At 43.4% G+C, this 72,089-nt stretch overlaps 2 protein-coding genes across 6 annotated transcripts; both read left to right on the plus strand.

Moving 5' to 3' along the window:
* The first annotated feature begins 480 nt into the window (after positions 1 to 480).
* On the plus strand, positions 481 to 21,313 carry LOC129859825 (eukaryotic translation initiation factor 5B-like). 4 transcript variants are annotated; one of them, XM_055929974.1, is made up of 23 exons: positions 481 to 614; positions 4,311 to 4,433; positions 4,550 to 4,655; positions 7,360 to 8,092; positions 8,227 to 8,256; positions 8,603 to 8,817; positions 8,989 to 9,238; positions 9,337 to 9,423; positions 9,561 to 9,632; positions 9,740 to 10,044; positions 10,261 to 10,479; positions 11,145 to 11,212; positions 11,299 to 11,440; positions 11,684 to 11,815; positions 12,323 to 12,505; positions 12,732 to 12,893; positions 16,833 to 16,964; positions 17,578 to 17,709; positions 17,834 to 17,910; positions 18,041 to 18,205; positions 19,526 to 19,664; positions 19,779 to 19,940; positions 20,175 to 21,313. In XM_055929974.1, the coding sequence occupies exons 1-23, from the start codon at positions 580 to 582 to the stop codon at positions 20,280 to 20,282; spliced, it is 3,777 nt and encodes a 1,258-aa protein (XP_055785949.1). In that variant the 5' UTR covers positions 481 to 579; the 3' UTR covers positions 20,283 to 21,313. The 4 variants fall into 4 exon arrangements, with proteins under 4 accessions (XP_055785949.1, XP_055785951.1, XP_055785950.1 ...); XM_055929976.1 differs by having other exon boundaries at positions 4,589 to 4,655; XM_055929975.1 differs by lacking the exon at positions 8,227 to 8,256.
* Positions 21,314 to 21,417: 104 nt separating this feature from the next.
* On the plus strand, positions 21,418 to 48,618 carry LOC129859826 (rho guanine nucleotide exchange factor 7-like). Of its 2 annotated transcripts, XM_055929978.1 has the most exons (21): positions 21,418 to 23,827; positions 26,066 to 26,149; positions 29,327 to 29,411; positions 29,878 to 30,011; positions 30,237 to 30,438; positions 32,032 to 32,120; positions 33,172 to 33,266; positions 33,431 to 33,526; positions 33,838 to 33,960; positions 34,626 to 34,764; positions 36,686 to 36,745; positions 38,412 to 38,558; positions 38,623 to 38,709; positions 39,877 to 39,955; positions 40,179 to 40,333; positions 42,412 to 42,633; positions 42,784 to 42,967; positions 43,565 to 43,750; positions 46,581 to 46,680; positions 46,834 to 46,888; positions 47,099 to 48,618. In XM_055929978.1, exons 1-21 carry the CDS (start codon positions 23,663 to 23,665, stop codon positions 47,219 to 47,221), a joined length of 2,610 nt encoding a protein of 869 aa, XP_055785953.1. In that variant the 5' UTR covers positions 21,418 to 23,662; the 3' UTR covers positions 47,222 to 48,618. The 2 variants fall into 2 exon arrangements, with proteins under 2 accessions (XP_055785953.1, XP_055785954.1); XM_055929979.1 differs by lacking the exon at positions 43,565 to 43,750.
* The last annotated feature ends 23,471 nt before the right edge of the window (positions 48,619 to 72,089 follow it).

Raw genomic sequence — 72,089 nt, forward strand, 5'->3', positions numbered from 1 at the left:
CTTCACAGAGTGGCGTTCCCTAACTGAAATATGCAAATACATGCTAGAACGTGCCAATAGGATCTCGCTAGCTCGTGCTTGGCTCTGCCCACCGGTTGCTTGTTTTGCACAGTGCCCACTATGATTCATTTGCTCTGATTAATTTGCTCTCATTGAAATGACATGCTGCTGTCTATCTTGGGTTGATTATAAAACTCTTTGGCCTAGCGGTTAGTGTTGGACCAGTAACTGAAAGGTTATTAGTTTGAATACCTGAACCGATAAGGTGAAAAATCTGTCGAAGTACCCTTGAGCAAGGTACTTAACCCTAATTTGCCCCTGGAATACGGCACTACTGGCTGACCCTGTAAAACAACACATTTCTTTGCACCTGTCACAATAATAATAATATTAATAATGTGTTGCTCCATTATACCTGCGCAGTTTGCGCAGTGAAGATGCCCTTCACTTCAGTACAGGCAATAGAAAATGCTCTGCAACTGCGCAGGATGTGTGACCAACCCCCATTGGACCAACCATATGTGCTGTATCCGCGAACAACGAGGCTGAACATTGTGGATAAAAATAAAAACAAGGAGAATGGGGAAGAAACAGAAAAAGTCAGGCGATGACAGGTACACGATAGTGTGGCCCGTGTGTCATACGATTTGAGAAAGTTGTGATGTATGCAACAGACTTCTATGAATTTAGCTAGCTAACGCTAGTCGTACAGGCTGAGCTGGCTAGCATTAGCATGATACCGAAGCCATGAGTTTCATGTGGCGGCAGGTTGCTTTGGCTAGGCCTCCCGTCTCGGGCTTATTAATAAGCTAACGCTATCCTCGCTCACTTATTTTCTACCTTTCATATTGACAATGAATTAACCAATTTATATCTCGTATAAACATACTTGATGCTGAACAACAGAGACACGAAACCGATTATTCTCGCTATTAGCTAGCATATGTTATGCAGCTACATTGGCATCCTACTACCAGCTAGCTAGCCAGGCTCCATACAGTCACATAATGAAGTTAATTTCCATTAGCTCGTGAGCTATCTAACTTAGCTAGCTTGCTCGCCCACTAATAGGGAAACGCAGATAACTAGCTATATATGATGCAATTCTAGGACGACATTGTCAGCGAACTATTGCTGAATCTTTGAGTCACTGACTGACAGCACAAGTGAGGACCTCCAGCCTGGCTATGCCCCATGCCTGCAACAGCATCCCTTTTCATTGTGCTGTCAGAAAGGGCCCTCATTCATTGTCCCAACTGTCGCCTCTATGGCTTGAGTATCCATCCAATGGCTGTGTCACCGTGTGATTAAACAAGGTCATTTGCAATTGATACCCCAGAGATTTGTTGTTGTCCTCAGTTTGGGGGGGGGGGGGGGGGGATTCAGAATAAAGCAGAATACTGATCTCAATGGCTAGAATATATATACTATTTCCATTGCAAAGTATTAGGCATTACGACCAAACGTCTTAACCAATGTTGTTGTTCATAAATTATGATACATTCCTGAATAGACATGTCAATTGACACTGACTCACATTACGACATAGCCCTACAATGGATGCTTGTCTGCCAAGTGCACAAATCTACACTCGCTCCATGTAGTAGGCACGCTTATTCACCCTTTGTAAGTTATGACCAGGTGTCTGCTTTTGACTGTGGGAATGAGCCTTGACAGTAGGCTAAGTGTCGTGCTGGCTTGGTGGCGGCAGCTGCCATTTATGTTGATTATTGAGGGATATATATTGACTGACCTGCCGTGATGGTGAGCTCTCACCCCTTGTTCTGTATACTGCTGATCTGCAGCCTACTCCTGCTCCAGTCAACTCTGCTGTGAGGTCAAGACGATACCAGGCCAGGGCTAAAGATGATGCTGAACAGCAATGGCGGAAGGGTATTAAAGATTGATTAACTATGGTCCTCTCTGTTCCCCATAACCAACAACTATTACAGGTCTGGTCCAGAAACAACCACTAGCCCCTAACCCTAAAGGCACTTGTATATAAGCAATATTCATAGTAGTTATTACAGGTAAATAAGTGAAAGGAATAACATTGATAGAACAGGATAACTCCATCAACATTCTGTCTATCAGCTGCTTCTTCATGATTTTGTTACCCAGAGGCAAAGGCGTGTGCACTGTGTGTTTTACCCGGGGTTGGGCCCTGTTCATTCTAACATAGAGGTGCTTTCCACTGCTGATGCAACAGGCATGCAAGGAGGCTAGCCTCACCCTCTGTATAAAGTCTGAGGCTGAGCAGACGTAGGGCTTTTAGTCTCAAAGATCCATGTGCTGCTACAGGTAAGGTTATTGTGGTTGGATTGTGGATGGTTAGTAGTTGAGATGATCATTATGTTCATAATGGTCATTACAGGTTAGGGACTGAAGTTGTTTGTCTTTCATGTTTGGTTTTCATCCTCACCCGTCTGACGTAAGACGGAAGGTCTAGAATTAGTTATTGCATATTTTTGGACTGAAGGCGTAACAGTGTCAATTGTGCAGCTGCCATTCAGGTGGAGGTGTTCTTGTTGGATGCACACTTCCTACTGTCAGGGTTGATTTGTGGCCACCAGCGAGTCATTTTAGGACCGCAGTAAGCCTTCAAATCTGTCAACATTTTCTGTTGACAGACTTTTTAGTGTCCTGTGACTGCTTGGGTCTGTCTTTGTTGGACTGACTGACTGGGTCTGTCTTTGTTGGACTGACTGACTGGGTCTGTCTTTGTTGGACTGACTGACTGGGTCTGTCTTTGTCGGACTGACTGACTGGGTCTGTCTTTGTTGGACTGACTGACTGGGTCTGTCTTTGTCGGACTGACTGACTGACTGGGTCTGTCTTTGTCGGACTGACTGACTGACTGGGTCTGTCTTTGTTGGACTGACTGACTGGGTCTGTCTTTGTCGGACTGACTGACTGACTGGGTCTGTCTTTGTCGGACTGACTGGGTCTGTCTTTGTCGGACTGACTGACTGGGTCTGTCTTTGTCGGACTGACTGACTGGGTCTGTCTTTGTCGGACTGATTGACTGGATCTGTTTTTGTCGGACTGACTGACTGGGTCTGTCTTTGTCGGACTGACTGACTGGGTCTGTCTTTGTCGGACTGACTGACTGGGTCTGTCTTTATCGGACTGACTGACTGGGTCTGTCTTTGTCGGACTGACTGACTGGGTCTGTCTTTATCGGACTGACTGACTGGGTTCTGTCTTTGTCGGACTGACTGACTGACTGGGTCTGTCTTTTTGTCGGACTGACTGACTGACTGGGTCTGTCTTTTTGTCGGACTGACTGACTGACTGGGTCTGTCTTTATCGGACTGACTGACTGGGTCTGTCTTTATCGGACTGACTGACTGACTGGGTTCTGTCTTTGTCGGACTGACTGACTGACTGGGTCTGTCTTTTTGTCGGACTGGATATGAAAATCATATTTGTGTGAAATGTGCTAATTTGATCAAGGCTGCAAATATTTGAAATACCACACATTCATTGCTAGTTTGTATCATTTTGCTGCTAGCATGAAACCCAAACCTGGCTACGCGCGTGCGCCATCGTGCATAAATGTATTTTGTCCCCCCACACCAAACGCGATCATGACACAAAGGTTAAAATATCAAAACAAACTCTGAACCAATTATATTAATTTGGGGACAGATCGAAAAGCATTAAACATTTATGGCAATTTAGCTAGCTAGCTTGCACTTGCTATCTAATTTGTCCTTTTTAGCTAGCTTGTTGTTGCTAGCCAATTTTTCCTGGGATGTAAACATTAAGTTGTTATTTTACCTGAAATGCACAAGGTTCTCTACTCCGCCAATTAATCCACACATAAAACGGTCAACCGAGTCGTTTCTAGTCATCTCTCCTCCTTCCAGGCCTTTTCTTCTCTTGACTTTATATTGTGATTGGCAACTTTCATAAATTAGGTGCATTACCGCCACTGACCTCGTTCGTCTTTCAGTCACCCACGTGGGTATAAACCAAGGAGGAGATGGGAGAGGCAGGAGTTGCAGCGCGATCTGCGTCACAAATAGAACTTACTTCTATTTTATCCCTTGACAACGCAGACACTTGTTGGCGCGTGAGAGCAGTGTTGGTGCAATAAATGACAAACATAGATTTCTACATTTATGTTGCATGCTCGCTCATGCGACGCGAGCGGTGTAGTCAGCCTGTAAGCCTGCATTTTTTTGTGACATAGCATGTGGCAGAAATCTGCATGGAGAAGCATGTGGTTCCCAGCTATGCTTGATAATGCTGTCTTTTACCATGTGTAATGTGCATCATATGTGATTTGCATGACTTTGTTTCAGTGCCAAAGACGATGGCATCGACCTTGACGCCCTAGCAGCAGAAATCGAAGGAGTGGGAGCCTCCAAGGAGCAAGGGAAAGGAAAGGCCAAGAAGAAGAAAGACAAAAAGAAAGACGATTTTGAGTAAGTCTTTATTTCTCTCTCTTCGACAGTAATGAACGCTCCATTTTAAAATAATTATGGAAATAAGAACCAACTGCTGGATGGAAATATTTCTAAACTTGCCTTGGACTTTGCAGCCTACTGTGTATTGATCATAATGATGTGATCTTTAACAGTGAAGACGACATCCTGAAGGAGCTGGAGGAACTGTGTCTTGAAACCACAGGAGCTAAAGGCAGCAAGGTGAAGTGTAGCCATATGCTAATCTTCATATGTAATGACCTAATACCAGGCGATAGCCCAGTGCTAATCTTCATATGTAATGACCTAATACCAGGCGATAGCCCAATGCTAATCTTCATATGTAATGACCTAATACCAGGCGATAGCCCAATGCTAATCTTCATATGTAATGACCTAATACCAGGCGATAGCCCAATGCTAATCTGCATATGTAATGATCCTATACCAGGTTATTGCCCAATGCTTATCTGCATATATAATGACCCTATACTAGGCTATAACAGGGTTTCAGTAATAGCCGGCTTAAACAAATACATTAGAAAAGCTGATCATGCATTTTAGCCTATTGACGGAAATACCAATTGATGTAAATACATTTGACCGTTCATGCTTATTCTTTCTATGGGTTAATTAGCATAATTTAGTGTAATCAAATTGCCGCTTGTGTATATTCGTTATGTATCTTCTTAATCACATGTGCATAGCATACAGATACTGAGCCTTTAACCAGGAAAATCTGTCAGACAGAGCTTTTATAAGCCCAATCATTGCACAACAATTGTAAATGCAATCGTGTGTTGAAAACATTTTTGTGGCCACGATTAAAAATACCTGCTATTTTTTATTTCTCTACTGGTAATTGAAGCGTGCTCTCCATTCGTCATTCAAATGCACAGGAAACGGACGGCATGCTTCATCAGGCTTCACACACCACTTTGCAATGAGTTGGAGGCAGTAAGCCTTTTGAAAACGTATAGCTACTTAATAGTTTGAAACCTCAACGTTTTACTACATATTATGAGGCGTGTTTTACCTTGCTTCAAAGTAGACTAGGCAGAATCCGACCATATCCGTGGAGGAAAATATGTTATACAGACTATAGACTATTTCTCTTATTTTCTATTGGTTATCAACTTTCTTTCATTGTACGGTAGCCAAATGCACATTCCCGCCTATTGCCTTGTGCACATTGCTGACTTAATAATCTTAAAAAATATATTTTTTAAACACTTAAGCTAAATGTTCTGATCTGTTGCGTCCGACTCGTTGCTTTTTAAAGTATGTTTAATGTATCCGAGGCATACTGGTTGTATGAATTTGGGATCTATCGTTCTACAACTGTCCCAGAGTCTGTTTGGGCTCTTTCTATCTCAACAAACTGTACAATAGAATAGGTCAACTTTTCTACTATGTAGAAATGTAGTAGATTGACAGGCTCATGCACAGTGATAAGGCTAGGGGATGCTAAGGTTTTCCTAGGTAAATTTTATTAAATTGCCAAAATGATATATCATAATTAGCCTACTCCTGTCTATACAGAAATAAATAAAATCATTCAAAATAGGCTACTAAGCATGATTTGGCCACAGAGGATCATTAGCTTCCCCTAGACTTAAAAAATGAAATAAGTTGTGGATTGTTTTAAATCCCGTTGCCTACAGTTGGAAGGAAAGGCAGCACGGGGAATTTGGGCAGCACACGTGGCAAATGCCAACTAGATTATTGTTGAGTTATGACTGTCAATGAAAAGAGGCCCAGCCAGGCATGTCGGAATATTTCGAAATTCAATCATGGGAAAACATAGTTTGGAAAGAAGCATGGCTATTGCTGTAAAGAGAAGACAATGAAAAGACTCTTATCTGTAAATTCTCAACTCAATTGAGCGTACAACCGTAGGCCCGTAGACTATCTTATTGGCCCCAGCAGAGAGCATCGGCCATATCCCCGTTGAGTGTGCTTTGCTCATATTCACTCTTTATCATTGTCGTGTCAGTGTCACTTAAAAGTTTGTTTTTGGACTATAATTTCCTCCTCCAGTTTAGATGGACGTCATATTCGGTCACCCCTTCTGGTAGACCTATTATATGGATAACGTGGTTTCATTGGTCTGTTTGTCAGTGTCAGCAGAGTAGGCTACCCTGTCATTTGTCATTTCAAAAAAAATTCTGCTAATGTCTGCAGTCATATAAAGTGTAACAGAATTGCATGAAATGTGTTTTTATAAAAGGCCACATTTTTTTACGCGCACAGAAAGAAAAAAGGTATCTGATATAGCCTAGGCCTCTACGCTATACGCGCTCCGCCTCGCATTGAACAGTCTTTTTTGCGAACAGTGATTGGGTTATATTATTAATCAAAATGTTGACTGTCCGATTTACTCCTTAAGAATAGTACGTTATCTTACATAAATCTGCTAATGCGATGATTCATGGAATGCTTTATTATTATTAGGTGCATTTTTCCTGGGAAAAATAGCTTCCCCAAACTTGAAACTCGCCGCCTATTTTTGCTGTTCGTCACTCGTCTTGTTGGCTGTTCGTCACTCGTCTTGTTGGCTGAGGAAAAGTTAATGTGGACAGATATTCTATCGTCTTCAAAGTGCGCGGTAGGAAGGACACAGGTCACTGCATCCTGGACTTGTTCTGTTAAAATGAATTACCATCCTCTACATGTGCTGACTGTTATTCTGAGCACGTGGGTGGACGCCTAGTCAGGGTATGCACCCAATGCATAGTCCTATGGGTCCAGCCATGTCTGGCGCCGCATTTTCTAACCGGAAACCCTCGGCTAATAGCCCAATGCTAATCTGCTTATGTAATGACCCTGCACCAGGCTATAGCCAAATGCTAATATGCTAATGTGATGACCCAGTCTGGCAAAGCACATGCTTCTATGGAGCACTCATCACTTCCGCAATCCACAGAAACCAGACGCCACAGACGAGCCGGAGAGTGCCGCCGAGCCCCCACCGCCCACCAAAGCGGAGAAGAAGAAGACGCGGAAGGGAAAGCGAGCCAGCCTGGAGGATGACGACGGGGACGACGAAGAGGTTTCGGGTACGGGTGACGTGGAAAACGAAGACAAGCAGAAGGACAAGAAGACGTCTGCTGCCCCCGCTGCTGCTGCTGCTGGCTCAGACTCTGAGGACGACGCCTCACGGACCCGGAGGAAACCCAAGGCAGGGAAGAAGGGAGGCCGCAAGGAGGCCTCGGACGAGGAAGAGGAGGATGACGATGGAGGTGCGAGGAAAGGAGAGGGGGGAGGGGAGGATGATTCAGATGATGACGACTCGGTGGACGCGTCGCAGGCCGGAAAGAAAGGCAAGAAGAAGAAGGGCAAAGCCAAGGCAGACAGTGAAGAAGAGGAAGAGGAGGAGGGAACCTTCAAGATGAAGACGGCAGCTCAGAAGAAGGCAGAGAAGAAGGAGAGAGACCGCAAGAAGAAAGAGGAGGACAGGGCTAAGCTGAAGAAGCAGAAGGAGAAGGAGGAGGAGAAAGAGGGGAGTATTGAGGTTGCAGCAGTGCCTAAGAAAGAGAAAGAGGTAGTGAAGAAGAGTGAGCCAGCGGTGGCCCCAGCAGCGGCCCCAACCCCAGCAGCAGAGACGGAGGCAGCAGCAGAGATTGAAGATCAGGAAGGGGCTGATCCTCAAGGAGAGGGTGAGATTTACAATTGGTTTATATTGTATCCATTCCACAGCCTAAACGGCAACACTTTACAATTAGTTGCCCATATGCCATGTAGGAACTACTTTCGTTTTAAGAATGTGTAAATGCTTATCTGTACCCATTAGCTGCCGATGAGGTGCTTGAAGCAATTAATGGTAAGGGAAGGAAACAGATTTCTGCTTCAAGGTAGCTTGTTACATGCCTTAATTTTGCTGGACCCCAGGATGAGCAGCTAATGGGGATCCATAATACATAGTAATACACGTGTTAATGTGTACAATAGTAGTAGTTACAATAGTAGAAGTCTACTCATCTTAATTCTGTAACCATTAGCTGCCAATGCAGTGGTGGAAACAATGAATGAACCCAATGGTAATGTTTTCAAAGTAGTTAAAAGTGGCGTTACTGTGTAGTTACATGCAATTAGTCCAAAATGTAGAAATGGCTTGCATAGTTACTGTGCTATGACTGATTTCTGTCTGGGGTTTTGTGTTACTTCAGAAGAGGAAGGGGGAGACAAGAAGGGCAAGAAAGACAAGAAGAAGAAGAAGGGGGACAAGGAGAAAGAGGAGAAGAAGAAGGGACCCAGCAAGGCCACAGTGAAGGCCATGCAGGAGGCTCTGGCGCACATGAAGGAGGAAGAGGAGCGCGCCAAGAAGGAGGAAGAAGAGAACCTGCGTCGCCTGGAAGAGCAGGAGGCTCAGAGACTGGAGCAGGTTAAGCACACACACATATACACACACACACACACACTGTGTGTATACACACACACACACACACACACACACACACACACACACACACACACACACACACACACACACACACACACACACACACACACACTGACCTCTTACCAACTGACCTCTTCAATGTAACACCTACAGGAGCGTCTGGAACAGGAGCGCAAGGAGAAGAAGAAACAGAAGGAGAAAGAGAGGAAGGAGAGGCTGAAGAAGGAGGGCAAACTGCTGACCAAAGCCCAGAAAGAGGCCCGGGCCAGGGCTGAGGCCACACTTGAACTCCTGAAGGCCCAGGGTATTGAAGTGCCATCCAAAGACGACTCGGTGCCAAAGAAGAAGCCAGTGTACGGAGACAAGAGGAAAAAGAAGCCCCAACAAGCACAGACCCCTGAAGGTAACAGCCTCTTCCAATCCACATCAACATGTCCAACTGCAAAATCATCTATCTATTTGTTTGTGCCTCATCCCTCATTCCTCCTCTTCCCCGGTCAGAGATCTCAGAGGTCATGTCACCCACGTCGGAGACGGCAGAGCTAATCATCTCACCGATGGCGGTGGAAACTCCTGAAGTAGCAGCAGGTAAAATGGACCATAGATCTTGGAGACGGAGCCTGCCTTAATGTCCTCCGCTTGTTGTCCAGATCTGGGTGTAACGCCAGACAACTTTCATTGCCTCAGTCACATTTTGTGCCATGTCTTCCTGTCCCTTCCCCCAGAGGTAGAGCAGAAAGCTGAGTCTGCAGTTGATGACTGGGAGGCTATCGCTGAGACCATCGATCAGGATAAAGGTAAGACAGGACAGACTTTAGGTTTTAGCAATATGGCACTCTCCCAAAGGCTTGGTGGAATTTTCTCTGCGCTTACACCTCACATAACGTCTCTTCTCCCTCTACAGAGCTGAAGACGGTCCACATTGAGGTGAAGCCAGAGACGCCAAAGCAGCCCCAACAGAAACCCTCGTCACAGCCGGAGGAAGAGGAGGACGAGGAGGAAGAGGACGAGGAGGAAGAGGATGACGAAGAGGAGGAGAGTGAGGAGGAGGAGGAGGAGAAGGAGAGTCAGCCTCACACACCGCAGCAGGCCCCAGCCACTAAGAGGAAGGGAGGGAAGGAGAGCTCAGAGTCTAGTAGTGACAGCGACTCCGATGACGATCGCACTAAAGAGGAGCGGATCTACAACAAGGCCAAGAAGCGTATTGAGGTAGTCACACACACACACACACACACACACACACACACACACACACACATACACACACACACACACACACACACACACACACACACACACACACACACACACACACACACACACACACACACACACACACACACACACACACACACACACATCCCGTCAACATTGTTAAACGGTGGAGAAGTTTAATGTTGTTCTCTCTGTGCTCTTCCTGTGTAGAAACGGCGAGCAGAGAACATAAAGAACATTAACCTGGACAAGCTCCGCTCCCCCGTCGTCTGTGTACTGGGCCACGTAGACACAGGCAAGACCAAGATCCTGGACAAGCTGAGGCATACACACGTACAGGACGGAGAGGCAGGAGGGATCACCCAACAGATCGGAGCCACTAACGTACCGCTGGAGGCCATCGTAGAGCAGACCAAGATGGTGAAGAACGTGAGTACTGCTGCGCCTCTCCCTTCAGCTCAGACCCAGTCATACACTGAACACTGAGTGTACAAAACATTAGGCACACCTTCCTAATATTAAGTTGTACCCCCTTTTGCCCTCAGAACAGTCTCAATTTGTTGGGGCATGGACTCTACAAGGTGTCAAAAGCGTTCCACAGGGATGCTGGCCCATGTTGACTCCTATGCTTCACAGTTGTCAAGTTGGCTGTATGGCCTTTCGGTGGTGGACCATTCTTGATACACACGGGAAACTGTTGAACGTGAAAGACACAGCAGCGTTGCAGTTCTTGACACACTCAAACCGGTGCGCCTGACACCTACTACCATACCCCGTTCAAAGGCACTTAAATCTTTTGTCCTTCCCATTCACCCTCTGAATGGCACACATACACAATCCATGTCTCAATTGTCTCATGGCTTAAAAATCCTTCTTTAAACTGTCTCCTCCCCTTCATCTACACTGATTGAATTGGATTTAACAAGTGACATCAATAAGGGATCACAGCTTTCACCTGGATTCATCTGGTCAGTCTGTCATGGAAAAAGCAGGTGTTCCGAATGTTTTGTACACTCAGTGTATGTAGGGCATTGGATTTGAATAGATAGTTGGTGTTTAATGGATCTTTAATCATTTCATTGTTTCCTCTTCAGTTCAACAACGAGGCCATTAAAATCCCAGGAATGCTGATCATCGACACCCCAGGCCACGAGTCTTTCAGGTAAACCCTCATTCAGGAAAATGTGTGTCCACTGCCCTAAATGTGTTGGTCTGACTGCATCTCGCTCCATCTCTCTGTGTGTCCAGTAATCTGAGGAACCGGGGCAGCTCTCTGTGTGACATAGCCATCCTGGTGGTGGACATTATGCACGGCCTGGAGCCTCAGACCCTGGAGTCCATCAACCTGCTCAAGGAGAAGAAGTGTCCCTTCATTGTAGCACTTAACAAGGTCAGTCTGTCTGGTCAGACATGCTCATAGCTTACCTCTGGGATAGATGGATAGATGTCTAGTAGAGGACTTGCATGTATTAAAGACACTCAATGGCCCACAATTCACTGGGAATACAGCTACCAGGTTACAATAGCTTGCGGAAGTCTTTTTTTTGCACTAGTAGTTAATTGGTTCCCCATCCATGTGACATGATGTGTATTTTTGTCCCTTCTATTCGTTCCATTTCTATGTCTTCTCCAGATTGACCGTCTGTACGACTGGAAGAAGAGTCCGGACACAGACGTGGTGGCCACACTGAAGAAGCAGAAGAAGAACACCAAGGATGAGTTTGACGAGAGGGCCAAAGCTGTCATCGTGGAGTTCGCCCAGCAGGTCACTAACTATATGAACAAAGGAGGGGGAAAGAGTTTTGGAGTTGACAGCACTTTTCACTATTGCGATGCACCTATTGTGTGAACCCTGAGTGACCCTGCATCTTAGAGACTGCTGCCCAATGTACATAAACATGGAACACTAGTCACTTTAATGATGTTTACCTACTGTTTTACCCACTTCATATGTATATACTGTATTCAGTAGAGATTCATCAATAGAAAAGGTGTGTTATATAACTACTGCTGTACAAACCTTTTCTAGTGATATACTGTCCATACTGTATACACACTATTATATGTGTATACATATATTTATATTCTGGTCTCTGACATTGCTCGTTCTGATATTTCTTCATTTCATTCGTATGTTGTTATTGTGTTAGACAGTACTTCACTTGTAGAGCTAGAAACATAAGCATTTCACTGCATCTTAACATCTACAATTCTGCGTATGCGACCAATGAACTTGGATTTGATTTAATGTCTGTCTTGTGTATTCGTATAGGGTCTGAACGCAGCCCTCTTCCATGAGAACAAGGACCCTAGGACCTTTGTGTCTCTGGTGCCCACGTCGGCCCACTCCGGGGACGGCATGGGCAACCTGATCGCTCTGCTGGTGGAGCTCACCCAGACCATGCTGGCACGACGCCTGGCACACTGCGACGAGCTCAGGGCGCAGGTCATGGAGGTGAGGGACAATTACTACATTACGGTCACAGTTTATGGGGACGAGGAAGAATAATCCTCCCTGTTGTTGTCACGGTTAGATTGCTGTTATTTTAGGGTCGTTTCCGTTACACCAGTCATACTACCGTTACGTCAGTGTCATTGCTGTTGCGTCAGTGTCATTACCGTTGCGTCATCTAACACTTAATGTTGTATTAAACTCAACATGTGTCCCTGTCCATCCTCAGGTGAAAGCCCTGCCTGGTATGGGCACCACCATAGACGTGATACTGATCAACGGGGTTCTCCGGGAGGGCATGACCATCATCGTCCCGGGGGTGGAGGGACCCATCGTCACCCAGATCAGGGGGCTGCTGCTGCCTCCACCCATGAAGGAGCTCAGGGTCAAGGTCTGGAGGAAATGTTTATGCTGGGCCTTTCTTTATTAAAAAGCACTTGTAGGAGCAGCAAACAGTCATGACCTGGTTTCAACAGAATGCCATGCCGTCCATGACTTGGCTAGGGGTTAATCCTAACTTCCATTTCCATGTCTCATTTTCACTAAATAATTCACTGTCAATAGCAGACTAAGCGATACTTTGGCGGTGGAAGTTAGAATTAGCAGCAGGTAGCCTAGCGGTTAGAGCATTGGGCCAGTAACCGAAAAGTCGCTGGTTCGAATACCCGAGCCGACAACGTGTAAAATCTGTCTGTGCCTTTGAGCAAGGGGCGCCGTACTACTATGGCTGACCCTGTAAAACAACACATTTCACTGCACCTATCTGGTGTATGTGACAATAAAACCTTAAAAATAAAAATTATATAAAAATTATTGGCCCCATAATGATCTGTGTGTAGTATGAATGAATGATCTGACCCCCTATCCTCTTTAGAACCAGTAGGTAGTATTAATGAATGATCTGACCCCCTGTCCTCTTTAGAACCAGTAGGTAGTATTAATGAATGATCTGACCCCCTGTCCTCTTTAGAACCACTAGGTAGTATTAATGAATGATCTGACCCCCTGTCCTCTTTAGAACCAGTAGGTAGTATTAATGAATGGTCTGACCCCCTGTCCTCTTTAGAACCACTAGGTAGTATTAATGAATGATCTGACCCCCTGTCCTCTTTAGAACCAGTAGGTAGTATTAATGAATGATCTGACCCCCTGTCCTCTTTAGAACCAGTAGGTAGTATTAATGAATGATCTGACCCCCTGTCCTCTTTAGAACCACTAGGTAGTATTAATGAATGATCTGACCCCCTGTCCTCTTTAGAACCAGTAGGTAGTATTAATGAATGATCTGACCCCCTGTCCTCTTTAGAACCACTAGGTAGTATTAATGAATGATCTGACCCCCTGTCCTCTTTAGAACCAGTAGGTAGTATTAATGAATGATCTGACCCCCTATCCTCTTTAGAACCACTAGGTAGTATTAATGAATGATCTGACCCCCTGTCCTCTTTAGAACCAGTAGGTAGTATTAATGAATGATCTGACCCCCTGTCCTCTTTAGGACCAGTAGGTAGTATTAATGAATGATCTGACCCCCTGTTCTCTTTAGAACCAGTAGGTAGTATTAATGAATGATCTGACCCCCTGTCCTCTTTAGAACCACTAGGTAGTATTAATGAATGATCTGACCCCCTGTCCTCTTTAGAACCACTAGGTAGTATTAATTAATGATCTGACCCCCTGTCCTCTTTAGAACCAGTAGGTAGTATTAATGAATGATCTGACCCCCTGTCCTCTTTAGAACCACTAGGTAGTATTAATGAATGATCTGACCCCCTGTCCTCTTTAGAACCAGTAGGTAGTATTAATGAATGATCTGACCCCCTGTCCTCTTTAGAACCAGTAGGTAGTATTAATGAATGATCTGACCCCCTGTCCTCTTTAGAACCACTAGGTAGTATTAATGAATGATCTGACCCCCTGTCCTCTTTAGAACCACTAGGTAGTATTAATGAATGATCTGACCCCCTGTCCTCTTTAGAACCACTAGGTAGTATTAATTAATGATCTGACCCCCTGTGCTCTTTAGAACCACTAGGTAGTATTAATGAATGATCTGACCCCCTGTCCTCTTTAGAACCAGTAGGTAGTATTAATGAATGATCTGACCCCCTGTCCTCTTTAGAACCACTAGGTAGTATTAATGAATGGTCTGACCCCCTGTCCTCTTTAGAACCAGTAGGTAGTATTAATGAATGATCTGACCCCCTGTCCTCTTTAGAACCAGTAGGTAGTATTAATGAATGATCTGACCCCCTGTCCTCTTTAGAACCACTAGGTAGTATTAATTAATGATCTGACCCCCTGTCCTCTTTAGAACCAGTAGGTAGTATTAATGAATGATCTGACCCCCTGTCCTCTTTAGAACCACTAGGTAGTATTAATGAATGGTCTGACCCCCTGTCCTCTTTAGAACCAGTAGGTAGTATTAATGAATGATCTGACCCCCTGTCCTCTTTAGAACCAGTAGGTAGTATTAATGAATGATCTGACCCCCTGTTCTCTTTAGAACCACTAGGTAGTATTAATTAATGATCTGACCCCCTGTCCTCTTTAGAACCAGTAGGTAGTATTAATGAATGATCTGACCCCCTGTCCTCTTTAGAACCAGTAGGTAGTATTAATGAATGATCTGACCCCCTGTCCTCTTTAGAACCAGTAGGTAGTATTAATGAATGATCTGACCCCCTGTCCTCTTTAGAACCACTAGGTAGTATTAATGAATGATCTGACCCCCTGTCCTCTTTAGAACCAGTAGGTAGTATTAATGAATGATCTGACCCCCTGTCCTCTTTAGAACCACTAGGTAGTATTAATGAATGATCTGACCCCCTGTCCTCTTTAGAACCAGTAGGTAGTATTAATGAATGATCTGACCCCCTATCCTCTTTAGAACCACTAGGTAGTATTAATGAATGATCTGACCCCCTGTCCTCTTTAGAACCAGTAGGTAGTATTAATGAATGATCTGACCCCCTGTCCTCTTTAGGACCAGTAGGTAGTATTAATGAATGATCTGACCCCCTGTTCTCTTTAGAACCAGTAGGTAGTATTAATGAATGATCTGACCCCCTGTCCTCTTTAGAACCACTAGGTAGTATTAATGAATGATCTGACCCCCTGTCCTCTTTAGAACCACTAGGTAGTATTAATTAATGATCTGACCCCCTGTCCTCTTTAGAACCAGTAGGTAGTATTAATGAATGATCTGACCCCCTGTCCTCTTTAGAACCACTAGGTAGTATTAATGAATGATCTGACCCCCTGTCCTCTTTAGAACCAGTAGGTAGTATTAATGAATGATCTGACCCCCTGTCCTCTTTAGAACCAGTAGGTAGTATTAATGAATGATCTGACCCCCTGTCCTCTTTAGAACCACTAGGTAGTATTAATGAATGATCTGACCCCCTGTCCTCTTTAGAACCACTAGGTAGTATTAATGAATGATCTGACCCCCTGTCCTCTTTAGAACCACTAGGTAGTATTAATTAATGATCTGACCCCCTGTGCTCTTTAGAACCACTAGGTAGTATTAATGAATGATCTGACCCCCTGTCCTCTTTAGAACCAGTAGGTAGTATTAATGAATGATCTGACCCCCTGTCCTCTTTAGAACCACTAGGTAGTATTAATGAATGGTCTGACCCCCTGTCCTCTTTAGAACCAGTAGGTAGTATTAATGAATGATCTGACCCCCTGTCCTCTTTAGAACCAGTAGGTAGTATTAATGAATGATCTGACCCCCTGTCCTCTTTAGAACCACTAGGTAGTATTAATTAATGATCTGACCCCCTGTCCTCTTTAGAACCAGTAGGTAGTATTAATGAATGATCTGACCCCCTGTCCTCTTTAGAACCACTAGGTAGTATTAATGAATGGTCTGACCCCCTGTCCTCTTTAGAACCAGTAGGTAGTATTAATGAATGATCTGACCCCCTGTCCTCTTTAGAACCAGTAGGTAGTATTAATGAATGATCTGACCCCCTGTTCTCTTTAGAACCACTAGGTAGTATTAATTAATGATCTGACCCCCTGTCCTCTTTAGAACCAGTAGGTAGTATTAATGAATGATCTGACCCCCTGTCCTCTTTAGAACCAGTAGGTAGTATTAATGAATGATCTGACCCCCTGTCCTCTTTAGAACCAGTAGGTAGTATTAATGAATGATCTGACCCCCTGTCCTCTTTAGAACCACTAGGTAGTATTAATGAATGATCTGACCCCCTGTCCTCTTTAGAACCAGTAGGTAGTATTAATGAATGATCTGACCCCCTGTCCTCTTTAGAACCACTAGGTAGTATTAATGAATGATCTGACCCCCTGTCCTCTTTAGAACCAGTATGAGAAGCATAAGGAGGTGTGTACGGCCCAGGGAGTGAAGATCCTGGGGAAAGACCTGGAGAAGACCCTGGCAGGGCTCCCCCTGCTGGTGGCCCACAAGGAGGACGAGGTGGCCGTGCTCAGGGTGAGACTGGCACATTTAAGCAGTAAGGCCCGGGGGGGTGTGGTATATGGCCAATGTACGTCTAAGGGCTGTTCTTATGCCCGACACAATGCAGAGTGCCTGGATACAGCCCTAAGCCGTGGTATATTGGCAATATACCAGAAACCCTTGAGGTGCCTTATTGCTATTATAAACTGGTTACCAACGTAATTAGAACAGTAAAAATAAATGTTTTGTCATACCCTGGGTATATGGTCTGATATACCACAGCTTTCGGACAATCAGCATTCAGAGCTCGAACCACCCAGTTTATAATGGACTGTGTATCAGGGGTTCTTAAAAATGTTCAGCTCGAGACCCAAATGAGAAATTGACCCTGTGACCCAAATCGTCCTCCAACGACCCAAATTAAGAAGAAATAGTGTGGGATTATGGATGTATTCTCATTATTCGCAACCCACTTGGAACCCGACCCATAGTTGAAGAAACCCTTCTGTGTATGAAAACAGGGCTGTGTCTCAATAGTGTTAGACTGGATCCCTCTGCCACCTACGGCAACATGTCCATCTCTGAGTTAGTTACTAGTACACACACACGGTGTATTGAGATCCTCTGCGTTGTGCTCCCCCTGCAGGATGAGCTGGTGCGGGAGCTGAAACAGACTCTAAACTCCATCAAGCTGGAGGAGAAGGGTGTGTACGTCCAGGCCTCCACTCTCGGATCCCTGGAAGCCTTGCTCGAGTTTCTACGAGTGTCCAAAGTGCCTGTGAGTATCACTCACATATATACACACACACACACACACCGTATCAAACTACAATATAGTTTTGAGATAACTAGTTTTGAGATAACGTGCTGTAATGTTCATGTTTTTCCGTCTCCTCCAACAGTACGCTGGCATCAACATCGGTCCAGTCCACAAGAAAGACGTGATGAAAGCTTCCACTATGCTGGAGCATGACCCACAGTGTGTGACCTCTTCTGTCTTCTCTCCTTTCTATACCCTGTCGTAATTTGTTTGATTGGATACTGTCTCAGCGTAATTAACCCTGTCTGTGTAAACTGGACAATAACAAATCAATGCTGTTCTGTTGTAGGTATGCAACGATCCTGGCGTTTGATGTGAAGGTGGAGAGGGACTCTCAGGAGATGGCTGATAGTCTGGGGGTCAGGGTGTTCAGCGCTGAGATCATCTACCACCTGTTTGATGCCTTCACCAAGTACAGAGAGGACTACAAGAAGGCCAAGCAGGACGAGTTCAAGTACGTGAACACACACACACACACACACACACACACACACACACACACACACACACACACACACTACATGATACAACCATAACTTTGTTTTGCTGTCATAGGCCATAGCACAAGTGATCCACACTCAGCCCATTGGAAGGCTACACCTGTCCTGCCTGGGCTAGGTTTCCAGACAGGACAGTAGGTGTGGGGTATGCCTGGGCTAGGTTTCCAGACAGGACAGTAGGTATGGGTTATGCCTGGGCTAGGTTTCCAGACAGGACAGTAGGTGTGGGTTATGCCTGGGCTAGGTTTCCAGACAGGACAGTAGGTGTGGGTTATGCCTGGGCTAGGTTTCCAGACAGGACAGTAGGTGTGGGTTATGCCTGGGCTAGGTTTCCAGACAGGACAGTAGGCGTGGGGTATGCCTGGGCTAGGTTTCCAGACAGAACAGTAGGTGTGAGTTATGCCTGGGCTAGGTTTCCAGACAGGACAGTAGGCGTGGGGTATGCCTGGGCTAGGTTTCCAGACAGAACAGCAGGTGTGGGTTATGCCTGGGCTAGGTTTCCAGACAGGACAGTAGGCGTGGGGTATGCCTGGGCTAGGTTTCCAGACAGAACAGTAGGTGTGGGTTATGCCTGGGCTAGGTTTCCAGACAGGACAGTAGGTGTGGGTTATGCCTGGGCTAGGTTTCCAGACAGGACAGTAGGTGTGGGTTATGCCTGGGCTAGGTTTCCAGACAGGACAGTAGGTGTGGGGTATGCCTGGGCTAGGTTTCCAGACAGAACAGTAGGTGTGGGTTATGCCTGGGCTAGGTTTCCAGACAGAACAGTAGGTGTGGGTTATGCCTGGGCTAGGTTTCCAGACAGAACAGTAGGTGTGGGTTATGCCTGGGCTAGGTTTCCAGACAGGACAGTAGGTGTGGGGTATGCCTGGGCTAGGTTTCCAGACAGAACAGTAGGTGTGGGGTATGCCTGGGCTAGGTTTCCAGACAGGACAGTAGGCGTGTGGTATGCCTGGGCTAGGTTTCCAGACAGGACAGTAGGCGTGTGGTATGCCTGGGCTAGGTTTCCAGACAGGACAGTAGGCGTGTGGTATGCCTGGGCTAGGTTTCCAGACAGGACAGTAGGCGTGTGGTATGCCTGGGCTAGGTTTCCAGACAGGACAGTAGGCGTGGGGTATGCCTGGGCTAGGTTTCCAGACAGGACAGTAGGCGTGTGGTATGCCTGGGCTAGGTTTCCAGACAGGACAGTAGGCGTGGGGTATGCCTGGGCTAGGTTTCCAGACAGGACAGTAGGTTTGTGCTGTAGTAACAGTCGTTTTCTCTGTCATTCTCCACAGACACATTGCTGTGTTCCCCACTAAGCTGAAGATCCTGCCTCAGTTCATCTTCAACTCTAGAGACCCCATAGTCATGGGAGTCAACGTGGAGGCTGGGGTCCTCAGACAGGGAACCCCAATCTGTGTGCCCAGCAAGGGGGTGAGTGTGTGTGTATATGTAGAGTGCAGTGTGTGTTTGTGGGACCTGTTTCTATCTTGGTAGGATGTAGAAACAGGTGTAATAATATTATCTCACTGATTTCCTCCCTGTCAGTTTGTGGACATTGGCATCGTGACCAGCATTGAGATCAACCACAAGATGGTGGACAGTGCCAAGAAGGGCCAGGAGATCTGTATAAAGATTGAACCGATCCCCGGAGAGGCACCCAAGATGTTCGGCCGACACTTTGAGGCCACCGACATCCTCGTCAGCAAGGTACAGTCACAGAGAGGAGAAAGGCAACACTTTTCTTTGCAATGTTCAAATTACCGTGTGGTGGGTTTTCAGGTCAATACAGTGTATCAGATGTTGTAAGTACTCACTGTTACATTGTACTGACAGCAGGTACCCAAACTCTAACAACGTTGGGTTCTGTACTATAAGTAGTGGACCATAATGAGAATAGGGAGACCTAGGAGTTCTGAATGTGGTCTTTTGTTTGTTCTCCAGATCACCAGAGCGTCCATTGATGCCCTGAAGAACTGGTTCAGAGACGAGATGGGCAAATCTGACTGGCAGCTCATCATGGAGCTCAAGAAGACTTTTGAAATCATCTGAACGGAAGAACGGGCACACACCTTCATGTCTTCAGACGGCCGCAGCACACTTACACACAAACACACACACCACTGATCATGTGACACCTGATCAAAGACACACACACACACACACTTGTTCATCACACCCAAGTATGCATACATCCATAAATGGTGGGAGCAGTGCAGTGTCCCACTTTCCCCCTCTCCCCCATCCCCTCCCCTCTGGTGGGTGGGGGAGTGTATTTTTAGAGGGGAAACAGTGTTTTTCTGTGAGAAACCAAACTGTTTCCTGCTGTTGTTAACAGTGACAGTTTAGACAGCATCAACACACACACTATTCCAACCTGCCTGTTGTTTGGAATCATCTTGAGTTTTGTTTTTCATTTTGCCTCTCTCTCACTCTCCACATCCGTCTGCTGCTGGAGTCCTGCCCCCTGTAATCACTCTGGTGTTCAGGCTGGGGCGAGACGGCAGAGGGGGTGAGTGGGAGTGAAGAACGCTGGGTCAGGCGTCACCGGAACCACAGATCTACAGAATTCAGCAAACTGGGTTTGACAAGTTTCCGTGGGTGCCATGTTGGCACCGGAAGTCGCAAGGAGAATGACATTCCACTGAGAATGCAAATGAGAACCTTATTGTTATGACACGTTGGTTGCCAACATGAAGGCTAGTTTGCTGAACTCTTTATATCTATCACAGATCAAGGGGGAGCTGTGCGCCAAAGGCCTGAGCCAATTAGAAGAGGGGAGAGGGGAGGCATTCTTACCAGACGTTTTAGACGTCTGAATAATATGACCTTGTCAGTGTTTTCTCTTTTCTTGAATGCAGTTATTTTATGGTCCTTTTAAAAAGCCCCTCCCTCTCTGACATCACCACCACCCATCACCAGCCCCCCTGTCAGCGCAGTTCGACTGGTGCTTACGGACGTTTTTTACCATGAATGAACTAGGTGACAAACTAGGCGGTCCCTCCTCTCCTTGAGTTCAAAATGTAAAAGATAATAAAAAATCTACATCAATAAAGACATATTTATAGAAGTCGCAAACTCTACCCCCTCTGCCTTGTTGTATATTTTGGATAATGGTATGAATGGAATATGCATTGAATTCAATTCTTTGACAAATAAATATGAAGTGCTACTTCCCCTGGTTTCATATGCTGTTATTAGTGAGGTCGGGTTCCCCTGGTTTCATATGCTGTTATTAGTGAGGTCGAGTTCCCCTGGTTTCATATGCTGTTATTAGTGAGGTCGAGTTCCCCTGGTTTCATATGCTGTTATTAGTGAGGTCGAGTTCCCCTGGTTTCATATGCTGTTATTAGTGAGGTCGAGTTCCCCTGGTTTCATATGCTGTTATTAGTGAGGTCGAGTTCCCCTGGTTTCATATGCTGTTATTAGTGAGGTCGAGTTCCCCTGGTTTCATATGCTGTTATTAGTGAGGTCGAGTTCCCCTGGTTTCATATGCTGTTATTAGTGAGGTCGAGTTCCCCTGGTTTCATATGCTGTTATTAGTGAGGTCGAGTTCCCCTGGTTTCATATGCTGTTATTAGTGAGGTCGAGTTCCCCTGGTTTCATATGCTGTTATTAGTGAGGTCGAGTTCCCCTGGTTTCATATGCTGTTATTAGTGAGGTCGAGTTCCCCTGGTTTCATATGCTGTTATTAGTGAGGTCGAGTTCCCCTGGTTTCATATGCTGTTATTAGTGAGGTCGAGTTCCCCTGGTTTCATATGCTGTTATTAGTGAGGTCGAGTTCCCCTGGTTTCATATGCTGTTATTAGTGAGGTCGAGTTCCCCTGGTTTCATATGCTGTTATTAGTGAGGTCGAGTTCCCCTGGTTTCATATGCTGTTATTAGTGAGGTCGAGTTCCCCTGGTTTCATATGCTGTTATTAGTGAGGTCGAGTTCCCCTGGTTTCATATGCTGTTATTAGTGAGGTCGAGTTCCCCTGGTTTCATATGCTGTTATTAGTGAGGTCGAGTTCCCCTGGTTTCATATGCTGTTATTAGTGAGGTCGAGTTCCCCTGGTTTCATATGCTGTTATTAGTGAGGTCGAGTTCCCCTGGTTTCATATGCTGTTATTAGTGAGGTCGAGTTCCCCTGGTTTCATATGCTGTTATTAGTGAGGTCGAGTTCCCCTGGTTTCATATGCTGTTATTAGTGAGGTCGAGTTCCCCTGGTTTCATATGCTGTTATTAGTGAGGTCGAGTTCCCCTGGTTTCATATGCTGTTATTAGTGAGGTCGAGTTCCCCTGGTTTCATATGCTGTTATTAGTGAGGTCGAGTTCCCCTGGTTTCATATGCTGTTATTAGTGAGGTCGAGTTCCCCTGGTTTCATATGCTGTTATTAGTGAGGTCGAGTTCCCCTGGTTTCATATGCTGTTATTAGTGAGGTCGAGTTCCCCTGGTTTCATATGCTGTTATTAGTGAGGTCGAGTTCCCCTGGTTTCATATGCTGTTATTAGTGAGGTCGAGTTCCCCTGGTTTCATATGCTGTTGTTAGTGAGGTCGAGTTCCCTGATTTCTTTTTTCAATAACTTAAATCATGAAATCTCATCAATTTCTGCAGAATGGGTGGATGGCTGTATTTGTTAAGTAGTTTTTTAAGTAGTTTTTCTTTCATGCGACTCTATACAGTTATAGTGCACAGCAAATGTAGGTTGTGTTGTACAAATGTCAATAATAGCTATTTGAATAGAAAGAAAAATTTAATCACCCTCAAGGTAATGGAGATTTTATATTCTGCAGGCAGGGGGCGCTACAGATCATTCTAACGTGGGATTCGGGAGTCCTATAAATTAAATATTGTAGTCCGTAATAAACGGTGTATTATGCAAAGCTTTATATTTATACACATTAACACACCGCTTAATACCGATTGAATAAGTAAATACAATCATTTGAGCGTTAAAATGCAGTAGCCCACTCTGAAATCTAATATCATGGATTGTATTATAAGGAGCTATTATTACAGCAACCTTTAATAGTGATGTAGGCCCAGCTAACTCATGCAAACTTATGCAAGTAATTAAGAGTAAAATATTAAACCGCCAACAGGGGGACAGTCTCTAAAAGCAGTTATAGTTTTACATCTTTGTGATGTCATTCTCTGTTGTAGCATTTCGCGGCAGCAGCAGGCGACACAGGTTGGGGGAATAACGAGAGAGAGGGGGGCAGTTGACAGTTTACCAGGCGTAAAAGACTGGGAAACGAAGCCAATAGACGAGCTACAACTTAAAGGACGAAAGCAGCTGTCCGTCAACCTCTCCAAAACGCAGTCATGTTATCTTTATCCGTTAGGATATGTTTTTATTCTGAATAGGCTATTATTCTCCAATTACATCGTTCTCTTCTAGCAAAACATCCCATGATAGGATAGAGTGGATGTTATTGTAATAATAGCCATGAATTCGGCGGAACAGACGGTAACGTGGCTGATAACGCTGGGGGTCTTGGAGTCACCGAAAAAGACAATTTCTGACCCTGAAGGATTCCTGCAGTCTTCTCTCAAAGATGGGGTTGTCCTGTGCAAGCTGGTGGAGCGATTGCGTCCTGGTTCGGTTGAGAAAGTAAGGTCATATCTTATTGCCTGGATGTCCCACCTCTGCCTTAGACAACTATTATGTGGAACTTGAAGAATTAAACATTGTATTAGTATGTCTTTGTTGTTGTAGATCTCAAACCGATCCTAGTTTAGATCATTAACAGAGGGGTTATTGTGCGGAGTAGAGTGGAATTTCTGGACAGATGTCCGTGTGTCTCACTTCAGCACTAGTTTGCATTGACAATGAGATGCCTATTCCCTTTATTCCCAATATAACCTATTAAGTGAGTAATAACGCGATTGTATTCACATTGGCTACACATGGCATTAAAGTCCCATGATTTTTTTCTAGATTGAAAACAGACGCTTTTTAAAAAAGAACATGTTTGATTTTCGGATTAAGTATGCACATTTGGCCACTGCGTTTATTTTTATTCCACCCAAAAATGTTGCTATAATAAACGGGTGTTTTTGGTTCGGATCAACTGCTATAATGGGGTACACTACAAATAGATTCAGTGGGCCGCCATTGACTGCAATTTCAATTTCACTCAGAGGAAGACCCCTCCCCCTCTCTTTTAAAGGAACACTGTCTTTTAATATTATTTATCCATCAGAGTAGACCACTTACATAGGCTTACATTGTAACATTGGGAAACGCATTAGCCTAGTGATGGGACTCTCCCAATTATTCAGTGAAACTCTCTCATTTAAGGCTTATGGAAACACCATTGTATTAGGGATTTTTTTTTTTTAACTAGGCAAGTCAGTTAATTAAGAACAAATTATTATGTACAATGACGGCCTAACCCGGATGACGCTGGCAATTGTGCGCCGCCCTATGGGACTCCCAATCACGGCCAGGGCCTATAGTGACGCCTCTAGCACTGAGATGCAGTGCCTTAGACCGCTGCGCCACTCGGGAGACCCTATGGGCTTTACTTTTTTGTATTTTTGTTGTAAAGCTATTCAAAATATACAATATAGAAAAACAGAGTATACAAACATTACAAACAACATTCAGGGGGATACCGACAATACATTATATAAAGACAGTGGTGGGGAATGTACCCAATTTTCATACTTGAGTAAAAGTTAAGTTACGTTAATAGAAAATTACTCAATTAAAAGTGAAAGTCACTCAGTAAAATACAACTTAAGTAAAAAAGTATTTGTTTTTAAATATAATTATCAAAAGGAAATGTAATTGCTAAAATATACATAAGTATCAAAAGTAAAATGATAAATTATTTCAAATTCCTTACATTAAGCAAACGACAGCACGATTTTTTAAATTATTTTTTACAGATAGCCAGGGGCACACTCCAACACTCATACATAATTTACAAACGAAGCATTTGTTTTTAGTGAGTCCATCAGATCAGATGCAGTAGGGATGACATGGGATTTTCTCTTGATGAGTGTGTGAATTGAACCAGTTTTCTGTCCTGCTAAGCATTCAACATGTAACGAGTACATTTGGGTGTCAGGGAAAATGTATGGAGTAAAAAGTACATTATTTTCTTTAGGAATATAGAGGGGTAAAAGTAAAAGTTGTCCAAAATACAAATAGTAAAGTACAGATACCCCAAAAAATGATTAAGTAGTACATTAAAGTATTTTTACTTAAGTACTTTACACCACTGTATAAAGACTAATTAATTACAAACAAACATTTTGGTAGCTTTTTTTGTTGTGAGAAGAAGAAATCGTGTTTATTTGTTGCCTTGACATTTTAACTGAGGGAGAAAAAACGTCATTTCTGTCACACACCCACAGAGCAATAATGTACCTGCCCTTGTGCACTTGCAATTTATGCACAATTGGGAAAAGTGAACAGCATAACTACAACAACAACAGGGTCGGGGACTTCTAAATAATAGCCAATTGACGATAGGCCTAATAAGGAGAGAAATTGTTAGGTTATTAAAGGTTATGAAGCATGTGATTGCCACTACTGATAAAGTCGCGGGGGGTTCTGTTTGCACAGGTAGGCACCAAAAGGTGTAGCCGCAGGGTTCTGGTTTTCACCGTAGAATATACATACCACGTCATTTCCTCTCCTACTAATCCAATTTCCCGATTGGAGATTGAGAGGTCTTTAAGAAACACAGATTGGAGATTTTAGTTTCACACTGAAATCGTGGATCTGTACAGTCTTTTGCATAACCGAGAACGAAATAGGTTACCTACGGACGGGCGTATGCCTGCACGTACGGCTCGGGGGTTTACTTCAAAAAACGTTTAACTTCCTTCCACACAGATCTTCCAAGAACCAAGGAATGATAGTGAGTTCCAGAGCAATATAAAGGAGTTTCTGAAAGGCTGCGGGTCCTTCCGAGTGGAGGTGAGTAATTTAACCTGCCTGCTGCTCTGAGGGTTCTGGTTTTCACCGTGGAATATACGTACCACGTCATTTCCTGCTCTGTAATTTTGTGGCAAATATCAACAATACAACGCGCTCTAAACATGACTGAAAACACAATATCAACATTTAATTTGATCAACACGTGAGGCTGCCCCATGGGGCGTTAGCACAGCCCAGTTGTTTTACTAGCCTACAAGCAGAAATACTACAGTTGCAGCCCGTCGCCCTTTGGATACTAGTCTGGGTTTTCATTTGTAATTCTAACATAGTGTAACAATATTCCAAACGAATACTATCCTACTCAATGTGTAGCGTTAGGGTAGAATGATTTGGTCACCATGATTTGGCCGTTTAACTGAGAAGTTCACAATTTTACAACTTGATGTTAGATGGTTCCTCATCCTGAAAATAATCTATGGGCAGGGAGAAACTGCAGTCCATGTTTCAGTTCTTTACACAGCCATTACAAACTTCAACTGACATTAGTCACCGTTAGCTAAAAAGCGATGGGGGCAAACCAACTCCATATTTGGTTTGATGTTACTTAAAGGCGATTTGGCCATAACGATCTAATAAAAACATGCTCACAATTTAGCTGAAGTTTGTAATGGCTGTGTAAAGAACTGCACCATGGATTATAGTTTCTCCTGGCCTATAGACTATTTTCAGGGTGAGGAACCATCTAACATCACGTTGTAAATGAGTGATATTGTCCTTTTAAATCAACAACAAATTGTTATTCTGCATATTGAGCTGTCCTGGTCAATATGCAGAACAAGGGAATTTAACTGTGGGCACATCTACTGTCATGAGTAGCCAAGGCCGAGAGCCGTATTTCAGTCAGTCAATACCATGAACCCTATTTCAACATTACAAAACACTTTCAACTGAATAATTATTATATTTCTACTGTGTGAAACCTGAGTTGTTGGAATTCTGTTTTTAAAGCACAAATGGGATCTCTTGGAATACTGTGCAGCTATCACACAACTTTCTATTTGTCATGGAAACAAGATTTGCATCAAACTTCTGAGAGATTGTACGATATGGCAGGTGCCAGGTAAACATGTAAACAAAGGTGTGATCTGAACAGCCTCCTGATTTTAAAATCCATCTGGGAACTTAGACCGTCCACTACTCCCAAAAATATAAATTTGTACACCTTGTAGTAAACTACTTGCTATACCGTGGCCTAGTTCTTGTGAATGCCTTGTCTCAACTCGACCCTGTTACTGAGTGCTTCAAGACCAGGCCTTATGGAAAGACTGTGACCGCTCTGTTCCAGTGTTCACATGATACCACTGAGAATGAAGCAGTGTATTGGCATGCATCCAAGTGCTATGCTAGTGTGGATATTGGCCTGTGACTCATAACTACCATGAGTGAGAGCTGCTGGACAGTTATATATCATGGCTGCTCACTGCAGTGTTGAGGCTGGGCTGCAGCAATAGTAACTAGTATGGCCTTTAGCACCCAACTCAGGTCTGTCTGGTCCTGTCTGTCTGGTCCTGTCTGTCTCTGTCTGGTCCTGTCCTGTCGTCAGTCATGCCTAACTGAATCAATACAGTTTATGCAAGAGGTGGTGCTGGTTGAGAATGTCAACCCAACCAATGGATTTTCCAACGAGGTCGATTAGGTCGCAAGGCTAAATTCCAAAATTACCAGACATGGACATACACTGTAGTGTGAAGGAGCAATAAGCTGTCATGATGGCCATGGTAGATTATTGTCCCAAAACAACCCCTACCTTATAGACATTCATTCGTAATATATCTCTTCACTCTAGATACCATGTTGAGTCCATCCACCATATTGCTTAATACATCCATGTAGTTTTGTGTCAGATCAGGAAGAGGTCATTCAGAAGTGTGTGTGTGTATAGGATTAGGGAGTAAGGGACGGTTAGGGGGGGGGGGGGTGTTAGTGAACATGATGAGGCAGAGATTAGAGACGGCTCAGACTGCTGCTAATCCCCCAGACTGGCCCTGGGTGGTTAAAGGGTGGGTGTGTGTGTCCAGACTAAGGGGGCAGGGGTGGGTTGAGAGTGGGACTGTGTGGGTGCTTAGCAATAAGTGTGCTACAGTGAGTGCTGGACCAAACTGGCTGAATATTGCCCTCAGAGCAGAAGCAGCATGTAGGGCTGAGGAAACCAATGCCACTACTGAATTACCACTCAGCTATGAAAATGACCTAATACTCTGACAGGGAAGTAGAGCTACTACACTTACTGCCATGCTAAATCTTGCTGAATACAATAGAATAGCAGTAAGTAAACTGGGGTGTTGGCCTGAGTTAGTACATCTCCCGCTGTGGCCCAGTCACCTGGTACACTTAGTCACCTTTAGGAAGCCTGATGAAATCCTATATTTGAACTACAGAATTAGGTAGTAATCTGATAAATACAGTCACACCATATCCTGCCACGGCACTCATAGCGTGTCATGTTGGCTGTGTCTATCTAATAGTCATTTAATGAACTCTAACAACATATAGTTTAGAGACACCCAGGCCAAATGAGATGTAAGACTTGAAGGAGGAATACACTGAATAGGGTCAGATGTGTGCTGCCAGACTTAGTTGGCACTCCTGTCCTAAAGTTCAAATATTAAATGGCCAACATCGCAGGTAGCAATTATTTTGAGAATAATAAAGCATGAAGTGTCATGAGTGTATTAGTGGTTGATCCACAGCTAGACAGAGGGTGGATCTCAACATAACAGTCACGTTCCTGACCTGTCTGGACTGAGAACAAAGAGAGGGAGAGTAGGATAGCCCTGGGGCTTCCTTCCTGTGGTTGTCTGTGGTACGATGCACTGCGCTGTCTAAATCCCAGCGTCTGTACACCATCTCAGTAATGCTTGGGTAGATTATGGCTGAGTTCTGCTGCCTGTGTCAATCAGTAGTAGTTTTAACTCTGTGATATTCTCTAGGCCTCCTTACTGTGAGGAATATCTTTACCGACATTACACAAATCACTACTATGGGAATGTCTCGAAGTTCCTATGTCAGTTCATCACCAGAACCAGAGGAAATATGACCTTTACGCCGTTGCAATGTTATGAAACAGTTTTGTTTGTCTTCAGTCAGTTATATAGATGTTTTATTTTAAACAAGCATTGAAAAGCTAAAGGATATCTCTCCTCTCCCTCTTCTCAGCCATTTGAGGTCAATGACCTTCTCCAGGGACTGAATTTCACCAAGGTGCTCAACTCTCTGGTGGCACTGGCCAAAGCCACCGAGGGTAAGTGGACAAAGACAGAAGTGTGTCTGGGGTGATTCATGAAAGGTTTCCTGTTTTCTATGCAAATCCATACCTGTGAAGTCCCACATGTAACCTCTAGTCTAGTCTAGATATCAGAGTGGGCGTTGTGTGTTTCAGTGTAGAATGATGGGTGCATGTTGCAGCATGTTGAGTTGTGTTCTTCACTCACATGAATGTGTGTTGAACCTAAAGTAGCAGGTGTAAAATAAACTCCCGACACTAGATCCCCCACATTTTGTCAGGGGGAGGTTCTCTTCTGCGCTCTTCAACCAATCCAGTAAATGTGGGGGAGGAGTTAAGATGGAGTGACGCCTTGTTAACGTCCGAAAGCGGAAGTCGCGTCACAGGCTCTCTTCCATTTCCCCTGAGAACCGGATCATCCGGTTGTTGACGGCCCCGCCGAGGCTAATGTGTGTGTCCTCATCCCTCTCTCTCTCCTCCACAGACATAGGAGTGGGCAGTGACTCTGTGTGTGCGCATCACTCGTCCTCGTTACGGATCAAGTCGTTTGACTCTCTGAACACTCAGTCTCCCCGCGGACGCTCCTCCAAACTCCTCCACAACCAGTACCGCAGCCTGGTGGGTCACACAACCACATAGAACCCAACAGAACCACAGAAACCAACAGAACTAGAAGGAACCATTTGGCCCTTGAGGTGGTTCTCACCTGCAGCTTGTGGTTGTATTTGCTCCATCCTTACTTTCTCAATCTTTTTTTTTTTCTCTCCCTCTTAATTTCTCTCCTTCTCGCCTGTTCCTCTGTTCTTTCCCTTCCTCCATCGCTCCCTCTTTCCTCCCCACTAGGACATGTCGGAGAGCGGTGGGCAGCGGGTACTGGTGAGAGCCAAGTTCACCTTCCAGCAGACCAATGAAGACGAGCTCTCCTTCAACAAGGGTGACATGATCAGTGTGTCGCGCCAGGAAGACGGCGGCTGGTGGGAGGGCTCGTTCAACGGCAACAAGGGCTGGTTCCCTAGCAACTATGTCAAGGAGGTCAAAGGCAGCGGTGGGTGTCAGTGATTGGGCGGCTTGGGTTGAATATTAAGTAGGGATCATAGTTTGTATTGGCGAGTATAAACATTAGGCTTATGCATCTCTATAGCAACTTTATAATCATCTATAGCAGCTCTATTACAACTGTATAACACTCAAGGAAATATCTCCTGTGTTGATATCTGATAGTGGTCCCCCCTATAGCTGTACCTCTGAATCATGCAGCTGAAGCAGGCTGTTGATAGCTGGTGTGATTTACACACCGTATTTAATGAGGCTCTCTAGGGAATATCCTCTGCTGTTTTTAACGGCTATACATCAAATACCCATTTCATGCAGTCAGCATTTCCCCCGGCTGCTAGAGCTGTAATAACATGATTTATTTATTTTACCAGATGAGTTGACTGAGAACACATACGTATTCACAGCAATATATGGTGGTATGCTGCTGGCCAAAGAGAGTGATCATGAAGAGAATGATTTAAAGCTGCAATATGTAACTTTTTGGGTGTCCAAACCAAATTCACATAGAAATGTTATTTATAGATCAGTCATTCGCACTGATAGCAAGTCTAAGTGGTAGATATGTTCTATGTGCACTATTTCTATGCTTCTTGTTCTTAAGTTTCGTTTTTGGGTCTTCTACTTTCGTTTTTGTACACCAGCTTCAAAGAGCCAAAAATACAATATTGATTCTCTACACTATACGTGCTTGTTTTGTCGCATAAACTGAAATTAGGAGAACTATTAGAATTTGAGAAACCAGGAAATAGCAGAGCAATTAATGCATATTGCATCTTTTAAAAGAGGAATTACAGAGTGAAGGAACGTGTTGCCAACACTAAGCTCACCAAGACATGCCTCTACTCCAGCCTATTCAATGGACTGCAATGTGCAAAGCATTACAGATAGAAATGTAATGCAGTGTAGAGCTCTGAGTTTGTTCTATACACTATATTTCTATCTGCAACACTAAGTGTTCTATCAGATCATATACAGAAATGTGTAAACTGTCTGTGCACAGCTGTTGTGCACTATTAATGTAGCTATTGTGCATTGTAACGGAGAGGAAGGAAACTGCGTGGTTAAACAAAGACAGGACATTCCTTAGCTTAGCCTGTGGGTGGGACTATCCCAAACACACCAAACAGCTCCCAGTGCTTCCCTCTGTTGGCCTACTACCTACCTACACATGATGAACTATGTATCAAACTAATCGGCATTTCTCTATAAGCTCACAGTGGTAACCCACCCCCTTTCTGTATCCAATCAGTCACACATGAACATGCCCTCTGGCTGCAGAGAGCGAGCTACAGTTTTTGTTCCTTTGCTATGTGTCATGTTGTTCTCTCTCCATTCTGTATGCTATCTCTGCCCCAAGGGTTAGCTACTAAAACACCGCAACATGAATGTGTCCCCATTTCTCTGTAGTGCATAGAAAGCCTCTGGTCTGGTCGTTAGCTAAATGAAGCCAACATCTTTCCCTGCCGGATAACATTGCTTTAAACTCTATTATAAAATGAATGACTTCATGTTTCTGTCCTACTCTCTTTCCTACTTCAACTCTACACTTTCTTCTCTCTCTCTCTCTCTCTCTACCACACAGACAAACCAGTGTCTCCTAAGTCTGGCACCCTCAAAAACCCTGTGAAAGGCTTTGACACACCAGCTGTCAGCAAGACCTACTATAACCTGGTGAGAACCTACACCACCTACTGCAGTGAGATCTGAAATACCACGAGGGTTTTAGAATGTAGGCTTTTGCCGTTCGTGTGCAGTAATGTAGGTTGTTTCTTCTGTCTGACTGGCTGCTGGGCCAGCTGTGCCTCAAGGCCCTGTGACTGGCTGCTCTGTTTCTATCTAGTGGTAGCACACTGTAACTATGGTGTGTGTGTTTTGATGTCTGGGTCAGTGATAGTTCACAGGGACTGTGTGTTCTGCTGCTGTGATGGGAGCACATTGCAAAGCATCCTGGGAGGCCCTCTGTTTATTTTGGTGCTGAGGGAGGGAGATATCAACTATTCAGGACAAGACACAGATACTCTCATGAGAGGAGAGTATATCTGAGGAGATGGCAGGAGATCTGAGGAGAGCATCTGTGTTGTCCCAGTGGACAATAATACGTTAAGATCCACATGGAGCAATCTGATACAAATCAATACATTATGATATGGGGAAAGAAGTGAAGAGTTCAGTACTAGTCTTTATGAAGACCTGAAGGTAACCTCATCACAATGTTAAGTTATCCTGTGTTACAAGATCCAAATGAGTTTGAGAGTTGAAATATGAGCCCTACAACATCGGGAGTTAAAAGCTACCTGGCTGTCCGCCACTAGTGGATGTTAGATTGGTTAAAGCCAACTTAAACCCTCCATCCATCTCTGCATCCTTCCTAAAGCCTGCTCTGAACCAGTGATGACATGGACTGAAGAGGTCAGTATTTGATGAAAAAAGGATAGCAGTTTATTTCTGTCCTCTGGTTTCTCTGTCTAATGGGCTCCTCGTATGAAACTTAAAGACAAAAGAAAATAAAGTACTTCAAAAAATGATATGAGGAGGACAGGCTTCAGGAAGCAGAGTGGACGGTCTCCCTGGCCCCATTCTGTCAACGAGGGGGAGGTTAGGAGGAGAGAGGGTGGGTCTCCTCAGTGGGGGTGTCTGAGTTCAATGTCTGTCTGTCCGCTTGCCTGCCTGTCTGTCTGTCTATCCATCAACATCCTCTCCTGTTCTGTCTCTCTCTATCCAGGTGCTCCAGAACATTCTAGAGACCGAGACCGAGTATTCCAAGGAGCTCCAAAGCCTACTGACCTCATACCTGCACTCACTGCAACCCACAGACAAGTGAGTGTGTTTGTGTTCACATAGCTGTGTGTGTATTTGTCAGGGTTGTTGTGTGTGTGTGGGAGGGTCTGATTTGGGCATACTATGAACCTTACTGTACCCCCCCGTCTTTTAGTCAACCATATCGCTCCAGCTTTCCCCACACCGTCTCCCTCTGTCTCCAGGTTGAGCCGTGCAGACGTCAGTCACATCCTGGGGAATCTGGAGGACATCTCTACCTTCCAGCTGATGTTGGTTCAGTCCTATGAGGAATGTACCAGGTGAGTCCCCGAACCCACACACACACCATATGATCAGTCCAGCATTGACCAAATGTATCTCATCAATACATGGATGTACCAAACGAGTGCCCATAATCTTCATGCAAGCTTCAAATATGAATCAACTCTGTCATAGACCACGTCCTGTCTGCCAATAGGATCTAAAGCCACACCTTAAAACCCGCTGTGTGGGAGGGAGCACTATTCCTCATATATGAGTACATCAACATGCTGTTTATACAGGTCACACTGACACCTACTGGTAGACTCTGGTAGTGCTGTGGTGGTGAGCACATTGTGTGTGTGTGTAGGCTTCCAGAGAGCCAGCAGAGAGTAGGGGGCTTCTTCCTCAACCTGCTGCCCCAGATGAAGGCTCTCTACATGGCCTACTGCTCCAACCACCCCTCAGCTGTCAACGTCCTCACAGAACACAGGTAAGTGTGTGTGCACGTCAGGTAAATGTGTGTGTGTGTAACCAAATCCATTGTGTGATTTTATGACACCGGGTTGACTGTCAAAATGATAGTGGACTATTTTCAGTTACAATATCTGCAAAGTATTTTGTGTGTTTCAGTGAGGAGCTGGGGGAATTTAGTATGTTGCTGTGTGTTTCAGTGAGGAGCTGGGGGAGTTTAGTATGTTTCAGTGAGGAGCTGGGGGAGTTTAGTATGTTGCTGTGTGTTTCAGTGAGGAGCTGGGGGAGTTTAGTATGTTTCAGTGAGGAGCTGGGGGAGTTTAGTATGTTGCTGTGTGTTTCAGTGAGGAGCTGGGGGAGTTTAGTATGTTTCAGTGAGGAGCTGGGGGAGTTTAGTATGTTGCTGTGTGTTTCAGTGAGGAGCTGGGGGAGTTTAGTATGTTTCAGTGAGGAGCTGGGGGAGTTTAGTATGTTTCAGTGAGGAGCTGGGGGAGTTTAGTATGTTTCAGTGAGGAGCTGGGGGAGTTTAGTATGTTTCAGTGAGGAGCTGGGGGAATTTAGTATGTTGCTGGGGGAGTTTAGTATGTTGCTGTGTGTTTCAGTGAGGAGCTGGGGGAGTTCAGTATGTCACTGTGTGTTTCAGTGAGGAGCTGGGGGAGTTCAGTATGTCGCTGTGTGTTTCAGTGAGGAGCTGGGGGAGTTTATGGAGGGGAAGGGAGCCAGTAGTCCAGGTATCCTGACCCTCACCACTGGTCTCAGTAAACCCTTCATGAGGCTGGACAAATACCCTACACTAATGAAGGAACTGGAGAGACACATGGAGGTGAGAGGGAGACAGTCAGATTGTTTTTTTTAGGGGGTAGAGAAGCTTTAATATTACAGACAGATTGTAGCTTCCGTCAGTGGAAATGTCTGCATCATATCCAATCTCCCATATATATATTTTTGTAAATATACAGTACCAGTCAAAAGTTTGTAAACACTCATTCCAGGGTTTTTCTTTATTTTTTTACTATTTTCTACAATGTAGAATAATAGTGAAGACATCAACTATTAAATAACCCATATGGAATCATGTAGTAACCAAAAAAGTGTTAAACAATTCAAAATATATTTTATATGAGATTCTTCAAAGTAGCCACCCTTTGCCTTAATGACCGCTTTGTACACTGTTGGCATTCTCTCAACCAGCTTCATGAGTCACCTGGAATGCTTTTCCCACAGACTTGAAAAAGTTCCCACATATGCTGAGCATTTGTTGGCTGCTTTTCCTTCACTCAGCTGTCCAACACATCCCAAACCATCTCAATTGTGTGGAGGTGTGTTTCGGGTCATTGTTGAAACACAAATGAGAGTCCCACTAAGCGAAAGACCAGATGGGATGGCGTTTCGCTGCAGAATCCTGTGGTAGCCATGCTGGTTAAGTGTGCCTTTAATTCTAAATTAATCACAGACAGTGTCACCAGCAAAGCACCATCGCACCACCACCTCCATGCTTCAAGGTGGGAACCACACGTGCGGAGATCATCCGTTCACCTACTCTGCATCTCACAAAGACATGGCGGTTGCAGACAGAATTTGGACTCATCAGACCAAAGCCCAGACTTCCACTGGCATAATGTCCATTGCTCGTGTTTCTTGTCCCAAGCAAGTCTCCTTTTTATTGGTGTCCTTTAGTAGTGGTTTCTTTGCAGCAATTCGACCATGGCCTGATTAACGCAGTGTCCTCGTAACAGTTGATGTTGAGATGTGTCTGTTACTTGAACTCTGAAGCATTTATTTGGGCTGCAATTTCCGAGGCTGGTAACTCTAATGAACTTATCCTCTGCAGCAGATGTAGCGTTGGGTCTTCCTTTCCTGTGGCGGTCCTCATTAGAGCCAGTTATATCATAGCGCTTGATGATTTTTGTGACTGCACTTGAAGAAACTTTCAAAGTTCTTGAAATGTTCTGGATTGACTGATCTTCATGTCTGCAAGTAATGATGGACTGTCATTTCTCTTTGCTTATTTGAGCTGTTCTTTCCATAATATGGACTTGGTCTTTTACCAAATAGGGCTATCTTCTGTATACCACCCCTACCTTGTCACAACACAACTGATTGGCTCAAACGCATTAAGAAGGAAAGAAATTCTACAAATTAACCTTTACCAAAGCACCCCTGTTAATTGAAATGCATTCCAGGTAACTACCTCATGAAGCTGTTAAAGAGAATACCAAGAGTGTGCAAAGCTGTCATCAAGGCACTGGGTGGCTATTTGAAGAATCTGAAATATAAAATATTTACATTTGTTTAACACTTTTTGTTTACTACAGGATTCATATGTGTTATTTCATACTTTTGAGGTCTTCACTATTATTCTACATTGTAGAAAATAGAAAAAATAAAGAAACCCTGGAATAAGTTGGTGTCCAAACTTTTTTGACTGGTACTGTATATATTTTTTAAAATATATTTTTTCCCCTAACCTTACCACCCCTCCCCTAATTGGAGTAAACTAATGAACAACACTTAGGCGTCTACTTCCAACTTATACATACTACATACATTTCACGAACAGTATATTTTACGTTAGTTATCTGTTTGTTTTTAGTCCCATTGATCTGTGTTTTTGTCTCTATGTAGTATGGATAGATGTCATTTGCCTGTGAATGGTTGCTTTTTGTTGTGTAGGTGTAGACTATATTGACTGTGTTAGACCTGTGATCTTCTGATGAATCAAACGTCCCCCTCTTCTTCATCAGGAGAATCATCCTGATCGACCAGACATCCAGAAGTGTTTCACCTCCTTCAAAAGCCTCTCTGTAAGTGGGACATATACCGTCCCTGTCTCCGTTTTAATGACTTATGCAGTGTTGAAGGGTTACAGTTACATGTCCCTTGTTGATGATGTACACTACCGTTCAAAAGTTTGGGGACACTTTGTCATTTTTTAAATAACATCAAATTGATCAGAAATGGTGTAGACATTGTTAATGTGTAAATTACCATTGTAGCTGGGAAGGAAAAAAAATCAAGAAAAAAAATCGATACATACGTTGTTATGGAATATCTACATAGGTGTACAGAAGCACATTATCAGCAACCATCACTCCTGTGTTCCAATGGCACGTTGTGTTAGCCTTTCAAAATGATCAACTTGGATTAGCTAATTGCTCATTTAGAAAACCCTTTTGCAATTATCTTAGCACAGCTGAAAACTGTTTTGATTTAAAGAAGCAATAAAACTGTCCTTCTTTAGACTAGTTGAGTATCTGGAGCATCAGCATTTGTGGGTTTGATTACAGGCTCAAAATGTCCAGAAACAAAGAGCTTTCTTCTGGAACTCGTCAGTCTATTTTTGTTCTGAGAAATGAAGGCTATTCCATGTGAGAAATTGCCAAGAAACTGAGTGGGAGGCCCTGGTGCACAACTGAGCAAGAGGGCAAGTACATTAGTGTCTAGTGAGGCGTCTGTTTCTCAAACATGTCATCAACTGGCAGCTTCATTAAATAGTTACCCGCAAAACACCCGTCTCAACATGAACAGGCGACTCCGGGATGCTGGTCTTCTAGGCAGAGTTCCTCAGTCCAGTGTCTGTGTGGTTTTGCCCATCTTAATCTTTATTTTTATTAGCTAGTCTGAGATATGGCTTTTTCTTTGCAACTCTGCCTAGAAGACCAACATCCCGGAGTCGCCTTTTCACTGTTGACGTTGAGACTAGTGTTTTGCGGGTACTATTTAATGAAGCTGCCAGAATAGACTGACAAGTTTCAGAAGAAAGTTCTTTGTTTCTGGCCATTTTTGAGCCTGTACTCGATCCCACAAATGTTGACGCTCCAGATACTCAACTAGTCTAAAGAAGGCCAGTTTTATTGCTTCTTTAATCAGAACAACAGTTTTCAGCTGTGCTAACATAATTGCAAATGGTTTTCTAATGATCAATTAGCCTTTTTAAAATTATATACTTGGATTAGCTAACACAATGTGCCATTGGAACACAGGAGTGATGGTTGCTGATAATGGGCCTCTGTACGCCTATGTAGATATTCCATAAAAAATCAGCCGTTTCCAGCTACAATAGTCATTTACAGCATTAACAATGTCTACACTGTATTTCTGATCAATTTTGTTATTTTAATGGACAAAAAAAATTGATTTTCTTTGAAAAACAAGGACATTTCTAAGTGACCCCAAACTTTTGAGCACTAGTGTATATGGAATCCAGTATTATTCAGGGTTAAATTGACATGTTAAATAGTCTCTGTCTTGTTGTGTGCAGTGTTGCTAATCCTGGGCTGAGGGAAAAGCTTTAGCCTGGCTCTGAGCTCCACGGTTTGGCTCTGCTGTTCTGTGGCTTGTTGCCCTGGCTTGGGCTTCTATGCAGCCTGGATCTTCCGTGTGTGTGTGTACGCTGTCTCACATTGACTGGGATTCAATACTTTAAAACAGCTTCCTTTTATTTGTGTGTGTTTGTCTCCATGGCTTCAGGCTCAGTGTCAGGAGGTGAGGAAACGTAAGGAGCTGGAGCTGCAGATTCTAACTGAGACGATCAGACGCTGGGAGGGAGATGACATCAGAACCCTGGGCCCTGTCCTGTACATGTCACACACACTCTGCCACACACACGGATCAGAGGTAAGACGCGCATCTAAAATCTACACCCAGGAACGTCTTAACAGTGTGTGTTTGTCGTCTTTAGGAGAAGAGTGAACGCTACCTCCTGCTGTTCCCAAATGTTCTCCTACTGCTGTCTGCCAGCTCCAGAATGAGTGGATTCATCTACCAGGTCAGGATCCCGCTCTCGCTCTGTCCTTTGTTAGGATTTAGGGCCCTATAGAATCTGCTTTGTGGAGAACATGACGTAGTCCTGGAATCGAGACATTAAAACGTAATTCAACAATATTCAAAAATGTATTGAACTTAGTAGGAAATCAACTAAATGGTTTGAACTTATTAGAAAAGTCCTTAATTCGCCCAAAATTATCATGACATAAATAAAATGCATCAGTGACGCATCATATATTCCTTCAACTCTCTGAAGAGGCAACGGCACAGCAATGCCTGTCTGTGTGTGTGCGTTTGTCTAGCACTTCTTGTAATCGTTAGCGATTATGCTAATGTTTTGCCAACTGTCTTCTGGTAGATGGTAAGGCTTTCCCAAAAACCTTCTCAATTAAATGTTAAAGCTGCAATATGTGACTTTTTGTGTGACCCAACCAAATTCACATGGACAGATCTATAACTCACATTTCTATCTCATTGAAAGGTTGTCTAAGACGCGGTATATCTGTTCTATGTGCGCTATTTCTATGCTTCCCGTTCTTAAGTTTTGTTTTGTCTTTCAGTTTTGTGCACCAGCTTCAAACAGCTGAAAATACAATATTTTTGGTTATAGAAAATATTTCACAGCGGTTTAGATGGTACAATGATTCTCTACACATTGCTTGTTTTGTCACACAAACTGAAATTAAGCAAACTATTGGAATTTTAGCAACCAGAAAAAAAATAGGAGGGATTTTTGCCTATTGTACCATTTAACTACAAAGTAACATATGCCTGCCTACCTGGCAGAATGATATCATGACTATTTGCATCAATCCAGTGGCCATTTGTTTTGCAAACTTCGCAATCACATGAGTGCTACAGAAACATCCTAACCAAACAACTGTCTCTGGCTAGTGAGCAGTTAAAGGGTAATTACACCCAAAAATCTAAATTTCTTTAAAAAAAAATCCCAGACCTCAAGTGGTCTCCTGATGTGGTTTAAGCATTGTTATGGACTTAGAACATCAAATGTTTGTTGTTTTTTTTCAACAACAAAAAAAGTTGAATTTTGAGTAGGAAAAACTGTGAAGTAACGGAATCAGGCAAAAATCTAACGGATTTTATAGTGCCCTTAAGTATGTAAACACTAAAGGTTTCTGTAACTCTTTGTTGTTGATTTGCTTTAAAGGGTAAGCTGCCATTGACAGGAATGCTTATCTCAAGGATAGAAGATTATGAGATGGTCAAAAACGCTTTCGAAATATCAGGTATGTTTACAGTTTGTTTACTAGTGGAGTTTAAACAGCTCAAATTAAGGGTAATGTCTGTGTGTGCGGGTGTGGACATGTTTAACTATACTTGTGGGGACCAGAAGGAAAAATGCTAGGGGGTTAAGGTTGATGTTAGGGGTTAGGCAAAATACGATTTTGAATGGGAATAAATTGTGTCCCTACAAGGTTAGTTAAACAAGACTTTGTGTATGTATTACAGGCAGTACGTGTGAGCGGATGCAGGTGGTGTGTAACAACCAGCAGGATTTGCAGGAGTGGGTGGAGCATCTGTCGAGACACACTCAGATCAGAAACGCCCCCTCCGTGATCATGACCACACCCACTGCCAATCCCCAGTCTGTCCCCTGCCACACGGTAACACCCCCAACCTCTCCAGTCTGTCAGTTAAAGGGATAGGTATCAACGTTTGTCTGACATTTTTCTTGTGTAGATCCAGGTACATGGATTAGCATATTTGTAGGTTTAAATCTCAAATGAATGGGAAGGATAATGCTGTGTTCATGACATCTTGTAAATCTGTAAATATGACCATACCACTGGGAAAGACCCATTTGAATGCCCCTCCAACTGGTAATCACTAGTGGGTAACTCGTCTATCATCACGGACTTCTCCCACATGTTGAACTTAGTTGTCACATACTGAGGAAATACCTCTATAACAGCATTATTGGCAGTTAAATGCAACAATAAAACATTGCTTTTTATAAATAATCTATTAATATAGTTTTTGAACACTATCATTTGTTTACAAGCTAGCTAGCTGTTCTTTTCATTTCTGGTTGAAGCAGATTGTTTGCCCGTTAGCCAAGCAGTTCAAAGCACTTGAATGCATCCAACTCGGATTTACAGCTGGTTATTACTAGAGGTCGACCGATTATGATTTTAACGCCAATACCGATTTTGTATTATTTAAAAAATATATATATATTTATAATGACAATTACAACAATACTGAATGAACAATGAACCCTTTTTTATTTGAACTTAATATAATACATAAATAAAATCTATTTAGTCTCAAATAAATAATGAAACATGTTCAATTTGGTTTAATGCAAAAACACAGTGTTGGAGAAGAAAGTAAAAGTGCAATATGAGCCATGTAAAAAAGCTAACTTTTTAAAGTTCCTTGCTCAGAACATGAGAACATATGAAAGCTTGTGGTTCAATATTCCCAGTTCTTCAATATTCCCAGTTAAGAAGATTTAGGTTGTAGTTAATAGGAATTATGACGCGTTGACTATTTCTCTCTATACCATTTGTATTTCATATATCTTTGACTATTGGATGTTCTTTATGGGCACTTTAGTATTGCCAGCCTAATCTCGGGAGTTGATAGGCTTGAAGTCATAAACAGTATTGTGCTTCAAGCATTGTTAAGAGCTGCTCGCAAACGCAGTAAAGTGCTGTTTGAATGAACGCTTACGAGCCTGCTGCTGCCTACCACCGCTCAGTCAGACTGCTCTATCAAATCATAGACTTAATTATAATAAACACACAGAAATACGAGCCTTAGACATTAATAATGGTCAAATCCGGAATCTATCATTTCGAAAACAAAACGTTTATTCTTTCATTGAAATACGGAAACAATCCTTATTTTATCTAACGGGTGGCATCCCTAAGTCTAAATATTGCTGTTACATTGCACAACCTTCAATGTTATGTTATAATTATGTACAATTCTGGCAAATTAATTACGGTCTTTGTTAGGAAGAAACACAGTTCGCTACGACCCTGACTCTGCTTGCACTGAACGCAAATGAAGTGACACAATTTCCCTGGTTAATATTGCCTGCTAACATGCATTTATTTTAACTAAATATGCAGGTTTAAAAAAATATACTTCTGTGTATTGATTTTAAGAAAGGCACTGATGTTTATGGTTGGGTACATTTGTGCAACGAATGCGCTTTTGTTAAATCATTAACAAAAGCTTTTGTTAAATCAAGTTGAAGTAGGCTGTGATTCGATAATAAATGACCAGACACCGCATTGATTATATGCAACGGAGGACAAGCTAGTTAACCTAGTAATATCATCAACCATGTGTAGTTAACTAGTGATTATGTGAAGATTGATTGTTTTTTTTATAAGATAAGTTTAATGCTAGCTAGCAACTTACCGTGGCTCATTTTGACGCTGCACTCGTGTAACAGGTGGTTAGCCTGCCACGCAGTTTATTCGTGGATTGCAATGTAATTGGCGTCCAAAAGGGCCGATTTACCGATTTTATGAAAACTTGAAATTGGCCCTAATTGGCCCGATTTTAAAATGCCGATTTTAATCGGTCGACCTCCCTCCTTCCCACTAGTTAGTAGTTATTACCACCTTCCCACTTGGTTATGAATGCAGCAAGCCCCATTAATTCCATGATATGCTCTCTTTTTTTGTACCAGTCTTAAACTTCTCCCCTCTTCTCTCTCCCCCAGCTCCCGTCCCATCCCCTGACCCCCACCAGACACTCAGAGAGTAGGGGTGTATCTGGGGGCCCTGCCTACCACACCCTACCCCACCCCTCCTCCCATGGGGCCCCTCAAACCCCCCACATGTGGGGTCCCCTGGAGCCCCCCAGCACCCCCAAACCCTGGAGCCTCAGCTGCCTCCGCCCCGCGCCCCCACTCAAGCCCTCAGCAGCACTTTGTTATAAAGAGGTATGGTCCTGGGCCTTTCGTCTAAGAGGGAATAGGTTCCAAACAGTAATAGCCAGCACAGTTTCAGAGATGATGCCTTTATCAATAAAATAGCCCACCTCTAGGGTTCTAAGAGAGCCTCTCTCTTCCTCTTTATCTTCCTCTCTCTAGGATCTGAGTAAAAGTCCTAAGAGTATGAAGAAGCTGCTGCCTAAGCGTAAGCCTGAGAGGAAACCTTCAGATGAGGACTTTGCAACCAGGAAGAGTACTGCAGCTCTGGAAGAGGATGCCCAGATCCTGAAAGTGATCGAGGCCTACTGCACCAGCGCCAAAACACGACAGACACTCAACTCAAGTAAGACTACGCCGCAAACACAACCTGTCAGAGACTCAATACTTCAACCAATACCAACTAGTCTTTGGTGTCATTTGACTTCTCCTCCGAAGCCTGTCTTTTATTTTTGTACTAACATGAACCATGTCCAGATTAGTTCTAAGACTTCACAGGTTCTGGATAAATGCTCTTTAGAGTATAGCTGTTTAGATTCAACTGTCAGTGTCTAGTCTATTGCTACTCATAGTTCAGTGTTGTCTCCTCTCTCTTTAACTATGTTCTCTCCTGTTTCTTTTCTCTCCCCTCATCCCCTTTGAATTCTGTTATTCTCCGCTCTGTTCCTCCTCCTTTTGGTTTGTCTATTTTGTGTACTCTCCCTTTAAAAATATATATATTTATTATTTTTGTCCTCATCCATAACCCCACCATCCCTCCTAATTTTTTAAATATACCTGTATATTATTTATCCTATTATTATGGATCGCTCTCTCCACAACCCACCTCAACAATTATTTGCCCCCACCACACCGCTTTATTATGGTTTGATCCCCTCCTCGTTCCGTATGGTTTGATCTACTCCCCCCTCCTCGTTCCGTATGGTTTGATTCACTCCCCCAGCATGGCAGGGTACTGATTTGATGCATAACCACGTGCTGGCCGAGCCAGTTGACCGGTCCAGTGTGGACACTATAGGTTGCCGTAGCAGCCTGTCCAGAGGGACCGAGCCCTGGTCTGACCTATCAGAGGACTCGGATTATGACAGTATATGGACCGCCAGTAGTTACAGGACCTCCTCCGTTTCTCGTAAGAGCTACAGTCGCTCCTCCCACATATCACGCTCCCCCACACCTTTTTTAATCAACTATTTTATTTTGAAAGAGAAATATGATTTTCTTTCATCGTAGTTTTGGAATCCCATTGCTGGCTAGGCCACATTCAGTACGCAAACGTTGCAGATAGAAATGCAGTGAATAGAGCTGACATGATTCCTTATTCTACATGTTTGTTTAACATAATGCATTTCTATCTGAATGTTGGCCAATGTGTCCTGCTGAATGTGGCCCTGGCTTTCCTTCAGACACCGTTTGTAGTTTCTACCCCTCCCTTAGCCATGGTTAGTTGTGTGTGGTTTACAGTAGCTGTGTCTGGTGTTTCTGTGAAATGTCTGTCAAGCCAATGTAACCGATGTGAAATGGCTAGCTAGTTAGCGGTGGTGCGTGCTAGCAGCCTTTCAGTTGGTGACGTCACTTGCTCTGAGAGACCTTGAAGTAGTGGTTCCCCTTGCTCTGCAAGGGCCGCGGCCTTTGTGGAGTGATGGGTAATGACGCTTCGTGGGTGACTGTTGTTGATGTATGCAGAGGGTCCCTAGTTCGCGCCAGGGTCGGGGCGAGGGGACGTAATAAACTTAAACTGTTACAACAACCTCTCAGAAATTGAAGATCGGAGTAGCCTAACATGAACTCTCTCCCTTATGCACTTATGCACAGTGCCTTGCAAAAGTATTCGGGGTGAATACTTTTGCAATACCTTGGCGTTTTTCCTATTTTGTTTCATTACAACCTGTAATTTAAATATATTTTTATTTGGATTTCATGTAATGGACATAAACAAAATAGTTAGTGAAATGAAAAAATAGCTTGTCTAAAAAAATAAAATAAAAAACAGAAAAGTGGCATATGTATACACCCCCTTTTTGCTATGAAGCCCCTAAATAAGATCTGGTGCCACCAATTACCTTAAGAAGTCACATAATTAGTTCAATAAAGTCCACCTGTGTGCAATCTAAGGGTCACATGATCTGTCACATGATTATCAGTATATATATACACCTGTTCTAAAAGGCCCCAGAGTCTGCAACACCACTAAGCAAGGTGCATCACCAAACAAGTGGAACTATGAAGACCAAGGAGCTCTCCAAACAGGTCAGGGACAAAGGTGTGGAGAAGTACAGATCAGGGATGGGTTTTGAACATCCCACGGAGCACCATTTAAATCCATTATTAAAAAATGGAAAGAATATGGCACCACAACAAACTGTCAAGAGAGGGCCTCCCACCAAAACTCAGACCAGGCAAGGAGGCATTAATCAGAGGCAGCAAAGAGACCAAAGATAACCCTGAAGGAGCTGCAAAGCTCCACAGCGGAGATTGGAGTATCTGTCCATTGGACCACTTTAAGCCATACACTCCACAGAGTTGGGCTTTATGGAAGAGTGGCCAGAAAAAAGCCATTGCTTAAAGAAAAATATAATATGTTTGCCATGTGGGAGACTCTCCAAACATATGGAAGAAGGTACTCTGGTCAGATGACACTAAAATGTAGCTTTTTGGCTATCAAGGAAAACGCTATGTCTGGCGCAAACCCAACACCTCTCATCACTTTGAGAACACCATCCGATGTTTTTCATCGGCAGGGACTGGGAAACAAAAATCTATTTTAATTCCAGGTTATAAGGCAACAAAATACTTTCGCAAGCCACTATGTATTCATGCATGCATGCACTACTGGTTAGAGCCAGTTTGCACTGTTCTGTGAAGGGAGTAGTACACAGCGTTGTACGAGATCTTCAGTTTCTTGGCAATTTCTCGCATGGAATAGCCTTCATTTCTCAAAACAAGAATAGACTGACGAGTTTCAGAAGAAGGTCATTTGTTTCTGGCCATTTGAGCCTGTAATCGAACCCACATGCTGATGCTCCAGATACTCAACTAGCCTAAAGAAGGCCAGTGTTATTGCTTCTTTAATCAGAATAACAGTTTCAGCTGTGCTAACATAATTGCAAAAGGGTTATCTAATGATCAATTAGCCTTTCAAAATGATAAACTTGGATTAGCTAACACAACGTGCCATTTGAACACAGGAGTGATGGTTGCTGATAACGGGCCTCTGTAGATATTACATAAATCTGTTTCCTGCTACAGTAGTCATTTACAACATTAACAATGTCTACACTATTTCTGATCAATTTGATGTTATTTTAATTGGCAAAAAGTTTTCTTACAAAAACAAGGACATTTGTAAGTGACCCCAAACAGTAGTATATACACACACACACACACACACACACACACCCTTCTCCCCTCAAAAGACCTCGTTGGACAAAGGGAATAACTGCTCCTCAGCCTCCCTTCTGTTCTCAACTATTAACGGCTTCAAAGGACCTGGTGTCATGTTACAGTCATTAAAATGATGAGTTAATATGCTGCTGTCATAGCTTAGATCTCCCTTGGAGAACAGAGATATTGAATCTCAATGGGATCTCCTGTATGAATAAAGGATAAATGGTAGATGAGGGAGACTTGATTTGCCAGGTCAAGTTCTCTACCACACCTGTTCTGATCCTTCCACAGGCCCCCTTTGACAGGCCGCTTATCTGGTTTGGACTGTGTCCTAATACTCTTACAATGGCCTCCTTATCTTCTTTCCTTCATTTCCGCTGTTAAATGAAAGGGCTCCTATAAAGGACTGTGATCAGGGGGGACAGGACACAAGGGGATGAGGCTAGTTTGAACTATTGAGCTACAGCCTTAGTGTGTCAAACCTCTACGGAAAGGTCACCCTCCCTCAGTCAGTCAATGAGTCATCCCGTCCATCGACCAATGTGCTCTGCTGACAGTCTTGTTTTACCAATCAGGATCCAGGGAGAAGTCAGGTCTGCACATGCTCTTCCCTGAGGAGGAGAAGATCATCGTGGAGGAGACCAAGAGCAACGGACAGACTGTCATCGAGGAGAAGTAAGTACTACATTCCTCCCTGAACTACCAGTGCGTTAGATTGGGAGAACTCTTCACTTCACACGTTCAGAAGTTTATATGTTCCTTAATGGGGTTTATTGATAATGGTGTGCTGTGGTTGGGTTGGTTAACTAACATGTCTGTCTGCTGTAGGACTCTAGTAGACACGGTGTATGGGCTGAAGGATGAAGTACAGGAGCTGAAACAGGTGAGCGGTCAGGAGAGTTCTCTAAACCGTCACATCAAATAGCATGTCAGTCATACAGCATCATAATGAATCGGAGGCTCTCTATGACAAAAAAACTCTAAGCATATACGTCCCAGAACCAGAGCTCTGTTCATTCCAGGCATGTGCGATTTAGAGCCTTTTCTAAGATCCAGCGGCCATCTTTGTCGTCCCCCCCCCCCCCTTCAACAGGACAACAAGAAGATGAGGAGAACCCTGGATGAAGAGCAGAAAGCCAGGAAGGAGCTGGAGAAGATCCTGAGGAGAGTCCTGAAGAACATGAATGACCCCACCTGGGACGAGACCAACCTGTGAATACTCAGATGACATCACATCAACGTGGTTGGGTTCGGGCTCCACCGGGACTGGACCAAAATTGTTAACCACAAAGCCATCTGACGTAACACTGTGGAACACTGATCTGTCACTGTTGTAAGAGACTGGGTGTGGTCCAAAGTCAAAACAGCCAATGAAAATGCAACATAGCGTCCCTGAATCACTCTGGAAGACTATTGGCTGCGACATGGACCTCAGACCTCTTTGTGTTGATCTGGGATTTGAAAGAGGCTGGAACAATCACACTAGTGAAGATACGTCTGACATCACTGACTCTGTCTCCTCCCGGGTGCTTCTCAAAGGGTGATTCCTCTCTACCTCTCCCCTTCTGCACTGATCTGAAAGCAGGTGAAAACAACATGGGAATTTTCTGTCACTTGTACAGTACTTTAACATCTGTGATGAGGAAAGGAAGTAAGTTCACACTATTGAGATCCATCCTCTGCATGTAGAGGAATAGTCTCAGGGAATAATTTCTAGATACAGTGGCTGCATCTCAATAGTGCTTTGCTCTTCTCATCTTTGCTGATCTGCACTGGTATGTGCAGTAGGTCCCTAGTGCCTACAAAGGGATTTTCTTTCACCTGTCCAGTTTTATGCAGATGAAAGACGAGGAAAGGTAGCCACAGTAGACTATTGAGATGCAACCCAGACGATTTTGACAGATGATGATTTTGTCACTGCCTGCATTACCCTGCTGCCAAGCTCCTCAACACCCCCACCCTCCTCTTATCCCGCTCTGGAGCATCTCCCTGCCCATTCCTCTGAGCCTTGTAGGAGCCTATGGCCAACACACAGAACAACATAACCTCTAGCTCATTCTGCATGTTTCCATGGAAACCTTAGCAATCCAATACTGGAATGTTTTCAGGTGATTTTTGTGGCTTTCTGATGATTATTTGAAGTAATCTGGATGACCTATTTCTTGTTTGTTACTGTTATTTTACCGGATAATGGACTTTCTATTTTAATGCTTTCCTGAAAACACTGTATTTCTACTTTTGCTTTTCTACTTTGTCACTTATGATTTGTACAGAAACGAACCGTCTCAAATTAATATCATGAAATGTGCCTTGGGGAAATTATTCCATGATATTAGCTTACATTTCTGGCAGGCTCTTCAGTTTAAAATACTTCAAATATTCCAATGCAATATTGATTCCAATGATGAACACTAATGTAAACTACTTATCTAACTATTTCAGATTCTATATTATGTCTGTAATTGATGTATTTAAATGAAATTGACTGAGAAAGGTATTATGCACTCCTTAAGTCTATTGTTCAGTGAAAACCTCCCTCCATATCCCTCTATTTATTACCTCTTCCTCTATCACTCTTCTCAGCTTGTCTCTGAATTAAACCAGTAAATTGAATCTCTTGTGTATCTGAATACTTGCGACGACTGACATGTTGTTTTAACCATCTTAGTTGAAAGCACTGGCTGTAAGTTGCCTCTGAATAACAGTGTCTGCTTAATGACCTAAATGTGATGTAGCCTTTGTCCTGCATAGTGCTGTCACTTTAACTTCAAACGTATCAGACAGTTATTGGATACCTGTCAGTGGTAGATTCAGGTGGGAATATACTATAAACAGTCCAGGAATGGTGACAGTGACCACGTTTCCATGGGCACAGTAGCTCATATCCCGCTTAAGGTCTTATTTGGGATAAGCTGTTTGCATGCACCTTTTGATATGTCGCTCACGAGTATCCCTGAATAAACAGAATAGTTCTAATTTAAGTTATATGGGTTAAATGGAATAGTAACTGAACTCCGGACACTGACTGTAGGCCTATACCTTCTCACATGTACAGTAATATAATAACTCCGGAATTATACATTCCTTGTAGTGAAATATAACAACAGTTAGTTTTGTCTCGGGAACAGAAGTGGAGAAATATGATTTTCTTTCAGCATCTCTTGAGAAAATGTGAGTGTAACATGTTACCTTTGACACTGTTATGCCAGCAGACAGTATTTCAACCACAACATATGCACCCAAGATCAACTGAAGTCTTATCAGAAACGTGTTTCATGGTTTTCTCAAGCGGTCAAACTGATGACATTTGGACATTTCGTACGGGAACAAACTTTCTGTTATTGTGCATTTTTCTCCCGATTCCTAAACGAATCAGACAACTTTACAGACGTTAACTAGATTACTAATGCATTCATTCTAAGACATTATTCTGGTGAGCACTACTTTATTTCGTCTTCTGGGGCAACAAGTTAGGACAGAAGAGAAGCTGTGCCTTTGGAAAGTATTCAGACCCCTTTTTGTTACATTACAGCCTTATTATAAAAAGTATTCAATTGTTTTTATTCCCCTCATCATTCTACACGTACAATACCCCATAATGACAAACCAAAAACTGTTTTTTTGTAATTGTTGCTAATATATTGAAAATAAAAAAACGATCACATGTACATAAGTATTCAGACCCTTTGCCAACAGTGCTTCAACAAAGTACTGAGTAGTGATTACAGCCTCAGGTCTTCTTGGGTATGATGCTACAAGCTTGGCACACCTGTATTTGGAGTTTTTCCTATTCTTCTCTGCAGATCTTCTCAAGCTCTGTCAGGTAGGTGGCGCAGTGGTCTAGGGCACTGCATCGCAGTGCTAGCTGCGCCACCAGAGTCTCTGGGTTCGCGCCCAGGCTCTGTCGCAGCCGGCCGCAACCGGGAGGTCCGTGGGGCGACGCACAATTGGCATAGCGTCGTCCGGGTTAGGGAGGGTTTGGCCGGTAGGGATATCCTTGTCTCAGTATGTAATAAAAATGTATGCACTCTACTGTAAGTCGCTCTGGATAAGAGCGTCTGCTAAATGACTAAAATGTAATGTAAAAATGTAGGTTGGGGAGCAATGCTGCACAGCTAATTTCACGTCTCTCCAAAGATGTTCGATCGGCTTCAAGTCCGGGCTCTGGCTGGGCCACTCAAGGACATTCAGAGACTTGTCCTGAAGCCACTCCTGCGTTGTCTTGGCTGTGTGCTTAGGGCCGTTGTCCTGTTGGAAGGTGAACCTTCACCCCAGTCTGAGGTCCTGAACGCTCTGGAGCAGGTTTTTGACAATGATCTCTGTACTTTTCTCCGTTCTTCTTTGCCTCGATCCTGACTAGTCGCCCAGTCCCTGCCGCTGAAAAACGTCCCCACAGCATGATGCTGCCACCACCATGCTTCACCATAGGGATGGTGCCAGTTTTCCTCTAGATGTGACGCTTGGCATTAAGGCCAAAGAGTTCAGTCTTGGTTTCATCAGACCAGAGAATCTTGTTTCTCATGATCTGACAGTCTGTGCCTTTCGGCACATAACAGCCTGCTTGTAGTTTGCCATTTTACTGAGGAGTGGCTTCCATCTGGCCACTCTACCATAAAGGCCTGATTGGTGGAATGCTGCAGAGATGGTTGTCGTCCTTCTGGACGGTTCTCCCATCTCTACAGAGGAACTCTAGAGCTCTGTCAGTGACCATCGGGTTCTTGGTCACTTCTCTGACCAAATTTATAAAAGACTTGTAACACATTTACATAAGTATTCAGACCCTTTGCTATGAGACTTAAATTGAGCTCAGGTGCATCCTGTTTCCATTTATGAGCCTTGATGTTTTTACAACTTGATTGGAGTCCACCTGTGGTAAATTTAATTGATTTGAAAAGGCACACACCTGTCTATATAAGGTCCAACAGTTGACTGTGCATGTCAGAGCAAAAACCAAGCCATTAGGTCAAAGGAATTGGCCGTAGAGCCCCGAGTCAGGATTGTGTCGGCACAGATCTGGGGAAGCGTACCCGAGACATTTCTGCAGCAATTAAGGTCCCCAAGAACACAGTGGCCTCCATTCTTAATGGAACCACCAAGACTCTTACTAGAGCTGGACGCCCGGCCAAACTGTGCAATCGGGGAAAAGGGCCTTGGTCATGGAGGTGGCCAAGAACCTAATGGTCACTCTGACACAGCTCGAGTTCCTCTGTGCAGAAGGACAACCATCTCTGCATCATTCCACCAATCAGGCCTTTATGGTAGTGGCCAGACAGAAGCCACTCCTCAGTAAAAGGCACGACAGCCCGCTTGGAGTTTGCCAAAAGGCACGTAAAGGACTCTGACCATGAGAAGCAAGATTCTCTCGTCTGTTGAAACGAAGCTTGAACTCTTTAGCCTGAATGCCAAGCGTCACGTCTGGAGAACTGCACCGTCCCTACGGTGAAGCATGGTGGTGGCAGCATCTTGCTGTGGGGATGTTTTTCAGTGGCAGGGACTGGGCGACTAGTCAGGATCGAGGGAAAGATGAACGGAGCAAAGTACAGAGACATCCTTGATGAAAACCTGTTCAGACTTCCAACAGGACAACGGGTTAAGGGTTAAGCACACAGCCAAGACAACGCAGGAGTGGCTTTGGGACAAGTCTCTGAATGTCCTTGAGTGGCCCAGCCAGAGCCTGGACTTTAGCCCAATCGAACATCTCTGGAAAGACCTGAAAATAGCTGTGCAGCGACGCTCTACATCGAAACTGACTTGGCTTGAATCTGCAGATAAGAATGGGAGAAACTCCCCAAATACAGGTGTGCCAAGCTTGTTGTGTTATACCCAAGAAGACTTTAGGCTGTAATTGCTGCCAATGGTGCTTCAACAAAGTACTGAGAAGAGTGTGAATACTTAAGTAAATGTGATATTTAAGGTTATTGTGTGTGTGTGTGTGTAGACTGAAAAAAAACAATTTTAGAATAAGGCTGTAATGTAACGTGGAAAACGTCAAGAGGTTTGAGTACTATCCGAATGCACTGTATATGAAAATAGCCATTGCCGTTATTTGGATCTGTGCCATTCACTTTGAACTGGACTGTGTTTATATCATGAGCAGTCACGAGTAGATGCATATTTATTTATTTTTGATCAAAGCGAGAGCTGCATGTAGCCACCTGTGCACATTTTGTTAAAATGATTTGCTAGTTAGTTATTGGCCCAGTTATAGCTAATTTCTTGTCAACAATGGGGGAGTGGTTGCTTCCTACAAGAGCACAACGTTTACATTTCTTGCCATCTTCACAGCAAGTCAGGTAGAGCTTCTTTTCTGTGGTAAAGTGGCAGTGTTGTTTTGAGACTGTCTTGAATAAGCTAAGTAGCCAAAAGGCTACCATAATTCTCTGTAATAATGGTATGGAAATAATTAATTTTATTTTGTAAAGTGGTTTCTTGCATCAAATAACACATTTCCAGTCCCCTTGTCTGAAGAACAAGTGAATAAACAATGTCAAGCCCTGCATGTTTTTTTTACAAAAGTCTCATGGAATGCAGGTTTACATTGAACACCACACATTGGCTGCTTACTGTAGGTTGAATAATATAACCGCTATTTCCATGTTAAAATGTTATGGGATGCATTTCTTTTTGTTTTTGATGGTAGGCCTACAGTCGTGGCCAAAAGTTTTGAGAATGACACAAATATTAATTTTCACAGTCTGCCTCAGTTTGTATGATGGCGATTTGCATATACTCCAGAATGTTATGAAGAGTGATCAGATGAATTGCAAAGTCCCTCTTTGCCATGCAAATTAAGTGAATCCCCCCCAAAAAACATTTCCACTGCATTTTAGCCCTGCCACAAAAGGACCAGCTGACATGTCAGTGATTCTCTCGTTAACACGGGTGTGAGTGTTAACGAGGACAGGGCTGGAGATCGCTCTGTCATGCTGATTGAGTTCGAATAGCAGACTGGAAGCTTCAAAAGTAGGGTGGTGCTTGGAATCATTGTTCTTCCTTTGTGCTTTGCACAAAAAGGGCTTCACAGGCAAGGATATTGCTGCCAGTAAGATTGCACCTTAAATCAACCATTTATCGGATCATCAAGAACTTCAAGGAGAGCTGTACAATTGCTGTAAAGAAGGCTTCAGGGCACCTAAGAAAGTCCAGCAAGCGCCAGGAATGTCTCCTAAGGTTGATTCAGCTGCGGGATCGGGGCACCACCAGTACAGCGCTTGCTCAGGAATGGCAGCAGGCAGGTGTGAGTGCATCTGCACGCACAGTGAGGCGAAGACTTTTGGAGGATGGCCTGGTGTCAAGAAGGGCAGCAAAGAAGCCACTTCTCTCCACGAAAAACATCAGGGACATACTGATATTCTGCAAAAGGTACAGGGATTGGACTGCTGAGGACTGGGGTAAAGTCATTTTCTCTGATGAATCCCCTTTCTGATTGTTTGGGGCATCCGGAAAAAAGCTTGTCTGGAAAAGACAAGGTGAGCGCTACCATCAGTCCTGTGTCATGCCAACAGTAAAGCATCCTGAGACCATTCATGTGTGGGGTTGCTTCTCAGCCAAGGGAGTGGGCTCACTCACAATTTTGCCTAAGAACACAGCCATGAATAAAGAATGGTAACAACACATCCTCCGATCCTCCAACTTCTCCCAACCATCCAGGAACAGTTTGGTGACAAATAATGCCTTTTCCAGAATGATGGAGCACCTTGGCATAAGGCAAAAGTGATAACTAAGTGGCTCGGGGAACAAAACATCGATATTTTGGGTCCATGGCCAGGAAACTCCCCAGACCTTAATCCCATTGAGAATTTGTGGTCAATCCTCAAGAGGCTGGTGGACAAACAACAACCCACAAATTCTGACAGACTCCAAGCATTGATTTTGCAAGAATGGGCTACCATCAGTCAGGATGTGGCCCAGAAGTTAATTGACAGCATGCCAGGGCAGATTGCAGAGGTCTTGAAAAAGAAGGGTCAACACTGCAAATATTGACTCTTTGCATCAACTTCATGTAATTGTCAATAAAAGCCTTTGACACTTATGAAATGCTTGTAATTATACTTCAGTATTCCATAGTAACATCTGCCAAAAATTTCTAAAGACACTGAAGCAGTAAACCTTGTGGAAATTAATATTTGTGCCATTCTCAACTTTTGGCCACGACTGTACATTATGATCAAATAGCCACAGTAGCCTACTTGACCACTGTTAAAAGTGTAACTTAAAGCGTGTATCGCTTCAGTGTTCACAGTAAATGCGCCGGAAGTTGCACAGAATTTTCACAACGTTCAAGTTTGTGCTCAGCAGACCTTAAATTTGCTCAGTGCCGAAATTTCTTTGAAGGAACATTGCCTACAGTATAACCCCTCAGTCATTGCAGCTCTCAACGCAGCTACCAACTGTGTAGGTACAACTGGCCCTGTTGTTCCACAGGTTTCAGCACTGTACCATCAGGTGAGGTTGCGTCCCAGTGTTGCATGACTTCTGTTGGCAATGTGGCGTATCTGGCCTGAGCGAAGCCCATTCTATTGTGGAGGGTCCATGTGACAAAGCTTCCTTTATGTGGAGAGAGGGATGGATCGGGGGGGGGGGGGGTATTCAAACAGCTAGAAACCTTTGACGGCTGTGCCCACCTTTTGTCTTGGCATAAGCCGGCGGTAAGTCCCCCCACGTTAATTCCACCATTGTGACTGTCCTCCTGCCCACAGCCTCATTGTTTCACAGTAATCCAGGTTTGGGCTGAAGGGAGAGAGTGAAGGGAGAATAAAGGTTTTGGCTGTGATTGAAGCCATCGTGGAGGAGTACTGTATGTGTCGATGTAGAATGGGAGCATCATTTAACCCTTTGCTGGTTTGATACTCAGTTGGGTTAGTTTTGTTCCAACCCTGCACTGACTGGCACACTTGATTCAAATATATTATCTCATGGTTGCCAGTTTAGACCAGGTTTGGTCAGGTGCATTGGAGCTGGGCTAGAATAAAAACCTGCACACACTACGTCCATCCAAGACTGGAGTTGCCTGTCCCTGTAAGTGAAATCTATTCAATCATCTCTCTGTATCATAGAGTAAAGAGAAGATGCCATTTTAAGAGCAGTGAAAACAGTAAAACGGATACAACTCGGGTGTAACAATGAATCTATTCAGCTCACAGAGAGGCTACTTCTACTGTTTCCCCAACAACACAACACCACAGCAGCCTCCACTCCAACACCATTAGAACAAACAAAGCGGTCTGAATCATAAAGCCTCACAGGTCCACAGAGACAACGGAATTGTGGGAGATTTAATCGCCGGGCGGACACCCAGTCAGAGCAGAGCGCGGGGATGCGTAGTCGGACGGATGGGGCTGAACACTTCCTCCTTCCTTCCTTTTGTTTGTGCAGAAGCGAGGGATGACATTTGGAGAGAGAATGACATCTAGTAGACATTTACATGAGGACAAAGCTCGGGAGCAGCCAGTGGTGGTGGCCTGCCCACTAGACAGAGACAGCAGAGGCTAAATGTTACCTGTCTGTCCCTGATTAGAATAGCACTGGATCTCCAGACTGAGGGCTTGGAACACGTTTTGTTGATGTCTGTGGTTCTGTTCTGCATAAAGAACTGATGAGGATCTTAACTAGTAGTCTGTCTCTACGGTTTCACTAAAGCAGAGACTGTGGCAAGGGTTCAATGGTGGTTGCTTCTGCATGACAGTTTCTCACAGTGGTGTTGTGCTATTCTCCTGGCTGGTGCTCAATCCAGACAGGCTCTGTTTTCAATGCATGGGAGGTGAATAATACCCCATGTCTTGAACTGACAGATAATGCTGATTTCCAGACATGTTTTCACCTCCGCAAGAAGTGATAGCAGAGTTGTCTGGGAATTAGACTAAGTTTCAGTTCTTCAGGAAGTAGCCAAATGAAACTCCCAATGTTGGCTCCCATATCTAGACTGCTTCCTGGTTTCTCTGTCTAGTCCTTATTTCTATCATTCTAAAACACATGCATATGCAAGCCATAGAAAGACAAAAGCAGTGAATTGAAAAGCGATAATGCTGCATATTCAGTCCCTTCATAACAGCAGCAGCAGGCAGTGGATAGAGTGAAGGTTGTAGAAAGATGGCCTTATTAAAGTGACAAGGCAATTTACTGCCTTTTATGGGGGCGATGACTCTACTTCATTGACTTACAATGGAAAGGATATAATTTTGCAGATGTTGGTGGAAAGTCTGAAATGTCAGCTCCTTTCAGAATGCCAGCCCGGGCCTTGATGGTGAATGAATAATTGATAAGTCACCTTTGTCTACCGTTAAATATTCTTACACAAACACAAAAGCGCTGCAGAAAAATGGAAAAGAGCATCTAATGTATCTTTTTAGAGTGCAGATCAAAGACGGTGATCGCTTGGATGTGCCCAGAGGGGTTCATAATGAGTATGGGAACAAGGGGATTGAGTGTAGACTAGCCTACTGTACCTGGTACCTTTTAGAGTTCGGAGACAACTGGATGATCTTAAGTAGCCTGAAGGCTGTTTTTGTTTAAGCCTTGAGCGAAGATTATGACAAAGATCACAGAGAGCCAAGATCTCTGACCTAAAGTGTCCAATAGTCTAAAGTGGCTGCCTCTCCTTGTCTCCTTTCATATTTTATGTGAAAACAAAGAATAGCTGAAAGCACTATCCTGGAAGATTACCAGGAAGTAGCTTTCACCTGTCATCCAGTTTGTTTCAGTGCAGATGGAGAGGATGAGACATTAGGGAGCTATTATAGACTATTGGATTTGGGACACACTCCTACACTCGACTGAATGGCAGGGGGTAAAGCAGGTGAGGTAGCTGGCAAAAAAGGAAAGTGTATCTCTCACATGTATTCAACACTCATATGGCAAAGATCAGTAATTGTTCCTGCTGCGATCCGTCCCTTTCTGCCCAGTCTGAGTTCTGCCCACCACAGAGCTGATATATCGTCCAATACATGTGAAAAGTAAAGAGTCAATTAACTGTTATATTACAGGCATTATGGAAACTGCTAGGTGAGGTAGTTAGTCGCTAGTTATATGTTCTAAACATCTGTTATAGCATCCTCGTGATAGCTTAGGCCTTTGTGTCAAGTGTTCAAGTCTTACAATATTCCCATAGTGTAATGATAGTCTTGCCAGCTCCCTCCATCCACCTATACAGCCCTATAGTCCTAAGGCAATAGGGGGTATTGTCTAGGTTGAGAGCAGCAGATTGTCTGCCATCAATAGTTCTGTACAGAATGAAAGTGACAGCAAGTCACTGCAGCCATCTTACAATGGGCCTCAGCCAATTGTACAGCTCTGAAACCATCAAGGTGTCTTTATTTTTAGAGGCCTGAATCAATCAGCTGGGTACACCCTCCATGTGCATATACACACACACACACACACACACACACACACACACACACACACACACACACACACACACACACACACACACACACACACACACACACACACACACACACACACTCCTCGCCTTGTTCCTGGCTTCTTTACACTGGCTCTGTTCAATGGCTAGTGATCATTTAGATTTGACATGTATTGTAGAAGCCAGAGCTAGTCTCTCTCTCTCCACAGCCCTGTCATTAATTTCCAGCCTTTGCAATTTTCAACAAAAAAAAGAGAGAAAAGGAGGAAAAGCGACAAAGGACGGGCGAAGACTGGATGCTCTTCTCTTAGGCTCTGTTATTGTACAAAATAGCAGAGCAATAATTTTTAGTCAATGGTTTACTCTAAAAGCTTTCCACGTCAGCTCTGTAAAGAAAAGCAATAAAGCCCAATTCAATGGGCATGAATAAAAAAGAGAAATCCTTTGGGGGTTCGACCAAAGGGCTCCTTTTCTTTCACTGGTAATCAAATTGGAGCTGAAATGGAATGGAGTTTTCTTATGAAAATAGCCTTTGTTGCCAGGAAGGCTGGTAATTCATAAACAATAAGCAGGCCTTTGTGTTGATAATAATATATTCATGCTGGTGCTCCCGGGGAAGGGAAGGGTAAAAGCCAGAGCGTCAGGACTAGACTGTATGAGGAACAGGATATAAAAGGCAACAGAGGCTTGAGGAGACACCAGTCCTGCTGCCACAACTCTCAGAGATGGTTTGTGCTGCTGCTACTGGGCTCACTCTTTTTCTATCTCTGTGCTCTGATCTGCTTTCTTTCTGCTCTACCTCTCTGTGATCTCTGCTCTCTCTTTCTCTCTACCTCCCCTCACTCACCATCCCTCTTTTCTGCTGTTTCTCCACTCTCCTGTCTGTTGCTCTTATTCACTCCTGTCTGTCTCTCTCTCTCCACTCTCTTGTCTGTCTCTCTCTCCACTCTTGTCTGTCTCTCTCCCCACTCTCTTGTCTGTCTCTCTCCCCACTCTCTTGTCTGTCTCTCTCTCCACTCTCTTGTCTGTCTCTCTCCACTCTCTTGTCTGTCTCTCTCTCCACTCTCTTGTCTGTCTCTCTCTCCACTCTCTTGTCTGTCTCTCTCTCCACTCTCTTGTCTGTCTCTCTCTCCACTCTCTTGTCTGTCTCTCTCTCTACACTTTCCTGTCTCTCTCTCTCTACACTTTCCTGTCTCTCTCTCTACACTTTCCTGTCTCTCTCTCTCTACACTTTCCTGTCTGTCTCTTTCTTTGTCCTCTCTTCTCTCCCCTGGCACTTGTCCACTCTCCTCTCCCCTGGCACTTGTCGATCTTGTTCCTTCTTCACCAACTGCAGCAGAAGAAGATATTTACTCCAACAGAACTTCACTTCTGCTCAGAAGCTTGGACCTGTTCAGAGAGAGAGGTGTGTGTGTGTGTGTGGGGGGGGGGGGGGGGGGGGGGGGGTTGTAGATAACAACAGGTGTGTTTGGATTACCCTTGGAGCGACCGAACAGATGTGGAACACTTGTGTGGATGGTGGGAGGGGACCCACCAGAGTGTGTGTGTGTGTTCCTGGAAGCTGCAGGTATATGTTACTGGAAGACTGAGAAGCACCTGCTGACAATTCTTGGAATTGTGGACACTTTCTGCGTACACACGTGTGGACACACACATTCACTGCTGACAGGTGTGTGGCTGCCAGAGTAAAGAAAAGATGGTCTGGGTTCAAAGGGACATGCTGTTACAGCATCAGGACCAGGAGGAGTCTAGAAGACATGGTGGAGGGACTAGTGGATTTAAACACACCTTCCCGGGAGAAAGGAGATAGGACTGACAGGACGTGAGTGTTCATTTTTACCTTTGCTTCATCGTGTTGCTGGTTTGACATATTTGTTTTCAGAAAGTTGTCTTGTGGTGCTTTTACGAGGGTTAGGGAGATTTGTAACCTAATTTTTCAGATTCCAAGATGAATGTGTGTGTGTGGAGTGTGTGTTGAGGGATGCTGTTGAGTTCATGTGCGTTCAAAGTTCCGCACCTTTTTGGATTTATCATTTGCGATGCATTGAATATAATCACTTCAGGATGGACAAAGCTACACAATGATTTGAAAGCTTGTGTTTCTAAATTGCTTATGCTTTCTACGTGGACTTGAGTCTTATTATGATCTAGTGCAGTGATTCTCAACTGGGGGGTTAAATTTGGGTCGCTGTAGGATTCCATTTAAAACATACTCCAGTCTGAACCTAAACTACTAGCTACAGACAGGTAGAAAGTGTGTAGAAATAATAAGGAACCTAAAAATGTTTTATAATTTATTGTCTGATTTTTTTTTAAATTAAATTAGTATTTTGAATATAGAGCTATTAGCAGCACTATTTAGCAGATATGGTGGATTCTGTGGTCTCAAACCAGTGAGCTTACTAACATTCTTCATCAACATAGCATTAAAAATAGCTTTCCGGATGGTATTTTGGAGATTGTGTTTCGCAGTTTCAATATTGGCTCGCGAATGAGGCAACCTGGTCCAATTTTGGTCCAGAGGCAAAACCAGTTGAGAACCACCGATCTAGAGGACATGTCATATAGATGGTAGCGGTGATGACAGTATAGGATCAAATAGCAGAGGAGGACAGGGACAATCTGTTCATTTGGAGATTGTTTCTGATCAAATCAGACACTTTTAAAGATTGTTGTCTTGACAACCAAACAGCCTTTCAGGAAGTTGATGTGAAGCTCTATGATACAGTACTTTAGTTTGGTGTATTATACTATTGATGTGAACAGGTCAAGCTTCCATCATACAGTACTTTAGTCCTGTATATTATACTATCGATGTGAACAGGTGAAGCTTCCACCATACAGTACTTTAGTCCTGTATATTATACTATCGATTTGAACAGGTGAAGCTTCCATCATACAGTACTTTAGTCCTGTATATTATACTATTGATATGAACAGGTGAAGCTTCCATCATACAGTACTTTAGTCCTGTATATTATACTATTGATGTGAACAGGTGAAGCTTCCATCATACAGTACTTTAGTCCTGTATATTATACTATCGATTTGAACAGGTGAAGCTTCCATCATACAGTACTTTAGTCCTGTATATTATACTATTGATATGAACAGGTGAAGCTTCCATCATACAGTACTTTAGTCCTGTATATTATACTATCGATGTGAACAGGTGACGCTTCCAACATACAGTACTTTAGTTTGGTACATTATACTATTGATGTGAACAGGTGAAGCTTCCACCATACAGTACTTTAGTCCTGTATATTATACTATTGATATGAACAGGTGAAGGTTCCATCATACAGTACTTTAGTCCTGTATATTATACTATTGTTTACAATATCATAAAAGACTGGCAACCAGGAAGTGTTTTACATCAAAGACAGTTTCCTAAACCTCAATGTGTTGTCAAGGGCAAGTTATACACCCTGTCTTGGCTGTGTAAATCTACGAGGTGTCTTTAACTCACTCTAGGGTGTCCGTGTGTGACTAAACTAAGTTGAGCAGTTCGGAAATCTCTTGCTGCTGCTGCTAAGTTGTCAAACAGCACAATAAAATAAAAACAGACACATCAGTACTGTAGTAGCTACAGTTAGTAGCTAATTAGAAACACAGATGTACGCTAACAGACTTGCACGTGAATTGTCAGTTTGTGTGTTCCCTTCCATAAAAGTCTACTAACCTGTGCCCAGTTGTTTTCCCTTTACCAAAGCGTTTCTGATATACGGACTGTCTCAAAGTGAAACATGGAGTTCTTGCGACTATAAGCTCTTGGTTGCCATCAGCTGGCGAGACAGAGTACTGCCTGCCTGTACTGGAAGAGAGTACTGGAAGCCTACTCTCAACTCATGCAATGGCTTCAGAAATTCCCAGTGGATGTCCACCATATTGTTTTCACACCCTGATCCATTAGCCTACATCTTCCTAATCAACTAGGCTCTTTGATTTGTCTGACTTGGTATTTCTTCGAGTTGAAATCTGAGTTGATGATGATGTCACACAGGTTCTCGTCAGTAGATGGCAGTGTTGCCTAAGGAATTTCAGCTTCCTTTGCATCCTGCTGAGTGCTACACATCCAGCAGTTTTTAAATCCAAAGATTCCAGGATTGTCGAATGAAAAGGTGCACCTGTGACTAGTGGCCTCTAGATGTCACCTGAGCTCTATGAGAAAACAGCACACATCATCCTTCCATTGGTGGGCAAGCATAGGCTTCACTGTTGTACACAGATGAAGGCCCAATGTTGACGATAATACACTGTTAGTAGCCTAGACAGTAGTTCAGTGTTTTTTAAAAGAGGTATATTTGATGGAAAATCGTAACATTCTGGCTACCCCATAATTAACTATTTTAATATATGTTATAACAAAGGATTTGTAAACAAATGATCTATTTGAAATGTAGCAAACAGGCCAGAGTTGGGTTCAATTCCAATTCAATTCCAGGCAATTCAGAAAGTAAACCAAATTCCAAATCCAAATGTTCATCATTGAAAAGCATTAAAGAGAATTGGAATTGGACTTTCTGAATTGACTGGAATTGAAATGGAATTGACCCCAACTCTGAAACAAGCCTTAAATCAAAACAAATTGTATTTGTCACATGCACCGAATTCAACAGGTGTAACCTTACCGCAAAATGCTTACTTAGAAGCCCTTAACCAACAATGCAGTTCAAAGAGTTAAGAAAATATTTACTAAATAAACTCAAGTAAAAAATAATTTAAAAGTAACACAATAAAATTACAATTACGAGGCTATATACAAGGGGTACCGGTATATTAGCAAAATAGTACCTTTTTACAAGGTATTTTTTTCTGTGTTTTAAATTCTTAGGACTACTTCCTTTTAGCCTTGCCAATATCTTCAGAAATACTTTTACTTCTCTCTCTGGAATGAATAATGATTACCCTTCCCTCTCTGTCTCTAATCATTTAACTGATTGGACCATTTTTAAAGAGCATCAGCGCTTGTTCTAAATACAGAGACACAATGTTTCCTAGTCAGTTATGGCAGGGTCAACGTCTCAGCCATACAGCATCCTACAATGTTTTACATGTTATCATTATATTCACTTCAATGACCTGAGTATTTAGCTCAGAGTAGGTTTGAGTTTTTCTTCACAATTAAATACACTGATTTTCCAAAGTGACAACTGGGGGGGGGGGGGAAATCCTTCAATATCTACAGCAACTTAAAAAACACAAGCAACGTGGTGCCTTTAGTATCAAAGTGCTTCTCATGCTAACAGTGTGAACAAAAATCTCTTCTCAGAATTCACCCAGAATTGCGTTCTGTCAATGCAGGTTAGCAATGTTTGTGGCCATCGAGTGCGACATTCATTCATTGTGCATAATTGTATGACCGGGCTTGGTGATTACAGGCAACAAGGTTCACAGCAGGTTTTGGGTGCTTTTTGCAGCCACAAGCTGTACACAAAGATCCAGCATTTTTCTCCACTTCCATTTAACCCGGACCCCAAGACACGAGGGGTGCTCAGAGTCCGCCGTTGTATTTTTGAACAGCTATTCTGTGACGCATTCACCAAACCACTGGCTCTCTAATGGTGGACCCCAGCGGGAATAAATAGTGCATTTCTTTTAGTGCAATTTTCCCTGTGGATTTACCTCCTACTCCTCTCCTCTGGGGCCACGCAGGCGTGTTCTCCACTCCTCTCCTCCACTCCTCCTCACACAATCAGCTGGTCCTGGGGCCTGCAGGCAGCCTGGGATTTTTATGTACAGTCCCTACTGTTGACCCCTACTTCCTCTAGGTCTGTCAAAAAGTCACTAAAACAATGATGTACTGTCTTGAATCTTGAGTGCGGTTCCTCTGCCACTTGGAAGTTTTCTGACCTGATGGCCCCCCCTAGGCTTTCTGTTTTGGCCTGGTTGTTGAGTGCCCTGGCTAAACCTGGCAGCTACAAAGAGAAGGGGAGAAACAGAGAAAGTTGTAGAAGTCAAAAAGTTGTGTCCAACCGCTGGGCAGCTCTGACTTCCTGTCACTCAGGGAGACGGACGGCGACTCAGCAGGGTTAGAGCTCAACGCCTGTTGCCATGGCAGCCATGGTCATTAATGAACTGAGGGGCAGGCAGGTGCCCAATGTCAATGACTTACTTACTCACTCTAGAAGACTGGCAAAGCAGGGAGTATTAGACTGTTTGTATTTTGGGAAGACATTGTGTAATCTTGTACACAGTCTTGTGTACACTTTTAAGTCATTTTAAACTACAGAATTTAATTTCAGTAATTCTATGCTCCTTTAAAAAAATCTGATAATCCTTATACTTTTATACAGGTGGAGTATAGCGAGAATATCCATCACGAAGATTGACTGTAATTCCAAACCATCAACATTAATTTGTATATTTAGTCTTACTTAAGCTCTTCTGTATGAGGAAACTAAGTAGCTAGGTCTTGGGATGTAAGTGCATTACAGTAGATATTTAATCAGGGTAATGGTCAGCCCTATTATATTGATTTGGAGGAAACGTATATCGTTTGCATTAGCGAAGGAAAATTGAGTGCCATTTCCTAGTCGCCACAATCTATTTGACATTGAGAATTGAGCCGTGCAGGTAATGGACAGAATGTAAATGACGTATGGGAATAGTAGCAGCGATTACCACTGACATGAATCCATATGCTTGTCTGTCTTGCACTTAATATGAATAAAGTCAGATCGGTTGTTGGGGTTGTTTATGGGAAACCTCTGCACTCAACTTAATATGCTGCTATTTGTAACTTTTAAATTATTACTTCTGGACCGAGAAATATGAACATTTTAATGTTTTTAAAAAACATTTTATTATTAACTTTGTTTCCTAAATGTCATATATACACAACTAACAATTTTGCTATTCACCAAGTACAATTTTGACAATCTACCCCACGCTGTGGTCTCTCTCTCGCACACGCATGCACACACACACACACACACACACACACACACACACACACACACACACACACACACACACACACACACCCACACACACACACACACACGCGCACACAGCAAAGGCTGGAAAAGAAACAGAAATGAAAAAGGAATTGACTGTTTACTGCCCCTACTGTAGTTATTATTATCAACATGTCAACAGAGAGCTTTCTTACCATTTCTCTCCTCACTATGATTAGACATTGTGACAGGGAATTTGTTAATCCATTAATTGGGATGTTAAAGCATTTTCAACATTTAAGTTGTGCACCATATATATTCTAAAAGATGCATGTAAATCGTATAAAGTAAACCCTTTTGTTTGCCATTGATGGTAGGGCTTTCACTATACACCCGCTAAAGCCTGTCTGGAGCAGCCGATGGCGTACAGCTGTATCATTATCCTTGAAGAGTGTTATTTCCCTGTCATGCCCTGATGGCAACTTGCCAACAAATGTGACAGAATAAGATCGTCCTCCAGCACTGGGTTGTCTGAGAGGGAGCTGGGAGAAGCCTGGGTTCTACAATCAACAATCAAGTGATATTCTATCGACATCCACTCACGGAGACACAACCAAAAACCATCTGAAATGTTCCTGTATAATACCACTATTTTATCATGTGTTTGTCTTTTTAGCTATTCATATTTAGTTTTATAGATGATGTATTATGTATGTTTGGCAGTGACTTGGGGCCAGATTTAAAGTGTTTATACCCATGCAACGTTTAGCTTATATTGTCCAGAGCCAATGAAACATGGTACGAGAGTCATATATAGGATGAGACAACTAAATGAGATATTATTATGAGAAATTATTATTATGAGTAGGCCTGTGTTTAATCTTTTGTCTTTGGACCAAATGAACACTTGTATGAATTGCATGATTAGTGAATCTGTCCCTTCTGGTGTTAAATTGAGTCCTTTTCCCACCTAATGTAATATCTTAAATGAGTCCTAGCAGAAAGAAACCAAAGTTAAACCAGCCATTGTGTGCTTGGTTTTGAAGTAGTACAATCCTCCAATGACTTCTTCCTTCAAATGTGAGATGTTGGAAAAGTGCAGCATTGAGATGCAAGTTTAAGTAACATAATCATCTAACAAATGAAACAGAAAGTCCTCCGCTCTAAATGACCTTTAACTTGGTGCCGCACAACGAGAAAGAAAGCCAACACTTCTTTGTGGAATTCGGGGCGCTATAAATTCTTTGTGTCCACAGAAAGGCCTGATAACCAGTTCACAACAACCACTAAGGCATTTGATAGGCTAATGGGGAATAGTGTTCGCTGTACACCTTTGTAATTGGACGTCATAAATCCTGAGAAGGTGATGGGACAAAACAAAAGCGTGTCTTTGTCTGTGTGTCTCAGCCACTGCACTCCTCGTATATCCTGTTGCCTTTGAATAGGGGCTATCTGAATGGGCCATATATATGTTACAATGTGAGATGCATGGTCATTGGCCCCTGGGCATTGATCGTCGCCTTCCTCGCTGCCCTGGCTCTTGACCAGGAAATAGGCCGTGGCGATAACATAAGGCTCTGGTCTTATCAAGATCCTTTATGTAGGTTATGCTGTCAGCAACCATTAACCTTGCCTTTGTTATCTGCACACTGGTGATTAGCTCAAAGCCCTAAAATATCCATTGATGGGGTGGGGCCCATAGAAATATAACGGCTAGAGAGGACAATAGCTAGAATATCCATGTGATTTTTCACAATGTAACTCAATGTGGAGGCACGATAGAATTTGTCACTGGAGTCTCATTCTGCAAAATGCCAATTGGGGAAAAAAATAAATGAGAATCGCACTCTTTTGTTTTGCTTGTCTTCCGCCAGTCTTATTGCTATGAACAATGTTAGCAGATGGCCAGACCCTTTAATAATAGCATATTGCGTTGAATTGGACTGTCTTTTCTAGGGTTACACAATTCTGCTAACGTTCCCAAAGCTCCCAGGTTTTCCAGAAATTCTGGTTGGAGTATTCTGGGTATCCTGATTATTCCCTTCTGATTCTGGGAATGTTCCAAACGGGATCTCTGGGAAACCTGGGAATTTGGGGAAAGTCCACAGTAAAACGAGTCCTATATCGACATAACTTGAAAGAAGCCACTGCTCCAAAACCGCCATAAAAAAGCCAGACTACGGATTGCAATTGCACATGGGGACAAAGATCGTACTTTTTGGAGAAATGTCCTCTGGTCTGATGAAACAAAAATAGAACTGTTTGGCCATAATGACCATCGTTATGTTTGGAGGGAAAATGGGGAGGCTTGCAAGCCAAAGAACACCATCCCAACCGTGAAGCACGGGGGTGGCAGCATCATGTTGTGGGGATGCTTTGCTGCAGGAGGGACTGGTGCACTTCACAAAATAGATGGCATCATGAGGCAGGGAAATTACGTGGATATATTGAAGCAACATCTCAAGACATCAGTCAGGAAGTTAAAGCTTGGTCACAAATGGGTCTTCCAAATGGACAATGACCCCAAGCATACTTCCAAAGTTGTGGCAAAATGGCTTAAGGACAACAAAGTCAAGGTATTGGAGTGGCCATCACAAAGCCCTGACCTCAATTCTATAGAACATTTGTGGGCAGAAGTGAAAAAACGTGTGCGAGCAAGGAGGCCAACAAACCTGATTCAGTTACACCAGCTCTGTCAGGAGGAATGGGACAAAATTCCCCCAACTTATTGTGGGAAGCTTGTGGAAGGCTACCCGAAACGTTTGACCCAAGGTAAACATTTTAAAGGCAATGCTACCAAATACTAATTGAGTGTATGTAAACTTCTGACCCACTGGGAATGTGATGAAAGAAATTAAAGCTGAAATAAATCATTCTTTACTATTATTCTGACATTTCACATTCTTAAAATAAAGTGGTGATCCTAACTGACCTAAGACAGGGGATTTTTACAAGGATTAAATGTCAGGAATTGTGAGAAACTGAGTTTAAATGTATTTGGCTAAGGTGTATGTAAACTTCTGACTTAAACTGTACACTCTTAGAAAAAAGGGTTCCAAAAGGGTTCTTTGGCGGTCCCCATAGCAGAACCATTTTTGGTTCCAGGTAGAACCAAAAAGGATTTATTCCAAGGGTTATTCTATGGGGACAGCCAAAATACCCTTTTTGGTTCTAGATATAACTTTTTTTTCTAAGAGTGTAGACCTACACAGACACACACACACACACACACACACACACACACACACACACACACACACACACACACACACACACACACACACACACACACACACACACACACACACACACACACACACACACACACACTCCCACTCCATCGCCATGCCAGGCAGAAAAAGTCATCCACAGCAACCTCATACACTCTCACTCTAACTCTAACTCTGTACCAATATTTGCGTAGCGCTCATCAGGTATTTGAGCAAGTCCTTCTGGTCCCCTCCACAGATGGATAAGCACTCACGGTGAACAGCTCTCCTAGTAAGTGGGAAATGCCCTGTTATCACCTGACCTGAGAGGGGATCAATAGTAGTTAGTGTGGGTTTGATAATTGCAGCTGTTAGACACAAGTGCTAGTCCACCTCTCCATCGAGTGACTCCTATCACCTTGTGGCTAGTCATTAGTGAATGGACCACGGCTGGGGCTTTGGGAGAGGGTTGTGGTTTGGGCAGTGGTGGAAAATGTGCCCAATTTTCATACTTGTGTTAAAGTAAAGATACCTTGATAGAAAATGACTCAAGTGAAATTCACTCAGTAAAATACTACTTTAGTAAAAGTCTAAAAGTATTTGTTTTTCAAAATACTTAAGTATCAAAAGTAAATGTATAAATCATTTTAAATTGCTTATATTAAGCAAGCCAGACGGCACCATTTTCCTGTTTTTTATTTATTTACGGATAGCCATGGTCACAATCCAACAGTCAGAAAAAATTTACAAATGAAGCACTTGTGTTTAGTGTCTTCCAGATCAGAGGCAGTAGGGACGACCAGGGACGTTCTCTTGATAAGTTTGTGAATTGGACCATTTCCTTGTCCTGCTAAGCATTCAACATGTAACGAGTACTTTTGGGTGTCAGGGAAGATGTATGGAGTAAAAAGTATGTTATTTTCTTTAGGAATGTAGTGAAGTAAAAGTTGTCCAAAATATAAATAGAAAGTAACTACTAGTACTTTAAAGTATTTTTACAAAAGTACTTTACAATATTGGGTTTGGGATGTGAAAACTCACTCTGTATTAAACTGATGAACTCGATATACCTGTCCTCAATGGACAAATTTATATCTGGGGTTCCAGAAGTGATACAGTCTAACCAAGGTAGAGAGTTTGTCTCCCCCAGAATCTCATGCTACAAGATACTATAATACATCCAGCTCAGGGAGTCAAGAAAATCCACAGTTCCTTTTAGAAACAGCTAGCTGAAAACCGTGCGTGTGTGTGTGTGTGCGTGCGTGTGTGTGTGTGTGTGTGTGTATAGTTGAGGTGATTTGGTGATGATTGTGAGAGGAGTTGTCAGACAGAAGAAGATCACAGCGTTTGAAGGAGGGAGTACACATCTGAAAAGACCTGTTTTAATAGTACTTCACCCATGGCAGGTTTTCTTTTAATGCGGATGAATTTGGATTAACGTTGGATGAGGAAGAGATTGTGTGTGTGTGTGTGTGTGTGTGTGTGTGTGTGTGTGTGTGTGTGTGTGTGTGTGTGTGTGTGTGTGTGTGTGTGTGTGTGTGTGTGTGTGTGTGTGTGTGTGTGTGTGTGTGTGTGTGGGTGGGGGGGGGGGGGGGGGGGGGGGGGGGGCTGGGAGAAGCTTTATAATGAAACAGTTCATCTGAATACTTCTAGGTAGTGCTTCAGTAATGCTCTCAATAATATGTCAAACGTTTCCTACTGGTCTATAATTCGCATGTATTCATTGTTGTACTATCCTACACAGTATATGGAAGTAGCCATGTGTTTTACTTCATAGGAATCACTGCTTGTCACTACTCAGTCTCCTTGCTGGTGTATTGATGTGAGTGTGTGTGCGCGCATGGAAGTGTGCTGTATGTGCGTATTTGTGTTTGTGTGTGCAAGTTGTCGCACGTGCAGATGTAGAGGAAGACAAATTTGTGTTAAAATCGGGTATTGGCAAATTAGGCTTCCTTGTGTGTTTTCTTCAAATCAGGAAACAGGATGAATATGGCTTTGATTGGCAGGATCTGGTAAGGCAACATATCACACACCATAGTGTCAGCTGTCTTTCCAAGATCATGGCAGGGGGCAAAGTGTGTGTGTGTGTGTACGTGTGTGTGTGTGTGTGTTAGGTTAATCACAACCCTGTGATGGTTCTTCCGTCCTCTGAAAGGCTTTTGGGTTCACTCTGTAAATGATTCTGAAGAGTGACATTACCAACGTATCATGTCCCATGATAATCAGACAGGATATCACAAACGCTGAAATGTTCGCACGTCTTCCCCAGCAGCTCTCTCAGGTGAAATGCCAAATCTCACACACACACCAGATTTTGTCTTGTTTCCTCACTGAAAAACTCCCCGTCTCTCTCTTCCCCTCTCCTCCTCTCCTCTGCTACCTCCATTCACACTCGGCAATTAAAACGGGAAAGAAAAACAGCTCTGCCTGCCTTGCAAGTGTTACTTATCATATTAATTAAAATCTGGTGACACAATAACGCGAGCAGCTGTGGAGGAAAGCGAGGGAAATTAACAAACGTTTGATATGTTGTGTTGCTAATGTGACACGCATTATACAGGTCAGAGAAAAACAAAGAGCAAGCCCCAATATGCTAATGCTGCTGAGGGGACCCAGGCAGTTGGAGAGAGGGTACGAGGAGGAGAGAAATGGAGAGAGAGAGAGGGGGGAGAGGAGGAGGAGAGAAATGGAGAGAGAGAGGGGGGAGAGGAGGAGGAGAGAAATGGAGAGAGAGAGAGACATAGAGAGATAGAGACAGACAGACAGAGGGGAAGAGAGGCTTCCTGCTTGATAGCAAGGAGAGAATCCCTCAAATCGCCCTCTGTCATGTGACCTCTAATGGCAGACTGGGTTGGATGAAGTCAAGCATTGGTTTGACAGACTGACAGGCAGGCCATTAATGTAGATATCCTGACCTAGTGAGACTTCAGGATTTATGATTGCGAGGAACGGGGTCAGGGTAAACGGTGAATGCACGGCTCCCACTCTCACCCTGACACAAGAGGTAAAGGCCAGAAGACAAAGAGAGGAGGAGAAAGGAGAGAGGAGAGAGGAGAGAGGAGAGAGGAGAGAGGAGAGGGCCTTGGATATGAGGCTTGGTTCAGAGGTCAGAACAGAGGTGATTCAATTCCATTATTTCCCTTCAGGACGATTGTGTTCCAGGCCTTGTTTTGCCACATCAATCCTGAAGTCAGGGAGATGCAGGAGGAAATAGCACAATGTACACACTAGTGGATATGAGCAGTGTGTGAGTGAGTGCACACCTTTTGTTTGTCTGTTGGGAAAGGTTTGTTTTTGTGTATATACGTATAAACTGCACATAGCAATAAATAGTTATCTTTGTGGATATTAAACTTGTTTTTAATGTTAGGCTTTCTTATTTGTGATTTCTCTCCTCACACATGTATTTCATATTCTTTTTTATATTTGTTTATATCAATAAACCATCCCAGCTGGTACATGCCTGAGTAGTTTAACAAATGGGCTTGTTATGTATTCACCATCCCAGGAAGTCTCAACTGATCACGTGTGATGTCAGATCCTGTACCCCAGCCTGAAGAAGTAGAGTTGAAATGTTTTAGGTGCTGCTTTCCAAACGCAAGTGTAGGATTATTTTATGAAAGACACCACTATTTCTTAAGTCTCCGCTGTGTGGTTCTAAAATACGATGAATCTGTTGAATTGAGTTGAGTTGATGTATGGCTGTAAGTGTAGTCAGTTAAACCTGCTATAGAATAATCTGTCTCCATCCAGTGTTGGTCTACATAGAGACTATTCCATCCATCAGATTAACAACCCTCAAACTACACAAGTAAAGCCAATCTGTTTTTCTGATGGTTCACTGCCTGTTTGAGGTGAGTGCACTACATAATTCCGGTAAATGTATACTTTTAACTGCAAGGTTTCACCACAGTTGATGTTGCATTGATGTCAGACCTGAACCATGATAGGCTAAGAGTTTCTCTGAGTGAATTGGCTGGCCAACCTCAGACCCCCTCCAAGGGTTTGATAAGTCTCTGTGATGTAATAATGACTAATGATGATGGGAGGAGGTGGAGGAGTGAGAGAAGAGGGGGATGAGAGGAGGAGAAGAGGGGGATGAGGGGGCGGAGAGCAGGGGTGAGTGGCAGTGAGTGACACAGACTATGATTACAGGTCTATTAGGAGGAGTGTGTGTGTGTGTGTGTGTGTGTGTGTGTGTGTGTGTGTGTGTGTGTGTGTGTGTGTGTGTGTGTGTGTGTGTGTGTGTGTGTGTGTGTGTGTGTGTGTGTGTGTGTGTGTGTGTGTGTGTGTGTGTGTGTGTGTGTGTGTGTGTGCAGGTGTGTGTGCAGGTGTGTGTGCAGGTGTGAGTGCGTGTGCAGGTGTGAGTGCGTGTGCATGCGGGTGTGTGTGTGCAGGTGTGAGTGCGTGTGCAGGTGTGAGTGTGTGTGCATGCGGGTGTGTGTGTGTGAGAGAGATGTGTGTGTTTTATGGTGGACTGTGTATGGATAAATGCGTGAATGAAAGGAGGATACAACATGAGTGTAATAATGACTCTGAATCCTGTAGATAAATGTTAAACGTCATCCTGGTATTGAAACTAATTCAACTGGAGAGAAGCTCTTCTACACA

This window comes from Salvelinus fontinalis, chromosome 7, assembly GCF_029448725.1.
Source record: "Salvelinus fontinalis isolate EN_2023a chromosome 7, ASM2944872v1, whole genome shotgun sequence".
Classification (NCBI taxonomy): Eukaryota; Metazoa; Chordata; class Actinopteri; order Salmoniformes; family Salmonidae; genus Salvelinus; species Salvelinus fontinalis.

Coding starts and splice junctions, on each gene's coding strand:
- LOC129859825 (XM_055929974.1), top strand. CDS start 580: ATGGGGAAGAAACAGAAAAAGTCAGGCGATGACAG. Junction 4,434..4,549: donor AAAAAGAAAGACGATTTTGA/GTAAGTCTTTAT, acceptor TGGACTTTGCAG/CCTACTGTGTATTGATCATA. Junction 8,257..8,602: donor GGTGCTTGAAGCAATTAATG/GTAAGGGAAGGA, acceptor GTGTTACTTCAG/AAGAGGAAGGGGGAGACAAG.
- LOC129859826 (XM_055929978.1), top strand. CDS start 23,663: ATGAATTCGGCGGAACAGACGGTAACGTGGCTGATAACGCTGGGGGTC. Junction 36,746..38,411: donor CCTCCTTCAAAAGCCTCTCT/GTAAGTGGGACA, acceptor CCATGGCTTCAG/GCTCAGTGTCAGGAGGTGAG. Junction 42,968..43,564: donor ACGACAGACACTCAACTCAA/GTAAGACTACGC, acceptor TCACTCCCCCAG/CATGGCAGGGTACTGATTTG.